Genomic DNA, 67149 nt, shown 5'->3' with positions numbered 1-67149 from the left:
ACAACAACAACAACAACAACAACAACAACAACAACAACAACAACAACAACAACAACAACAACAACAACAACAACAACAACAACAACAACAACAACAACAACAACAACAACAACAACAACAACAACAACAACAACAACAACAACAACAAAAACAACAACAACAACAACAACAACAACAACAACAACAACAACAACAACAACAATTAAGAATTTAATTTGGATATTTTTATGCTTTTACTTCTCTATTATCACATTAAGAGTGGAATATTAAAATTCTTAATATTTGCTCGCTTAATAATCTGTATATCTTTGTATTTATTACTCTCTTTTTAAATGTTCCTCTTTTCGATATAATGCATTATTACACTCATTCTTTCGTTGTGCATTCTTTGGGTTTAATTTGATCTTATATTTCATATTTATTTGACTTGCTTATTTTACGTGGTTGTGTGTGGCTCATTTGTTAATGATGATGTTTTAAAAATAAAATTTTTGAATATATTCGCTAGTATGACAATGGTGTGGACGTGGTAGGGGTGACTCGACCATAAATCTACTGAAGCAATGGCTTGAGGCCCCAACTTTTTGAGGCTCTATTTTTTCTAAATATTTTTACTAACTGACAACAGGATGCATCTATAGTGCACAAAATGCACATAAAATGCACGTACGTCGCACAAGATGCACATGTGACACATGAGATACATATGTGATGCACAAAAGCTAATTTTATCGAATGTATTTTCAACCTCTCATTAAAATTTTAGCTTTAGGCCACCAAATTGGTTGAGCCGACCCTGAGACATGCTCTCTCATCTGATTCCTTAATCAACAGATTTGTCAAATCATCAAAACAAAGCAGCTACGCATCATCAGTTACCTAGTTCGTGCATATAGTCTAGATAGATAGCCATCATAGTGGTTGGTCTGGTGTTACGCATAGTTGGATTGTTGATGCGATGAGGTTGACTATGGATGAACAATAAGAATACTTAGTTCAATTAAGGGGACCGCGTATAGTTTTCTGAGCTAATCTGTCACGATTGACAGCAACTTTATAGCTGCAAACAACTATGAGAGTTGACTTGTATGAAAACCGCCTGGTCTAGACCTGGTCCATCATCTAGTTCCTTAATCAACAAATTTGTCAAATCATCAAAACAAATGCATCATCAGTTACCTAGTTCGTGCAAAGTCTAAATAGCCATCAAAGTATACCTACGGTTTGGTGTTACGCATAGTTGAAGGAGTTGTTGATGCGATGAGGTTGACTATGGACGAACAATATGAACACATAGGTGTCATTATGATGTTGTGTTGAGATAACCATATATATATATATATGCTATCATTTCACTTACACATATGTTGTTGTACTTATGTTATACAACATTGTATTCCACACATATCATGCATCATATTTTTTTGGGAACTTGCTCTACAAGGTATATATAACAAGAAAAAATTACATAAACTAGCAATATTAAGACAATAATTACAATTAATAGCAATAGTTTTTCAAAATTATACCTAATAACAAAACATAGCAATATTTTATCTTTGTTAGGGAAAAGCGCTTGATTTGGACTCCTCTTTTTATCCATCCCCTTTTCACGCTACTTTACTAAATCCACTTTCCTCCAATCTTTAATATTTTTTTTTTCAAAAACCGTTTTTATCTCTCAAGATCTTGATAAATATTGCATCCTTCAATTAAGGTAAGTTTATTTTAAAGTTAATGCAAGTTATATTTTTCATATAAATTATTTTATGTCTTTTATTGTCGATATCTGTTCAAATTTTTCATTCTTCTTCACCGATGTGGTCTGTTAGTTTTTTTTTTTTGTGTGTGTGTTGAAATTTTTTGGAGTTCTGCTATAATGGTACACCATGCAAATCGTAGTAGTTCCATTAAAAGTATTCAACCGATAAATTTGATTTCTGATAAACTATCATCGTTTCGTCTTGGTTAACACAAGATGAAGATTTTAACTTGTGTTCTACTAATATTCAGCGTAAGGGTGGTGTTAGCAGTGAATAAGGGAGTTTGAAGCACCCTAACAATCCGGAGAACATTGTGGAAAAAATGAAACGGAAAGATTTGAGAAAATCTTCATCCCCAAAATCCACAAAAATTCAAAAATCGATGAAAAAGATGAGGTTGGATAAAAAAGGTGAATCTAGTAATATTGCAAGTCTCGTTTCATCTAATTATGAATTCGAAGAAGAGAAAGCGGGGGAGGTATGGTGTTATTTGTAAAATTTTATAGTTTCTGGACAACGTGGTTATATATATATGTATTTCATATATACAATTTATTAGGTGTTTATTTATTTTTCAGTTTTGTTAAGATATGGAATTGTAGTCCCTAATGTGTCGTTAAGATGTGGAATTATAGTCCCTAATTGTATTTATTTTATATTTGTTATATGTAAGATATGTATTTTGTACAAAGATTTGTTACTGAATTAGAATTGTATATGTTATGTATTTTGTATATTTTTATATGTATTTGTATTTAAGATATTTTTATTTGTCATTGATATGTATTTGTATTATATTCTGGTTACTTAAATTTGGACCATTCATGTATTCATAAAATAGATATGTATATATTGTAATATAAGTATAATATGTATTATGTAAATACAAAGTGCCACTGTTTTGAAATGTAAAGTATATACATGACACAATTTAGTTATGTTTTATGAATACATATTGCTAAGATTTGTATTTATGTTAAGTTGTATTTGTTATTCATTAGATTTTGACTATGATATGTACTTCTTTCTTCTTGATAAGCATGATTTTTGTACCAGTTATGTATAAATAAAATACATATGCATTTGATTTGCTTGAAATATATGAAATGTATTTGTTATCGACTAGATATGTTTTTTTGTTATTGATAATATTTATATCTATTGCCCACTTGTATTTGGTATTCCTGAGAGGATGACAATGTTTGTATTTTGATGTTAGATAATTTAGATATGGAATAGTGATGTATTCACAAAATACATATGATAGTTTTATGATTTATTGTATAATGAAATTGTAAGATGTATATTATAAATACATATGTGTCACTGTTTTTACATATAATTATATTTTTGTGGTGTATAGGCGTAATAATAGCATTTTACTAGATATACATATGTATTTAAGCATATGCATATGTATTTATGAGTTATCCACAGATTTTTTTCAATTATGCATATATATATATATATATGTATGTATGTATGTATCTATGAATAATACATATTTATGTATGATTAATGCATATATTTTTTTTAAAAAACGTATGTATTTAAAGTTTTGATTACGTAATTGATATGTCTTTATATGTATTTTTTATTTATTATATAAAGGTATGTTAACTTATTTTTTTAGTTTTTATAGATGGGCATAGGTACTAAATAGATTATCATATGTATTTTTCTCAGATTAAAAATTTGATAAGTGTGGATTCTAGTTTCTTAAGTATAAATCAATGATATTATATGTCTTGTACATTATATTCATAATTAATTAAGTTAAGCAAGTTCAGTAAAAAAATTACAACAATTTAACTATAACAAGTTCATTAACATCAAATATTTTTATCAAAATTTATAATCATATAATTATCACTGAAAAAATGAAGCAATTATTTTTTGACATAATGCTACATCATGAATAGATCAATATTTAAACTATAACAATATTATTGTACATTTCCCCATAGACGCCACATACATCCATAATATGGTACATCATTGTACACACCACCAACAATTTTTGTGATGCTTGCATTACGATGAAAAACTATACACATATATTTTCTGTTCACCGTATGTTTCCTTCAGATTCTCAAAGAGCTGAACTGGTTAGTGATGGAAGCAATTCCCACGAACTGAAAATAAAAGGATGTACTTGCCCCCTTCCCCAGCCATTATTGCTCATCAGCCGGTTGAGATATTGGGTATTCTAATTTACTGCTATTGCATTCCTTCCAGAGTTCCCAAACTAAAAAAATAGTAAGCATAGATGTCACATAGCCTACTTGGGATTTCCTGCGAGATCCGATATGTTGCACTTTTTTTTTTGGGCATATCATAGTAAGGAAAGGAAGTGAGGGAACTCATTCGAATCGAATAGCTGAAAATACTAAAACTGCGAACTTCTTTAGTAGGACGGAGGTGCCATTCCTCACGTTTACCGTTGTCCCCAGAATAACATTCATTCCTGACCGCCGTTGCCTGCTTAAGACTAAAAGCTAGTAGTGAGAACCAGGTCCAAGATGCACCATTTTCAGAATCAAGTACACCATATGCCAAAGGAAATATATGTCCTGCATATTGAAAAAATACATATAAGAATACATGATTTTTGCACATAAAATACTGTATATGTATATTATAAATACATACAGTTGAAAACATATGAAACTGCCAGTGAACACATGACGTACTGCATATGGATATTATAAAACATATAGCTGGAAACATATGTAATCTTCTTAATGTAGTTTATATGTCCATCTACAAGAGTGTTTAACAAGAACAAGTATGCTTCCCATTGTCAATCTCCAGAACACAAAAAAATAATAAAAATAAAATTAAATATCAAATACGTACTATATACAACAACTAATTCGTATATACAAAATTGCAAAACGAATTCCAACAAAAAGAAATCTTTTATTCAAATACTAATTATCATCGACTAAAATTCAAATTTAACGTATAACAATTGTATCTCAATTTTCACATTACATAACAACACAAATAACTTTGAATTTTAACAAAAGAATTTCGATCAAACCATTTTTTTTCGAAAACTAATAAAATTCATATACGATCTCAGATTTTTGAATTTCGCGACTGTTACGCGATACAAACCATAGGTACTGCTGAATTGGAAAGCTTGAAGCATTCAATAGCTTACAACAACTAGGTTTTAGTTTTTTCCAAACTAACATTCAGTTCAAGTTTGAAGATTCTTGTTAAAAACACATTGTCTAGGAGTTTGACAACAACTAACATTCAACTTTTTTTAATGTTAGTTGTTACTAATTCTTCTTTATGAGTATTTTCTTATTGGTTAAATCGAAAATCGAACCGTTAAAGATCAAAAATCGATAAAAAAATATCTTATCGGTTGGTTATTGCTTTTGCATATTTAAAAATTAGAAATCGATAAATCGAACCAATAACGCATAAAATCGAACCGAACCAACCGATGCACACCCCTAATTCAGTTGGTAAGTAATTAACACCTTTAATTCTAAAGTTATGAAAAATGAAAAATAAAAATATACTTCCTTTATTTATTTTTACTTGTTATTGTTTCGCTTTTTGAGGTCAATCTGTCTGAACTTTGATCAACATTTTAAGATGTATAATTTAATATTTTAAATTTAGGTGGTTGAAAACTACAGGAAAAATGCTACAAGATGCAATTCATCTCATATTAATATGATAAAAAATTATATCTTAAAATGTTTGTCAAAGTTCAAGTAGGTTGGTTTAGGAGTGTGCCAAAATCGAACCGACTTAATAGAGTCGAATTAAATACGAATTTGTCGTCATATGCTTCTCAGTTGCCTTTGCTTATAAAAGCATGAACTCGCTAACTTAATTTTTTATTTTTTTTTAAACTAACTCATTTATTTAAAATAAAATTAATTAAATTCCTAAAATACCCCATTCCGTTCGGCTCTACAACCATATACACAATAAGAACAAAAGAACATATAAATTGTTGAATAAAAAGATATAAGTACTCCAAGTTGCATATATTTTTTCGAAGATTAATATTTAAATCATATAGTTATTCTAATAGATATTGTAGGTTTACTCGTTTCAATTCTTCCTCTTAAATTTCCACATCCGCTTCCACAATGATCTTGTTCTCTATTTCTAAGAATGTGCTATCAAACTTATGGAAGAAATTTTTTTCAAAATTTTCTTTTATGTTCACCATCTTTAGCTACAACATCAATCAATACTATTGCCGTTTATCTTTGAGGATCTGTTTGACCATATAATATGAAATAACAATTTCAAATCATGATATGAAATTATTTACGATGAAGTTGCAGTTTTATTCGAACATGCAATTTGGACTCTTTAAGTTGTATATGTTTCTTATAGACTAAATTAAAACCCCACAAAATTGTAAAAGCTATTAAACATTATATCATTAAAATATCAATAGATCCAAATTGCGAATTTTAACAAATGTATAATTATACATACTGGGAATATCATGTATCTATTCATTTGTTGATTTTAGCTTCACTGGTGTAAGGATTTACATATAAAATTATTTTTAGTTTCTCATCCCATGAATTAGATTTTACAATTGAAGTTTCTTGAACTAATCTTATTTACTTTTACTTCCACCTACGTAATGTCCTTGCGACTTATAGGAACTTTATCGACTTCATGAAATCACTACTTTTTGAATATGTAAAACCTACACCTATATAAATCATAGAATACATCTATGAAGTTGAATCTAAATCAATTCATCATTAAGAAATTCAGTATAATAAATAGTGGCTACATATATTGCCAAGTTAATAGTTGGTGCCGTTGAAATCGAGAATGTGAGATTTTCTGAGGAAGTTTAAGTTGACTTATTTAAAGTGTTTTAAAGTCAAAATAGCTTTGTATGCACTTTTATACTCCTTCCGATTCATTTAAGTTGTCCGCCTAATTAATAATACATATCACAAATTACTTATCCACTTACTAAATGAAGGCAAAATTATTAGAATTTTCAATAGGGGAAGGGCAAAAATGACACTTCAAATTAAACTATTTCCATGAAAATGACCATGAACTTTAAATTTCACTTTCTAGCCATTTCAATTTGTTGACTTGTTCTATGCCGTTTCTACACACCTTCTATACAGTCTCTAGACATATCTTATACATATAAATATTTCATATGAAAATTATATAGTTTTGATACACAATTTATACAATAATTGTACATTTTTTTACACATTTTATAAAAAAAAAAATATAATTTTTATACACTTTCTATATATTGTTATATATATTTTATACATAAACATATTTGATACATATATCTTATATAGATACATACTCTATATAACAATTATATCGTTTTTATATAATTATATTTAATTATTATTTCTAAACAATAAAAAAAAAGTAGAATATTTTTTCAGTTAAAAGATTTATAGCAAAAAAAACTGAAATACTTTTAAAAAGATCAAATGACTCAAGTTGAAAAGTGTATCAATATTGTATATGGACTGTATCAGTATTGTATATGGACTGTACGTGAATTACGTGGGCCAAAATGACCCAAATTAAAAAATGGCTATAAAATAAAAATAGTATACCCAACTGACCACTTTTTGGTAAGATATCAAACTTAGGCTATTTATTTTAAAAAGTGTTATGTATTGTCCTTTTCCCTTTTGAATATTCTTTAAAAGTATAAACAAACTTATATGCTCCTATTCCTATATCCCATGCTATTCTATTAATATGAGCAAATTTTCCACAAATGGTCTTGCTATTCATGAATATGGATAAAGGATAAATTAGTAAAGTTAATCATCTTATTTTTAATTTCTTTTTATATAAATTATGTCACATCTATTCAAACAATTAATGTCAATGTTAGAAAAGGTTGGTAACCCAATGCGATTTTGATTTATTTTTGTTCCATTGTAATCCAAAATGTTGTCATATTTCATTCTTGGATATGGCAGATCAAGTATTTACTTCATATGCATCAAATACAAATAAAACTCAAATTAGAAAAGAGAATCTAATTCTTAATAAAAATAAATAAATAATTTTTTTTTAGTGCGGTACATATACAATGAAATCAAAATATCTCAACAAAATTTAAGATTCAAACATATTTACCTCCATGGCTAAGCAAATTGTTCACAACGTCGTACACTTCTCCACTAACTATGTAAGGAAAAAAATACTAAAATAAAAGTGGTTGTAAATTATAGATAGCCCACATGCATGCATTGTTTTATAAAATTAACTATCTTGATTTTCTTCCTAACAATCAATTATATATTCACTTTTAATAAGAAAATTTTCTTAAACATCTTATGCATTTGTTTGAGAAGTTGGAAAATTTTCATTTATTATTTTTGAGAATATTTATTTGTAAGAAGAAAATAGTGATGTTATAATTTAAATTATATTTTACCAATATTATTTCATGTTGTTACTTTTTTATGGATAACTGAAAAATTCCATCAAGAACATCAAACATTCTACAATGTAGCCAATGTGGCCATTAGTAAAACAAAAATATTAATACCAATATAATTAATACTACACTACAAAACAACCTACATTTGGGCGTTGAAATTTGCCAAACAAAAGGGCACCAAACAAAATCTTACAATAAAAGGTGAAACCATTAGATGTGGGAAGACAGATAAAATTTAAATCATTTGGCAATATATTAGTCACTCGTGTACTTAGTTAAGAATTAAACTATTGGCTATCACGTTCAGTTGAAGGCTTCCTATTCTTTCTTCATCTCATCATCAATTTTTTTTTTCTTTTCATCTCATCATCGAACAAACTTCTGATGGTATAATACAATTTTTCTTGGTGATTAAAATATTGATCATAAAATTAATTTTAAAATAAGTGTGATAGACGATATTTATCTTAATAAGTACATAGAAGAGGAATAAGACAGAAGAAGAAGAGATTATCAATGGAAGGAGGAAGAAAAAGAATGGACAATTTATTTTCTATTGGAGAAGAAATTAAAATGAACTCATAACCGTTAATATAGATATATACAGATAAAAAGATTTTGAAAGAGGTAACTGACTTGCAGTTGAAATTTAGAAGTAGTTGCTATAAAAAAAAAAAAAAAAGTAAAAAAAGGGTGATTATGTTGCTACAAAAAGGAGTGCAAAAAGACGTGTTTTCTTTAATTGCAATATATTTTTAGAAATAAAATATTCATTTTTTTTAAAAGGCAAAATGTGTTTCAAGTCCTTCGGGACTGACTCACTGGTTTGGAGGGTGGTAGGTCACCACTGCTGTCCGGGATCGAATCCCTCCTCAATGTCTTTGAGTCATGAGCCTGTCGCACAGGGCTTGCCTAGTGCGGTTTTACATTCCCGTGTGGTTTGCAGGCTATTGCATCGAGGGGGTTTACCCAATGCGCACACAGTGATCACTACAGAGTGCTCACCCGAAGGGTACAAGCTGTGGCAGAGGATGTAGCGGGTGCGGATTTTCCTGGAAAGTTTCAAAAAAAAAAAAAAGTGTCTCAATGGTTATGAGAAATGGAGGAAGGGCCCAAGGGGAGTAGTTGGTGGTTTCAAATTAAAAAGTAATTTAAAATCAAGAAATTTATCCATAGGTTCAAAAGCTTTATGTTTAAATTTGAAAAAAAAAAAAAAGTAGATTTGGTTATTTAAATTTTATAAACAAAGTTTAAAGGAGAAAAAAACCGTAGGTTTTTGCAATGTTTCTATGCAGTGAATTCAAATTAGACTTTTGCTTTTGCTTGCATTTTCAAGAAGTTTTTTCTTTCGCATAAATTTTGCTTTTACTATTGTCAATTTTTGAATTTTAAAAATAAACCTACAACATTATATTTTTGTTAAATACTGTAAAATTTAATTTAAAAAAAAAAGATAAAAACTGACTTTTGCTAAAAAAAAATTAAAGATATTTTGTATGGCAGTTAATGCTTTTCAAAAAGCAATTTTAATTTTAATTTTTGATGATAAATATAGCTTTATTGTGGTGTGTGACAATTTTTGCTTCTGTTATTATATATAGATAGATTATCACATTAAGAGTGGAATATTAAAATTCTTAATATTTGCTCGCTTAATAATCTATATATCTTTGTATTTATTACTCTATTTTTAAATGTTCCTCTTTTCGATATAATGCCTTACTACACTCATTCTTTCGATGTGCATTCTTTGGGTTTAATTTGATCTTATATTTCATATTTATTTGGCTTGCTTATTTTTCACATGGTTGTGTGTGGCTCATTTGTTAATGATGATGTTTTAAAAATAATTTTTTTAATCTATTCGCTAGCATGATAAATAAAACTTTTTTTAGTGATATCCCCTTGGTAAAAAACTCATTTGGATGTGATTTGGCATAAATTGAACTATGATAACATTGCCCATTGGACAAGAGAAGGGGACCGCGGCAACTTTTCAGCTGATCTGTCACAGTTGGGCAGCAATTTTACAGTTGTGGATAGTTATGAGAGTTGACTTGTATGAAAATGACTTGGTTTAGACCTGATTCCTTAATCAATAAATTTGTCAAATCGTCAAAACAAAGCAACTATGCATCATCAGTTACCTAGTTCATGTATAGTCTAGATAGATAGCCGTCATAGTGGATGGTCTGGAATTATGCATAGTTGAATGGGTTGTTGATGCGATGAGGTTGACCATGGACGAACAATATGAACACTTAGTTCAATGAAGGGGACCGCGACAGCTTTGTGCAGCTGATCTGTTACGTTTGACAACAACTTTACAACTGTGGACAGTTATGAGAGTTAGACTTGTATCCAAACGACTTGGTATGGACCTGGTCCCTTATCTGATTCCTTAATCAGCAAATTTGTCAAATCATCAAAACAAATGCATCATCAGTTACATAGTTCGTGCAGAGTCTAAATAGCCATCATAATGTATGCTTTTGTGTTATGCATAATTGAATGAGTTGTTGATGCGATGAGGTTGACTATGGATGAACAATATGAACACGTAGGTGCCATTGTGATGTTGTGTTGACGTCCAAATTACACCTCTCTTACGAGAGAGTAAGCGGTCGTTGTCAAATATATAACCCAACTAGGTTGGGATCGAATCTCACAGGGAATGTGGTGTTTATCATGTCTATTTATGATTAAACCGACTAATAGATAATGGTTTCCTTTAATTGGTTTTTTTTTTTTTATCAATCAAACAATTGTTAACGTTTCAACTTACTTTAGAAACTCAAAGCTAAGATTTCAGTATTTCAAATCAATGATATAGAGAAACTAGAGTTGTGATCACTATAATTATTAATCCTTATTGAATAATAGTTATAACATTGGATTCTCGTGACTTGTGGGAAATACCAAATTATCATTATCGACAACCCATCTAAGTGTTTCTCAACCAACCTAGATGTGGAGTTCCCTAATTCTCCTGAACTTAGGAAAACCTTCTATTCACACTGATTTTATCTCGAGTTGATTAATCTTGTTACAACATTAATCATTAGATGGAAAATTAACCTTCCCAAATCCTCGTTGATAATTCGCTACCTTTAGTTGATTTCTCAGTTCAAGCAAACCAACACAGACTAGATCTATTGTTTGCAACAATAGACAATAATCATTACAGAGGAATTATCAAAATGTTTCCACAATCACAAGAATTTTACAACTACCAAATCAATATAGGAATAATCATAGATTCCACAACTCTAGTTGTGGGTTTTAGTTTCACATGAAATAAAAAGAAATAATAATAATTGAATTCATAATTCAAAGCTATTAAACTTACAAAAGATGAAATCAAAGGTTGATTCCCTTCCAAGTTCAAGAGGAATTTCCCAAAACAACAATGAAAATGTATAATTGAATTGTGTTAAATACCGTGTGCAGGTCTTCTTCTCCTTTTGAATTGTCCATTGAATTCCAAATTGATAATATTGTCCAACCTCCTCCTAAATATATATTGTTCAGCTGTATCTACCTTTAATATTATAATATTACAAATAATCACAAAAGGGAATGGGATTGGAGAAACCATCATGTAGTCCAAAAAATAATCTTCAAAAGATTCCCAATAGCCTCTTACTTTAATTATTGAGTCCTCCATTTGATTTAAAATAGTAGATTGCATGCCAATTTAATAATCAGCAGGATAAAGTTCAATGTGTGTTTCCACATTATTAATCTTCAGCTGGGCAGTTTTTATTCCGCTTTTGATGGCCATCGCGACGCGGTGACGAACCAATCGACAATTGTCAATTTCCAGAATCTCACCGCGATTTCACTGCATTACGGCGCCCTCCCAAACTCCATAAAGTGCTACACGCGCCGTATGGTAATCCTCTTATGAATCCATTGGTGTTTTTCACTAGTCCATTGACCACTCCATCAGTATACACGCACAAAATACATTTCAGGGGTCAAAAAGTGCGTCAATCTGCGTTTGTGCCTTCGTTGAGCCGTTCCGAGCCTTTTTGAGTTGTTACCACTTGATTTGAAGCTTGTATATCCTTCATATATCATCATTATACATTCACCAAGCATCCTATAGCATTAAACACAGCAATTTAAAGCTCAAAACAGCACAACATCCAACACAACGAACTAGTAACACGAGCTAAGCATAAGCTAATTTCACTTTGATCTTTAACTCAAGTTTCAACTCTTCCCTCGGCTCATGAGCACTTTGCACACTCCTAACACTTAATTCCACATATAATAACATATTTAAGACCATAAGGAACACATAGAACGCAATACAATCCAACAAGATAGGCTAGACAAGCAACTAGCTTACGCTAGAAAGACTAGTTTTCTCTATTGAACTCTAATTGACTCTTTTAAGTACCAACTTTCTTGGAATTCACCTTGAACCATATAAACACATATTTTAACACATTTATCTCATTATTCACCATTATAGCTTAGAATCATCCTCAAAACAAGGCTAAAAAGGCTAGAATAGTGATGCTAGAATGCATAAATACACCCAACATCATTGTTGCACTTATGTTATACATATGTTGTTGCACTTATGTTATACAAAATTGTATTCCACACATATCATGTATCATAATTTTTTTGGAAACTTTCTCTACAAGGTATATATAACAACGGGCTAGTCAATGATCTTATTGGGCCTCAAGTTCACACTTGTTAAGTTTGATCATGTTCAAGACAATAACAATGTGTGTATAAAAAGTGTATAGAGGATATTTATAATATGAAGTTAAACCAAATATATTGTTTATAACAATTTATATTGAGCTTCATGACATAATATTTTGACACAATACATAAACATGCCTTTTAACCCTGGTCTCATATCACATCTATAACCTCCAACTTTGGATTTGCACAAGTGGACACTTAAACTTGTATAAAGTTGAACAAGTACGCACATATGTCTTATGTGGCATCCTACGTGGCCAATTTTTGTCCTATATGACGTCCTAAGTTCATTATGCCATATAGGATATGTGTGTCTGTAATGCCCCGAGTCCGTACCCCAGATGCTACATTGTCCTAACGACCCCAAAAGACCATAAGCTAACCCATGACTGGTACTTGTTATGAGCACTAAGTAATAATACTGTAATAATCATATTACTAAAATAAATGCAGAAAATTAAGCTGAATTCACCATAAGGTTCACAACTGAAAACAAATACTGAATACTGATAAATGAATACTGAAAACTGTAAACCTATCTTAAATACTCTAGTCTGAAAGTCTCTAACTGTCTAAATATGGAGTTGATGGGAGAAGTCCCCAACTAACTCCATCTACTGAATATGCTGAGCTACTTAAATACTGATATAATAAATCTTTGTCCTCGGACTATGAGGACTCACTACTAAATTTGTTTCTGAAAGTATGGGCTGCTAAGTACGGCCATGAGCCCGTGCGTCTGAACCTATGATATGAGACATCATAGCGCAAAATAAAAGGTATGCGTCAATACTTTGAATGTACCGGTATGCTAAGTGAGGTAGGCTGATATACATGGGTTCATATGCATGAACAATAACTGGCTGAGTAACATGAATATAACTGAATAAGAGTACATGCATGAATACATATACTGTAATTGAGATCATGTTAACACTTGATACTGAGTTTTGAACACTGATTAACTGATATTTGAGTTTACTGATGACTGTATTACTGATATCTGAGTGACTGTTTTTGACAGTCCTGATTTGGTAGAACTGAATTGAGTTCTATACTGAGCTGGGTGACTGTGTCTGACAGTCCTAAATCTGTAGAACTGAACTGAATTTTATAGTGAGACTGAAACTGAAACTGTGGGAAGTAATTATCCAACCAACATGCCCCTTTTTGAATGGATTGGGATCCAACCTGTAACTCCAGTTGGAAGGGTGTCAGTACCGTACCACGGGTAAAGAAAAAGTTTTGAGTTAACCCTCTCTGGCATAAAAATATTTCGTCAACCCTGCTAGCAGGAAAACTCATAAGAGATGTATCAACCCTAGTCTGGCAGGAAGATATCTCAACCTACGTTGTCTACGTAGTTCTATAACGCAGGAATTGATTCTAGGGGTCACCCCCTTTGCTGGCAGGAATGCCCCATCCCTGGTTTCGCTCGGTGCTGATTCCTACTCCAAACTGAATAGACATTGAACTAATTTCTAGACTGTGCTAGGCTTGACTGAACTATTAATGATCGTTCTATCTAACTGAATTGAATTGAGTTCACTGGGTTTTACTGACAGATGAAATACTACTGTATTTTGTTAACTGACTGAGTTCATTGAGTTCTGAACTGAATACTAAACTGAGACTGTGACTAATTACTGAGTACTATTGTTCGTGACACTACTGAGACTGTTCTGTAACTGCTATATCTCTACATAAACAACTAGATTTTTGGATATTGAATATCCCTAAGACTCGATAGCATGAAAAGTAAAGAATAGCATAAACTTGAAAAGCATAACAATGTTCACTTGTTCATATTTCATCCATAGAGACATTTTATCAAGCACTTGTAAGATATAAGCTTGCACATATGCTAGCATGTCATGATTTCTGCCATTTAATTCACATGAGCAATTTATCAAGTACTTGGGGAACATAATCTATGCACATGATACTAAACAACATGTAGGCATCATAATTTCAAATCCCAATTTATAAATTAAGGGTTTTTAACATGAATTCATATAATACTACACCTATGTTAAATAATTTCACATGAAACTTGTAATAACTCATGGATTAGAATCTAATTAACACCATAATTATGAAATACACTCAAATCCAACGTGGAATTCATGAAACCAATTAACTTATAGTTTAAAAGAGTTTCTTGAACTCCAAGGGTGGAAGGAAACCCTTGAATGGACACTTCACATACTTTGGTGCTTGAATTAGTGAAGGTTGATGGTGTGTTCTTGAAGCTTGAATTGAAATTAGATCCCCTAGGGTTTTGTTCTTGAGTAAATTTGAGAGAAATAATGAGTTTTTGCCTTTTAGATGGCTTAATTACGTGCTGAGTAGAAGTGGGAAAATGACCGAATTATCCCTTTGGTCATGGCTCTTAATGAGTAGAAATTTTGCCCAGTGATGCATGGACCGACGAGCCGCATTGATGGCATCGATGCGATGAACAACGCACCGCGTTGAGTTCACCTTGGTTCACTCAAATTGCAATGAAAGCTGGGAAAAAATATTTGTCGATGCGATGGTCGATGCGGGTCGTCGAGATTGCGTCAACCCACTGCCTTGGTCATCTAAAATCGACTCTAGTGAGGTCCAAAAAATTCAAAACTCACCCGAAGTACCTATTGACATACCTGATCATGATTCAATCCAAAGATCAATATTTTTGGGTCATAAAGGTCGTAAAATAGGATTACCAACTTCTGAAGGCTAAAGTAAATTCTTAGTGTAAACACTTAGCCGAAATTTCTAAGTCTGAGACCTCTTTTCTAGCTTTAAAGGACTGAGTTAATCTTAGAATTATGTGGATTCTTACAATATTTTCCCTTTGAAAACATTCGTCCTTCAATGAGTTGACTAAGCTGATAATACCGATAGACTGAATTTACGTAATGGACATGCACAACTGAAGTATGATTTCATGACTGAGACTATTTATATACTGAGGTTTCACACTGAACATGCATAACTGAAGAATGGCTGAATTCTGAAGACATGACACATGACTGAGCTGGTTCATGGGGGTATTCATGATATAAGGATGCTATGCAACTAAACTGATATCTAACTCATAAAGGAAATCTGAATATGGAACTGAGTAAATTCAAGGAAAAACTATTACCTTGACCTAAATCTGAATTTGCGAAGAAGAGGTGAGGATACTTGGTCCACATATCTGCTTCTGCTTCCCAAGTAGCTCCCTCAACGGACTGATTCTGCCAAAGAACTTTGACTAGAGAGACTTCTTTGTTTCTCAGTCTGCAAACCTAATGACTAGAGAGACTTCTTTGTTTCTCAGTCTGCAAACCATCTGTCTGAGGGTAAAAGTCTGTACTGAGGAGAACTTGGGTACCCAAACCCTTTTAGAAGGCTTTTAAAAAATGAGAGGTAAACTGCGTACCTCTATCTAAAATGATGGATAATGGAAATTTGTGCAATCTTACCAACTCTCCGACATAGAGCTTGGCATAATTCTCGGCTGAATAAGAGGTTTGAACTGGTAAGAAATGAGTTGATTTGGTCATTCTGTCTACAATGACCCAAACTGAATCATGCTGACGACGAGTACGGGGCAAACCCGTCATAAAATCCATGTTCACCTCCTTTCTCTTCCAAGTGGGAATACTGAACTCCTACATAGGTCTATTAGGATTCTGATGTTCTATCTTAACCTGCTAACATGTTGAGTACTTAGCTATATACTCTGTAATGTCTCTTTTCATCCCACTCCACCAATAGACTTCCCACAAGTCGCGGTATATCTTGGTGGCTCCTGAATGAATAGAGTAATGCTCACCATACATTTCTATAAGAATTCATTGCCTCAAGTCTTCTACACCTGACACACATTGCCGACCCTAGCAACTCAATACATCATCTCCCCCTTGGGAGAAAACCTCTACTTTCTTGTATTTGACTGACTCCTTCAGTTTAACTAAATTGGAATCCCTGACCTGCTTTTCTTTTACTTTAGAAACAAAGGATAATTCTGAGCTATTCTGCACCCATATGCTACCCTCTGCTGAATCAACTAAGCAGATACCTAGTCAGGCAAGCTGACAAATTTCCTGAACTAATTTCTTCTTACCATCTTCTACGTGAGTAACACTATCCATAGACATCCTACTGAGACCACCAACCACTACATTAGCCTTTCCCAGATGATACAGAACATTCATGTCATAGTTTTTCAACTACTCCAACCACTTTCCCTGATGGAGGTTTAGGTTTTTCTGAGAGAACACATGTTGCAGGCTTTTATGGTCTGTGAACATATCAACATGTACCCCATATAAATAGTGCCTCCAAATCTTTAAGTCAAACACTACTGCTGCTAACTCAAGATCATGAGTGAGATAGTTCATTTCATGGGGCTTAAGCTATCTAGTGGTATAGGCTATGACATTACCTCTCTGCATCAAAACACACCCGAAACCAACTCTGGAAGCATCACAATATACCATAAATCCGCCTGAATCATTCAGTAAAGTCAAAACTAAGGCTGTAGTGAGTCGAGTATTCAACTCCTGAAAACTCTTCTCATAAGAATCTGACAACTGGAATTTGACTTACTTTTGAGTCAATCTGGATATAGGGGATACAATAGACAAAAATTGCTAAAACACCTATCGGTAATAGTTGGTTAAGCCCAAAAAACTCCTGATATCTGATGAAGAGATGAGTCTGGGCCAGTTTCTCACTACTCTGGTCTTTTGAGGATCAACTCTAATGCCATCACTGGAAACGATATGACCAAGAAAGGCTACTGACCTTAGCCAAAATTTTTATTTACTGAATTTGGCGAACAACTGATGGGCTCTGAGGGTTTGTAACACTATTTTAAGATGGCATGTTCACTGCAGGAGTAGACAAGGATGTCATCAATAAAGACTATGACGAACATGTCCAAGTATTGCTTGAACACACGGTTCATCAAGTCCATGAAAGTTGTTGGGGCATTGGTAAGACCAAATGACATGACTAGAAATTTGAAGTGACTATACCGAGTTCTGAAAGCTATTTTGGAATATCACATTCTCTGACTCTGAGCTGATGATAGCCTGCCTGATCTGAGGTCTATCTTAGAAAAGTAGCTGGCACCCTGAAGTTGGTCAAAAAACTCATTGATTATAGAAAGTGGATACTTGTTCTTGACCGTGACTTTGTTCAACTGATGGTAGTCTATACACATTCTTAGAGAACCATCTTTTACGCACGAATAAAATTAGTGCACCCCAAGGAGATACACTGGGTTGAGTGAATCCCTTATCTAGGAGATCTTTTAGCTTTTCTTTTAATTCTTTGAGTTCTGCTGGAGCCATTCTGTATGACAGAATAGAAATAAGTTGAGTATCAGGTAGAAGGTCTATTCCAAAGTCGATTTCCCTCTCGGGAGGAACCCCGGGAAGATCTTTGGAAAACACATCTGGAAATTCACATGCTACTAGAACTGACTCAAGTCTGGGAGTACCAAAACTAAAATTCTTAACTCGAACAAGATGATAAACATATCCCTTAGATATTATTCTTCTCACCCTAAGGTAAGAAATAAGCTGACCCCTAAGTGCTGAATTACCACCCCTCCACTCTAGGACATGTTCATTTAGAAACTGAAATTGGACAATTTTATTTTTGCAGTCAACTGAGGCATAGCATGAATGAAGCCAATCCATACCGAGAATGACATTAAAATCTGTCATCTCTAGCTCAACTAAGTCTGCTGAAGTAACTTTTTGAGATGCCATAATTGGACAGTTCCTGTATACCCATCGGGCTATGATAGATTTACCCACTGGGGTAGAGACTGAGAAAGGCTCTGCTAGAATTTTGAGACTGAGTCCCAAGTCAACGGCTATATAAGGAGTTACAAAAGACAAAAAAGCTCCTGGATCTAGTAAAGCATAAACATGTAAATGATAAACTTGTAACGTACTAGTGAACACATCAGGAGAACTTTCCTAATCTTGTCGAGACTGAAGTGCATAGAGTCTATTTGGGCGTTACCCACTTGTGACAATGGAAGTGGTACCCTGCTGATTTGGACGATCGGACTGAGCTGGGAGACGATTATGTTGACTTTGTGAACCCATCTAAGAAAACTCTTTGATCCTATAGCCTGACTTGCCACATCCAAAACACACATCACTGCCAGCTTTGCAGATACCTTGATGGTTTCTGCCACATTTCTAACAAAGAGGATTTGTTCGGGTACTGCTAACACTACCATGGGGTTTAGGGCTTGATGCCCTATCTCTATTATCGTCTCTGAATTTTGACACTGGGGCACTGGCTGAGGATGGAGCTAGAACTAAAGATTTCGGGAAGAACTGAGAATGATTTCCACTCTCTGACTTAGGTTGTGCAAAGTTAAAGCTACCTATTTTAGCTCTCTTGTTTTTCCTCTCATTCTCTTTATTCTTAGCCTCTTCTATTTGCTGAGCATAGACCATGAGCCTGGCTATGTCTATCTCTTTAATAAGCATTGCGGTCCTACACTCTTTGACCACACTATTAGACACACCCGACATAAACTTACTCATCTTATATATTCTATCTGCTAGCATGTGAGGGGCATATCTGGCTAACTAAGTAAACTTCAGAGAATACTCTTGTACTGTCATGTTGCCCTTCTTCTTTATTAATGAACTCCAAAACCTTAGCTTCCCTCAACTCTAGTAGGAGAAAACTCCTCCCATTTTATGGGCCATGCATCTACGACCCTCTCTTCTTTCCACTGCTTAAACCATGAGTGAGCCACATCCTGTAACTAATATGCATCCAACTCAGCACTCTATCTAATAGTCCACCCCATAATATCTGTAAATTTTTACACCTGATCAAGGAATTCCTGTGGTTCCTCATCTGACTTAGACCGGATAAATAATAGAGGGTTCATTCAGGTGAAGTCCCTAATCCTAGCTGCAGCAGTATTGACCACTGGATTGGCCGGAATGACAGCTGGGCATTCATTCTGGGTTGCTACTGAATTAGCTAGGGTAGTAAATACAGCCCTGAATTCTGCATGAGAGACATACTCGTCCAGAGGATCTGCCTGAACAGGCTGAGATGCTGGTTGATTTCCCATTTTTCTTTCGTTCTTCTTAGGAGGTATGTTCTGTAAATCGAAGGAAGAATAGATTAGATTGAGAGTTTAACTTGAGCTCATTCTCACTCGCATGACATGAATACTGAAAAAATAGAAATTTTTCCTAAAACATCTCATAGCCTCCTGTCCATAAGTGTGGCGTGCCACACACCCATGCACAAAACTCTACTTGATACGGTTTTCGAACTCCCTAGGACTCTGTTGAAACTTAGACTCTGATACCAAGTTTGTAATGCCCTGAGTCTGTACCCCGGATGCTACACAGTACTAGCGACCCCGAAGGACCACAAGCTAATCCATGATTGGTACCTATTGTGAGCACTGAATAATAATACTATAGTAATCATATTACTGAAACAAATGCAAAAAATTAGGCTGAAGTCGCCATAAGGTTCACAACTGGAAAACAAATACTGAATACTGATAAATGAATACTGAAAACTATACATCTGCCTTAAATGCTCTAGTCTGAAAGCCTCGAACTGTCTAAATATGGAGTTGATGGAAGAAGTCCCCAACTAACTCTATCTACTGAATATGCTGAGCTACTGAAATACTGATATAATAAATCTCTGTCCTCGGACAATGGGGATTCACCACTAAATCTGTTGCTGAATGTTTGGGTTGCTAAGTACAGTCAGGAGCCCATGCGTCTGAACCTATGATATAAGACATCATAGCACAAAAGAAAAGACATGCATCAGTATTTTGAATGTACTAGTATGCTAAGTGAGGTGGGCTGATATGCATGAGTTCATGTGCATGAACAATAACTGACTGAGTAACATAAACATAATTGAATGAGAGTACATGCATAAATACATAAACTGTAACTGAGATCATGTTAACACTAGATACTAAATTTCAAACACTGATTAACTAATATCTGAGTTTACTGATGACTGTATTACTAATAGCTAGTGACTATTTTTTACAGTTCTATTTTGGTAGAACTGAATTAAGTTCTATACTGAGTTGGGTGACGGTGCGTGACAGTCCTGAATCTATAGAACTGAACTAAATTTTATCCTGAGACTGAAACTAAAACTGTGGGAAGTAATCATCTAACCAACATGACCCTCTCTGAAAGGATTGGGGTCCAACTTATAACTCCATTTGGAAGGGTGTTAGTACCGTGCCACGGGTAAAGACAAAGCTGTGAGTAAACCCTCTCTGGCAGGAAGACATTTCGTCAACTCTCGCTGGTAGGAAAACTCGTAAGAGATGTATCAACCCTAGTATGGCAGGAAGATATCTCAACCTATGTTGTCTACATAGTTTTGTAATGCAGGGCTTGCTTCTAGGGGTCAAACCCTCTGTTGTCAGGAATGCCCCCATCTCTGGGTTTGCTCGGTGTTGATTTCTACTCCCAACTGAATAGATACTGAACTGATTTCTAGACTATGCTGGGCTTGACTGAACTGTTAATGATCGAGCTGTCTAAATGAACTGAACTGAGTTCACTGGGTTTCGCTGACTGACGGAATACTACTGAGTTCTGTTAAATGATTGAGTTCACTGAGTTCTGAACTGAATACTGAACTGAGACTGTGACTGATTATTAAGTACTACTATTCGTGACACTACTGAGACTGTTCTGTCACTACTGTAGCTCTAGGTAAACAACTAGATTTTTGGGTATTGAATACCCCCATGACTCGATAGCATGAAAAGTAAAGCATAGCATAAACTTGAAAAGCATAACAATGTTCACTTGTTCATATTTCATTCATAGAGACATTTTATTAAGCACTTGTAAGATATAAGCTTGCACATATGCTAGCATGTCATGATTTCTCCTATTTAATTCACATGAGCAATTTATCAAGCACTTGGGGAACATAATCTATGCACATGATACTAAACAACATGTAGGCATCATAATTTCAAATCCCAATTTACAAATCAAAGGTTTTAAAATGAATTCACATGATACTACACCCATGTTAAATAATTTCACATGAAACTTGTAATAACCCAGGGATTAGAACCTAATTAACATCATAATTATGAAATACACTCAAATCCAACATGGAATTCATGAAACCAATTAACTTATAGTTTAAAAGAATTTCTTGAACTCCAAGGGTGGAAGGAAATCCTTGGATTGACACTTCACATACCTTGGTACTTGAATTAGTGAAGGTTGATCGTGTATTCATTAAAAATTGAATAGAAATTAGACCCCTAGGGTTTTGTTCTAGAGTAAATTTGAGAGAAATAATGAGTTTTTGCCTTTTGGATGGCTTAATTACGTATTTTTTAGGCTGAGTAGAAGTGGGAAAATGACCTAATTATCCCTCTGGTCGCGACTCTTAATGAGCAAAAATTGTGCCCAGTGACGCGCGGATCGACGCATCGCGTTGATGACCAACGCACCGTATCGAGTTTACGTTGGTTCACTGAAATTGCACTAAAAGTTGGGGGAAAATATTTGTCGACGCGATGGTCGATGCGACGCGTCGAGATTGCGTCGACCCACTGCCTTGGTCATCTAAACTAGACTTTAACAAGGTCCGAAAAATCCAAAACTCACCTGAAGTTAGGGGTGTGCATCGGTCGCGTCGGTTCTGTTTTATGTGTTATTGGTTCGGTTTATTGGTTTTTGATTTTTAAATATGTAAAACCAATAACCAACCAATAAGATATTTTCTTATCGATTTTGGTTTATCGGTTTTCGGTCCTTAACGGTTCGGTTTTCGGTTTAACCAATAAGAAAATACTTATAAAATAGAAATAGTAACAACTAACATAAACAAATGAAATCTTAATTACCGCCAAAACCTACGCAGTGCATTTTAGTTTACAAAAATCTTCAAACTTGAAATGAATGTTAGGAAAAAAATTGAGTCCTAATTGTTGGAAGTTATAAATGCTTCAAGCTTTTTATTACGATAATAGCCGAACTTTATATTGTGTATTTGTTGCCCGGAATAAGTTAATACTTTGTCAATCACTGAATTATGAATTAGTATTGCATATAATTTATATACATACACACACATATATATAAATATATATAGATAGATAAAGAGAGAGATATTTAAATAAATGACATAAATAGAGATAGAACAATAACTTAGTGTATCCTTATTGGGTTATCGGTTTAACCGATAACCCAATAAGCTAAAACCGATATCGAACCGTTTACCCAATAAAATTTTTTATAAAACCAATAAAAAATCGTTAACCCGATAACCCAATACCAATAATCCAATAACATTTTTATCGGTTCGGTTTATCGATCGGTTCGGTTTTTGCACAGCCCTACCCGAAGTGACCTATTGACATACCTGATCATGATTCAATCCAAAGATCGATATTTTTGGGTCATAAAGGTCGTAAAATAGTATCACCAACTTATGAAGGCTAAAATAAATTCTAAGTGTAAACACTTAGCTGAAATTTCTAAGTTTGGGACCTCTTTTCTAGCATTAACGGACTGAGTTAAGCTTAGGATTATGCGGGGTCTTACAGTGTCTACTTGTTCAACTTTATACAAGTTTAAGTGTCTACTTGTGCGTAACCAAAATTGAAGGTCATAGATGTAATTTGAAGGCATGTTAGAAGGGAATGTTTATGTATTATGCCCAATATTTTCTCCCAACATACATAGAGCGTAGTTTTTCCTGTAAAAAAATTGAACCTAACACAAATTTATGTACACAGCTAACATTTTAAGCCGTTAATAAGTTACAAACAGTGGAGTACCTAGGATTTAGGAATCGAGGCGGATGAAAGGTTTGAACACACATATTAACGTCCAAACGATTAAGGTTCTGCTTAAAAACTAAAGTATTCAGCTATCTTTTTGGTTTACTAGGTGTTTTTTAAAATCTTATACTAGATTTTCTACATTTTTATATAATTATATCTATTTTGCGTCGAACTTAATGAGTGTCAGAGCACCAAAAGCTTGGCTATAGATACGACCCTGGATTAAAAATAAAAATATAATGAACACACGACCGAATGCAAGGATTAACTTCACGTATGATCACTAAACTTTACGTTATTTTTTGTTACGTTTTTTGATACATTAGTGTGATTGATTGAAATACCGAGTATAATATTTAAACGAGAAAATTATCTTTTTATAGTATAAACGTAATTGAGCTATCAGAAAATTACACATCAAATACAAAGGACAAAGTAGTCGTTTGACCATGGAAATTATTCACATTTTTTCGAAAAATTATTTCATTTAAGTGAAAAAAGTAAAAATAATATGCGTTTTACCATAAAAATTTCAAATACAATTACGAAATTGTATTTGAAAAAGTGAAAACAAGTTTTATTGTTTCACTTTATCCACTCATAGTTCTCTCACAAAATTTCAAAAACAACTTTAATTTATATTCATGATAAAACACAACTCCAACTCCAACTTCAATTCCAACTCCAACTCCGATTCCGGAAAATTATGATTTTTTCATGACCAAACGAGGCCAAAGAATACTGCTAGTTCCTCTATGTATGCCAAATCTATTTTTTGGCAAACATTATAATTAGAATAACAACCACAACAACAACGTACCCATTGTAATCGCACAAATGGGGTCTGAGGAGGGTACATTGTACGCAATCTATACACTACCTAAGAGATAGAGAGGTTTCCGATAGATCCTCAGCTCAAGAATAAACATATATCTAACTATTCTACCAAAAAAAAAAGTTCTGAATGAAAAGTTGATATTTTCTCATATATTAAATGCTGAAGCTGAAAGCAGAAAATGTGAGCAATGGCAAAGTACAACAAACTTGTGGAGTGTATATCAAGTATATCACATTTACAACTTGATATGGAAATGAACATATTCTCTCTAAGTAAAACTAACTTCTATCTTTATGGAAGTTCATAGCAAATATGGACATCTAACAATCTTCATGAAAAACGCGGCATACAGAGGGAACACAACAATAAGAACGCGATAAAAACTACCTGCAAACGACTTCAAGGCTTCATGAACTTATCTACTTTGATATTGTATGTTCTTCCTCGATTGAAACTTCATGCAAATCGGTGGATTTACACCTGATAAAGCTAGTATTGAACTAGGCAAGGTCCATATTCCATCGCCACAAATTAGCCCAGATGCTACAGCTGGTCCAAATGCATCGGCCTTGGCTTTGTTTACCTTTGTCCAGATGAACAAGATCAGCTCTCGAGGCACATGTCAATGGTGAAGTAGGATCCAAGATAGAACGGTACAGCCATTGCCATCGGAAGAGGAATGTACTTCGACTTGCCTTTTCCTATCACATCCCTTAATGCGTTGATTGCAATAGCTCCTAGGAAGAATCCGTAGCAAAGGGTGAGATAATTCTTCGGTGGAGCTGAGAAGCCTTCGACTCCTAAGATGGACATATTACGATAGACTAGGGCATAAGGGGCAAGGTATCCTGAACCAGGAACACCTAAGTCGTAGAAGGCCTTGTAGAATAGCCAAAATACACAAGGGGAAATCACGCAGCCCATTGCAGTTCCGATTATCTGGCTTATGAACATGGACCCAGGAGAAGCCAACGTCATGTAACCGATCTTGAAATCCTACGTTAGGTCGGATGCAGTTGAGACTATGTTCATCATGACACCACAAGTAGCTAAACTTGCTAGAACATCACCATGAACAGCTCCTGCCCATGCCCTGATTGTGAAGATGGCTAGCTTTCCGTAAGTGGATGCCAATGACCAGTCAGTGAGACCATATCCGTAAGCATTGCAGAAGGATAGTACCGGTGCAAAAATGTATATCACGATACTATAGTACCACTTAAGTTGATGGAAAATGTGTGGTAGTGTTATAGTAGAGACGATAGCAATGGTAACATAACCGACTATTGCAACCCATGTAGGGATCTGATCCTTGAGAAAAGTTTGGTTCGTATCTGATCATCATAAGACAGCGAAGGGTCTGTGGGGGATGCACGGACACCAACAGGAAGGACAGACCCTGCTCTTTTCTCGTGGAATTGGCAATATATACCATACAATGTTCGTCCGAGTACTTTGATGATGTTGTATAGACCATCACCAAGGATTATAGCTATTGCTATAAAGACCTGCAATAGAAGATCATTATGGAAAAGCCATTAGCCTCGTTTCAATTTTATCAAAAGAAATGAAAATATCGCCTCATTTTGGTTACGTACCCTGTAACCCTGTATACCGTGAAGGCTGCTAGGACTTTGATCAGCAGGGTACCAATGACCTTTTCTGTCTTGAATTAGAGGCCACATTATACCTCATGAAAGGATCCCTCCAACGAGCAACGATATGTTGATTAGATATGGACATATCATTCCAACTTCAATATATGTCGTGGAGAAATCAAAGTAAAACCTGGTTGATAGGAGAAAAAAGTCGAAAACATTAGCAATGATAAAATCGAATTGAGTAAACAACAATTATGTTGCTACAGTTATGTTGCTCGGACGCTCCAAAACTGCCAACGGATGCGTCAAGTAATGCATTTTTAGAGAATCCAACATCAGTGTAACAACATTTTTGGAGAGTCGGAGCAACATAGTAGAACACTTTCTTTCCCAATATACATGCAAAAACATTAGAGAATATTGCAGAAGCTGTACAAATTCGACGTCTATTAGAGTCCAAAAGTTTAGTTAAACTCAGGCTAACTGCATTTTGTACGTTATTGAAAACGCATCGTCCAAACTTATCAAGAAAATCAAACGTACTTTTTCTCGTAGTGTTTCAACATGTATATGCATCACTGTATTCACTGCATCTATGTATGCAAATGTACAGAGTTACTATTCCATTGGATAGGTAGTTAATTGGTTAGTTGATGGTTTGTTGAGTGTTAATGATGTAAGTGTATTTCACTTCATGTTTTAAAATGACAGATTACATCAACAATATATACACAAAGCTAGACACAAAAGGTCAAGCGCAGATCCCTAAGTTCATGCCTTCTACCTATAATAATTGACTATGTATGAGATACTACTTCTAGATATATCTTTGACATATACTACTTCTAGATATATCTTTGACATTTATACACTGAACTATCTAACAATATCTTCACTCTCCCCCTCAAGCTGGAGCATACATGTCATATTCTCCAAGCTTGACACAAATGTATTCAATCCGAGCTCCTCTAAGGGATTTAGTAAGAATATCTGCCAATTGGTCATTTGAACCGACGAAGCGGTGGCAATGCACCCGGACTCAATCTTCTGCCTAATAAAATGATAATCCACCTCTATATGTTTTGTTCTTTCATAGAAAACTGGATTTGAGGCAATATGTTGCGCAGCCTGATTGTCACATATAAGCTTCATCTGATGGAATTCAACACATTTTAACTCTTGAAGAAGTTGTTTCAGCCAAATAAGCTCGTACATAGCAAGGGTCATAGCTCGATATTCAACTTCTGTACTAAATCTGGCAACAACGTCTTGCTTCTTACTTTTCCAGGAAATTAAATTGCCTCCAATCATGATACAATACCCAGAGTGGAGCGTTTATCAGATGGGGAACTTGCCCAATCTGCATCAGAATATCCAACAATGTCTGTGTGACCTTTGTCTTCATATAACAACCATTGCCTTTGAGTTTTTTTGCTGTATCTGAGGATGTGAATCACTGCATCTCAATGATCTTTACATGGAGCTTGGAGAAACTGACTAACCACGCTTACCGCAAATGAAATATCTAGGAGTGTAATAGTGAGATAGTTCAATTTACCAACCAGTTTTCTATATCTACCAGGATCTTTCAATGGCTCCCCTGTCCAGGGACGAGTTTGATGTTTGGATCCATAGGAGTGTCAATTGATTTGCAATTTAACATGCATGACTCCTCTAATATATCCAAAGCATATTTTCTTTGTGAAATAGCAATATTGTTTTGGATTGTACTACCTCAATTCCCAAAAAATACTTTAACTTCTCCAAATCTCTGGTTTGAAAGTGACTGAACAAATGTTGCTTTAGCTGAGAAATTTCTTCTGGAATAATGTCATCAACATAAACAACTAGAAAAATATTCTTTGATGGACCATTGTGTCGATAGTATACAGAGTGATCTGCTTTACTTTGAGACATCTCAAATTGTTGGACAACAGAACTAGATCTGCCAAGCCATGCTCTCAGAGATTGCTTGAGGCCATATAAAGAGCGGTTGAGATGACAAACTAAGTATGACTCCCCCTGAGCAATGGATCCAGGAGGTTGCTCCATATAAACCTCCTCAATAAGTTCGCCATGCAAAAACGCATTCTTAATGTCTAGTTGATAAAGCGGCCAATGATGCATTGCTGCTAAGGATATAAGCAGTTGGACAGATGCAATTTTGGCAACTGGAGAGAATGTGTCATCATAGTCAAGACCATAAATCTAGGAGGGCATTCTATTTATCAAATAACAAGCAGTGAGAACAACATCCCCCCAAAAATGAATAGGAACGTGATGGTGTATAAGTAAAGTTCGAGCAGCCTTGATGAGATGCCTATTTTTACGTTCGGCGACTCCATTTTGTTGATGAGTATATGCACAAGAAGTCTGATGAATGATTTCCTGAGACGACATAAAATTGGCAAAGGGAGAAGATAAGTACTCCTTGGCATTATCACTATGTAATACCTTGATTGAAACACCAAATCGATTATTTATCTCAACATAGAATTTTTGAAAAGTAGAGAATACTTCAAAACGATTTTTCATTAAAAATACCTATGTTCAACGAGAAAATCATCAATAAAGGTAACAAAATACTGAAATCCTAAACTTGAAACAACTCAACTAGGACCCCATATATCTGAATGAACAATGTCAAACATATGTGTGGCCCTTTTATTGACTCTTTTGAGAAATGAAGTACGGCTATGTTTCCCAAGTTGATAAGACTCACATTCAAGAGAAGACAAAGTAGAAAGACTAGGAATTAATTTTTGAAGTTTTGCGAGACTCGGGTGACCAAAACGGTTGTGGAGAAGATCAGTTGAGGCAGCAGAAGTGAAGTTAACTGGTGGTGGTGATTTAGACATGTGATACAGTCCTTGTGACTCATATCCTGTTCCAATCGTCTTCCCCGTTCTCCGGTCCTGTACAACAACAGAGTCAGCCAAAAAATTGACACCACAATTCAAGTGTTTGGTTAATTTGCTAACAGAAATCAAATTAAAAGAACATTCAGGAGCAAATAAAACTGAGTTTAAGGAAATAGAGGAAAGAAATTGCATGTCCCCTATTCCTTTTACTGTAGTTCGTGATCCATTAGCAAGGGTAACTCCGGTGTAGGTTGTGGAATGAATGAGATTTGAGAAAAGATTCTGATTATCAGAGATATGATCAGATGCACCAGAATCCAATATCCATTGGCAAGAAGGTGAAGACCTGGTAAGACAAGCAAAAGAATTACCAGTCTGTGGGGTATCAGATACAACTGAACGTCATGTAGCTACTTTATACTGCAAGTAATCACTAAAATCTGTTCCAGACAAAGTAATAGAATTGGACAGTTGATCATCTGTGTCTTTACGGGTCTGAACCACGTGAGATGTACTATAATTGTTAGTACGTGGTGGTCGACCATGCAATTTCCAACAAGTTTGTCGAGTATGTCCTAGCTTGTTGCAATAGTTGCAATAGGGTCTTGAGTTTCTACTGTTCCCCCTTTGCTGGACATTTTGTTCCTGTGGATTTGCATTTTTCACAGCTAATACATATGTTTTGATGTTATTGGTATCATTTATTTCTAAGCCAATGCGTGATAATCGAGCTAAAATGTCTCAACAGATGAAGACCATGGTGTGTAATTATTACTACCTTCTAATTTCATGTTAGTAATAACAGGAGAACTTGAAATAGAGGAAAACATCGATTTGACATCACTTGAAGATTCAATTTTCTCCAAGACATCAGTTACTAGAGATTCACCTTTCTCTATCATTATGGCTTTGACAGCTAAATGAAGTACCAAGAAAAGGGTTGGTTAATAGAACTCGAAACAGAGGAAAGAGAAGATCAAGGCTCTTCTTGATTACTGCAGATATGGTAGGAACTGTTTTAGATCTGTACTGAACAAGAACTTCATAAGAAAAATAAAGAAACAGTTGATGATGATGACTGCTTTTGCTGGATTTTTTTTTTGGTTGTTGAAAATTATGGGAGTGCTAGCAGTGGCTTTGATACCATGTTAATGATGTAAGTGTATTTCACTTCATGTTCTAAAATAACAGATTACATAAACAATATATACACAAAGCTAGACACAAAAGGTCAAGAGTAGATATATCTTTGACATTTATACACTACACTATCTAACAATATCTTGACATTGAGTTAGTTACAGAGTTTATTAGGCAAGTGGTTAGGTTGTTAGTTGGTTATGCTGAGCTGTCAATGAGCTGGAGAGAAGCTCACTCAGCTCACAACTGTCTATAAATAAGAGCAACAATCAACAATGTAAAGATGATGGATTAATAAAGTTGAGCTCTTCTTTTACATTTTCCTCCATTGACCATGAATGGTTGAGCTGCTGTACTAGAATTTCACATGGTATCAGAGCCACGAGCTCATTACTGAGAAGATTCAGTTTACTTCTCATTCTATTACCTGCAAATTCTGAGGAATTCGTGTGATCTATGTTCTCATTCTTCTCGATTCTAATCCAAATTTGTGCGATATCTGTTATTGGCTTCTTCTTTTTCTCAATTAAACTCCATTGTTGATTTGATCTATTTAGCCATGGATCCTAAGATTAATCAAAGTGATCCACTTTTATTGGTACTTCAGATAGCTCTAATGTTGTACTAGTTCCCATTAAACTCACTGGTTCAGATAATTACAACTTGTGGAGTCGTTTAATGCATATTGCACTCTTAGGAAAGAGGAAATTTAGTTTTGTCACTGGATCCTGCAGCAAGGAATCGTACAGGGAGGAACTTCATGAGCAATGGGAGATATTTAATGCAATTGTTTTATCCTGGATTATGAACACAGTCAGTGAAAACTGCTATTTGGCATTGTTTATGCTACCAATGCTTGTGCAGTCTGGGAAGATTTTAAAGAGAGATTAGACAAGGTGAATCATATGCGTATCTACCAGTTGCATCGTGAAATCAATATGTTGTCTCAAGGTACTAATTCAATTTTAGTTTATTTCACCAAATTGAAAAGTTTGTGGAGTGAATATAATGTGTTAGTGCCTAATACTAGCTGCGATTGCCCTAAGTCTAAGGAATATTCAGATCATATGTGTCAATTGAGACTCTTACTATCAACAAGCTTATGCCATGCTTGTTGAGGATGAGATCCAGCAGTCCTATATGCTCACTATACATAATAGAAAAGAACCACTAGTCATGCAGGTGAATCGAAATTATGTTTCTTATGGTCATGGACAAGGAAGTTCCACCTACAAAGGCAGAAAATGTGACTATTTTCACCTCTCAGGTCATACCAAAGAGAGTTGTTATAAACTGATTGGCTATCCTACTGATTGGAAAAATAGAAGGAAACAGCAAGGGTATATTTCTGCTAATCCCAGGTTATATAGTAATGGTAACAGCTATTCTTCATTTGGTGGTGGCAATAACACAACTGGTAAGCCCTCTCAAAAAACTAATGTGGTAGCAGGCCAAGTTGATATTGCTGGTTCAAATCATGATCAGGACCTGCACCACTGGCAAAGGCTCACACATTCACAGATGAAGAATACTCTCAAATTTTGAGCATGCTGAACAAGGACACCAAGGACATGAAACAAGTCAATATGACAGGTATAACCACTTATTTTCTGTCCAAAACTTGTTATGACAATTGGATTGTGACTCAGGGGCTACACATCATGTAGCTGCACACAAACACATGTTTAGAAATAGTACAATCCTAGCATCAAGTCAAAAGGACAAACTACACCTTCCTACTGGTGATGAAGTAAACATTTCTCATATTGGAGAGGCTTACGTGTTTGCAGATGGTGTGATCAAGGATGTTTTATTTGCCCCAGACTTCAAACTTAACTTACTGTCTGTTGCTAAGATAACCAGGGAACTCTCTTTGTTTTGTTTCCTTGTATCATGATTTTTGTATCTTTCAGGACCTTTTTAGTGGCAAGGTGAAGGGTATTGGTAGACAAGAGGGTGGCCTTTATGTTCTTCGAGGAGAATGGAAAGATAACACTGGCCCTGCAGTACTAAAGCATAGCAAGATCATCGCAGATCCACAACCATCACTTGCTGTAAAAAAACCACTGGAAGAAACCCCATAAGAAGCTGAAAACGAAAAACTTTCTCAAAGCTTTTACTTGTTTCCTGCATGGATGAGCAATTACTACTGTAAGTACTATCATTGATAAGAAACAAACGGTTAATAAAACTCACTTGGCTAGCTTAGCTCCTTGTGGCGTGTGGAAACTATTGATCAAGTGAGCAGTTGCAGTGCCACTCGGATAAATCAGTTTGAAGTCTATGATCATAATCTGAAAACGTACTAACATTATTTCATAAAATGCAACTCATATAAACAAAATATGAATAATTTCATCAACGCAGTGCTTCAAAGCTCAAAAAAGATGACAAAGGTTCATGGGGCTTGAAGTGAAAAGCTAGAACAATTTACGGAGAGAATGAAACAACCAATCATATATGAATTTAGTATTGTATTAATCAATATGTATACTGATATTGATATTAATCCATATTTGATAGACTCGTTCTTGCACAAGAAGCTCTGGTCCTTGAGGGATAATATTCTCCACTTGACGTCCATTTGATGCATCTACAACGGCTATTTCATTCCCTTTGTCTTTTCGTATGTTTTTGCTTACTATACGTCATTGTTTGAAACTCACACTTCTTTGAAGTGCATGGCTTCAACCATAAAAGCGATAATCCCTCGTACGGATGGATCTAGCATACAATGGGGGGTTCATCCGAATGGAAAATTACACTATTTATACATGATTAAAATTACTTTTTTATGTTAGTATAGTAGATGTTGAATCCCCTTCAACTAGTTCGTGTGTGCACTTTTGAACCCCCTCAATGAAAATTCTATCCCTCACATCACATCACTCCATCACTTCATCACTCTAAGACAATACGAAAACTTTTGATAACTTTGATCAGTAGTAACTGATTCATTCCAACTACTTGAGCCCTATAGAAGTGTCATTCGTTCTGCTAAATCCGTAACTACAACTCTAGCTCCGCCCCTTAATACGCTTACCAAAATGAGATGTTTCGATGGATTGAAGAACGTACCTTACGAAGGGGAACCACTGAAAAAAGTCCAAGAAAGCTGACAACAAAAAGTAAACTTATCATCCATCCTAAAGAAGGGTTCTTGACATTATCTGCAGCATTTGCTTCTGTTGATTGCTTAGCTACAACTTCACTCATGCCAAAAAGATAGCTTCCGAAACCACCTGCATGCCCATCAAACGTAACACGTTATTAGGTGATTTCTTTTCATCTGTATAATCCTTCATAGGCGTATTCAGAGTTTGCACGTTGTGAGCTTTGACAAAACAGTTATGTATATATTTAGTTTAAGTATACATGTTTTGAGATAAAGCTATCGAGTTCTATCCAACATGTTACTTAATGCTTATATGCCATGTAAACCTTGGTGCATAGAAAGATAGAATTAATGCTTGTGCTGATAGGAAGTGATAGGTGACCGATGAAATAGTTCAGGTGCATGCAAACTGGTTCAAACGCCACCTTTATCCGAACAAAATGGAGACAACAATTATTCGAAGTGTATTCTTCATTGGAGCCTTGGAGTAATTGGTAAAATTGCTGTCACGTGGTTCAAGCCGTGAAAACAGCCTCTGATATATTATATGATGCACTGTTAGGATAAGAGAAGTTGTACCATACAAGTTGGCAATTCGGAAAGGGACAAGAGAAGACAAATGTTTCAATATGAATATCTATTCTAACCAACTTATGTTTAATGAGAAAAAAATACGGATATCAAATGGATGTATGCAAACTTGGCTCTTAGTCAATCGGTTATACAGATACATTTTTAAATCAAAAATTGGGTAAATATGGAAAAAAAAAAAAAAAAAGACGAATACAAATTATATGACGTCAACTCAAAAAGTTTATGTTCAAATTCACACCTAAAAGGAAGCACTCAACCTTCCCACATAGGCAAATGTTCAAAAGAATTTAAGTTATATACAGTGATGAAATGTGTGAGTCCACCAAGCACGAGGGGATCAGGTCCCTTAACCAACAAATTCAATAAAGTAAATACAAAAGAAAAGAGAATGCAAGAGAGTAAAGACACACAATGTTTACATGGAAACCTCTTTGCTAAAAAAATCACGATCTGTCTCATAAGATTTCCCAACGCTTCACAAATTTTCAAGCAACAAAGTGATTACAGACTCCAATAATCACGAGGATTAAACTCTTAATCCTAATATCTTGTAATAACTCTACTACAAGATGAATGTAATAACTCTACTACACCTCCGCTGACTAACCCTAATCACTTTTCAAAAGTCCAAAGTAACTCTACCCAGGACAAAACCACCACCCAAAGTGGAAAGAAAGACTTGACCAAACACAAAGTGACTTGATCAATTAAACTCTAACTGATACGACTCAAGCTAAGACTTAGACAAGCCACGAATCTACTATCCTTTATAGTTCAGAGTAGATTTACAATATGAGAGTAGAACACAAAAGACACAAGACACAACAAGACTAAGTGAGCACTTGATCAGGTCCCTTGTTGAGGTATGAGCAGTGTTCATATGAGACGGCTTTTTATTTTTGAGAAAGATCTTGATTTGCAAAAACTAGGTTTTGTTGTGTGTGAGTAGTCCTTTTGATAAAAGACAACAAAACCTAGAACTTCTCCCATTGGTCGAGGTTGGATACCTCTACTGCAGTCCTACCAACTTTCTGCAGAAAAGTACAGCTTCCAGCTGTACCCAACTGTCATCTTCAGAGGGCAACTTCGTAAGGAACCAGGTCCCATAGACACTAACTTTAGTCGTTGATCAAGTCCTTTGTGGGATAGTTTTTAGATTATCAAAACTCCAAGATTGTAACATAGAATGATTAGCTAGTGTGAAGCTCCACTATTTGTATATAAGTGATCTGATTGTATAAATTTTTTTCAACAGTCACTAATTGGTAAAGTTGTTGTCATGTGACCAGGAGGTCACGGGTTCAAGTCTTGAAAACAGCCTCTGGGAGAAATGCAAGATAAGACTGCGTACAATACACCCTTGTGGTGGGGCCCTTCTTCGAACACCGCGCATAGAGATAGCTTTAGTGCATCGCACTGCCCTTTTTTCACTAAATATAACTTAAAACACTATACTCATAACTATTACAAAGGCATGCATGCATGTGGACAAGAAGAAGAAAGATTCAAACCTTGTCTTTATAAAGATCTTTGTTCAACACATCTCCTAAAGACCAAGAAAACACAATATCAATCAACCCTTGGGAGGTTGTTTTCTCTTTTTTCTTATTTGTAGTAGTTACCATCTTTCCTAGTAGTCATCAAAACTAAAAACAAACATCAAATTTTTACACATGCAAGCAGTGGCGGAATCAAAAATTTTACTAAGGTGTGTCAAAATATGTAAAAAAATAAGGGAGGTCAACATATAGTATTCATACTTAACTAAATAATCTAATTTTTCGACGACGCATGTAAGAACAAATAAAATCAAAAAAATTAATGTTTACTCCGTTCATTTTTACCTATCATCTGCATGAACTTTGATCAACATTTTTAGATATATTTCATCATATTAATTAATATAGTAATAAGAATTACAACCTATAGTGTTTTTCGTATAACTTCTAGACATCTAAATTTAAAATCTAAAATGATAAATTTATCTCCTTCAATTTAATTTTGAAGTTTAATCAAATTAACTTTCACAAATTAAAATATTACAAGTAAAAATGAACCAAAGGAAGTACCTCTTCTTTCTTCTTATGATATTATGAGTTTTTTTGCTTTGTGTTGGGTGGAGGAGTTCTTGAGTATATGTCTACTTTTTTGAAAACAGAAAAAAGTACTATTTTTTGTCACCAAAAATTGAATTCATCATGTATTTTTTTTTCAAAAAACCAAAAAAGTTGTTTAGTATTCTTTCTTGGGAATTAAAGAGATTTAATTTTTTTTTTCATCATCTTTAATTTCTTTTGTTTCTTTCTCTTTTTTTTTTTTTAAAATCAAAATCCAAGATATAATTTATCATCTAATTCCTAATTTATTCTTATTATTAACTATAGTCATATCGAAATTATTTCACAAGACATTAAATTTATTACATTCAAAAAATGCTATAGTAAAATTATCATTCTTTTTGTTGCTCCTTAAGAGATATGTTAAGTCAATACTAAACAAGTAAAAATGAAGTATTATCTAGGGTCAAAGCCACATTGTAAATGGATTTCATATACTCCCTCCGTCTCAAATTACCTGTCCCAAATTTTCTAATTTGATTTCTCATTTTACTTGTTTTTTTTCATTAATCAAGAAGAGACAAATTTTTTTTCCATGTTTTACCATTTGCATTAATTACTTTTTCTTCAAATTAAAATGTAAACATCATTTAATAGGAATGATAAATTAGCCGTGGTAATTTAGGACAGAGGGAATGATTATTAAGGTAGATTTATATAATTTTGTACTCACAACAAAGACCTATTTATTTATCATAACGTTATTACAGTATTATAAATATAATATTTGATTGCACAAGTGTATTTTCACAGTTAATATCTTTAAACTTCTCATTTTATATTTAATGAGATAATTTGTAGCCATGATGATGGATGTATTAACGCTACACCCGTTTTTATTTGCACCAGAGATCGACCATAAGTCTGTTTTCTTTTTTGCCTTGATGATGGATATATTGTTGCGGTAAATTCAAGGTGAGGTACGTGTCATGATGTATGTTGTTTGAAGGTGATGTAGTTTTGATTGACGAGATTCATGGAGGAATGAAATGCTAAGTAGGAGGTAAGCCTGTTAAACGGGTCGGGTTGACCCGGCCAACTCGGCACAGCCTGGCCCACTAAGCAAACCCGGCCCGGTCAGCCCATGGTTTGTAGGGTACCGGGTCCTGGGCTGGGTTATTTTTTGGTTTGGGACCGATTAACCTAGCCCAGATATAATTTTTTTTTTTAAATCAGATTTTGTACAAAATTGGACCGTTGGGCCCAACAGCTATATTACCAATTGGGCCCTTAAAACGGTTCAAATGGCATATTTTAATTAAAAAAAAAAAATTCATGTTAAATATTTTTTTAATCCCAAAAAAAATTCTATAAATACCCTACATTCTCAAATCATTTTTCACACAAATTTTCATTCTCTCAAATCTCATTCTCTCTCGATTCTCAAATATTTCTATATATTTAAATTCCTAAAGTGCTCACTTTAATTTTTTAATTTTGCAATTACAAAGTACGAGTGGAAGTTTCTAAAGTCGCAATCTTCGGATACTTTCAAAATTCGGTATTATCGTTCCATCTCTTACATTTAATTTTTAATTAGTGTATTAATTGTTGAATATTTCATTTTATTATATTTGTGTTTTGAATTTTTTTAGTTTAATTTATATTATGGATAAATTAAGAAACCTCACCACTAAAGATGTTAAAAAATTTTGTTCCGGAAGTGATAGTGGTAGCAAAAAATGAATTACTAGTGGTAGAGGTACTTCAAGTAGTAGATATACCCGTGTACCTTCGCCTCCGGTACCGCTTGGTACACCTTTTGAGGAAGAAATAGGTGTAGGTGTTCACGATATGGATTATGTAGAAGCTCGGAAAAATTATAGTATAGAAGAAGAAAATGAAGTAGATGCGGTTAATTTAGACGAAGATGATGAAAATATTGGTGAGACACCCGCAGTAGGAAATGCTAACGTTAGATCTGAATCGGTTAATCTCCCTCCCCGTCCTCCCCGTGCCCCAAGAGCTCGTAAAACAACTAGTATTGCATGACAATTTTTTGAACGTATATCAGATACTGAGGTGCAATTCAATATTTGTCAACAAATATATAAGCATAAAAGTGGAGGCAAACAAGGGGTACAGGTACGTTAATGAGACATATAGGTGATGCTCACGAAAGAGATTTAAATATTGCATGAGGTGGTGGGGATGTTAGTGACCAACGCAAACTAGAATGGACCCAGCAACCGGTCGGGTAATGAAGAAGTATAATAAGTTAAGAGACCGGGAAGAAATAGCTAAAATGGTAGTTGTGGGTTGTTTTTCTTTTAGTTTTCCTTCTTCTGATGCCTTTATTCATTATATTCAAACAATTTATAATCCTATGTTTATTGGTATTCCTAGAAGTACTTGTCGGTCTAATATTTTTAGACTTCATTCACAATATTATTTTATTTATCAACATTGTTAAAAATATTCAATGTAGATTGTCCCTAAATTCTGATCTTGGTCGTGCTGTAAATAAAAATGATTATTTAACTATTCCTTGTCACTGGATGGATAGTAATTTTTTTATGCAAAAACGTATTCTTGCTTTTTTATATGATGAAGATCGTAAACATACTGGAGATTTTATTGCTGATTCGGTTGTTAAAGTTGCTGAATTTTATGGTATCGAAAATAAAATCTTATGTATTGCTTTTGATAATGCTTCTAACAACAAGACTGCTATAACAAAGTTAAAATCCAAGCTATCTCCGCCGTTACTCGAAATTTTTCATATTAAGTGTGCATGTCATATATATAATTTAATTGTAAAAGATGGTTTTGAGGCTTTTAAGCTTTATATTGAAAAAATCCGTCTTGCTGTTGGTTTTATTCAAGGAAATAATCGAAGAAAAAGAATTAGAGAATTTAAAGTTAAATGTCAAGAAAATGGACTTGCGCCGATATTAATGCCTGAGGAAATTGATATTAGATGGAATTCTACGTATGATTTTTTTAAAACTTGTTATAAATATAGAATTCCTATTACACTAGCTTTTAACTAATATTGTGGTTCATTTGCTGATTTTACTGATTGCATGCTACATGATTCTAATTGGATTGTAATTAATGATCTTGTTAAGTTTTTAGAAAAATTTTATATAGCTACAGTTGAATTTTTCGATTCTTATTATCCTACTGTTTGTAATATTTTGGCACATATAGCCGATATTTCTGGTTTGCTCAAAGAATATAAAAATAAAGAAGGTTATAAAGAAGCTGTTGGTGCCATGTTTACTAAATTTAAAAAATATTTTTCCCGATTCTCCCTATTTACTTGATTGGTGCTATGCTAAATCCGTGCATGAAATATAATACTATGTGCCACTTTAGTACTCTTATTTATGCTAACTTAGAAATAAATACTAACAATGATTCTGAACAAGTACAACCTGATTTGTGGACGGCTATGGGTGATGCGAATGAATACATAGAAAAATTATATAATCACTATGCTGATTTAGTTGATTTAGTCGTACCTACAAATATCACTCCAACTGTCATTTCTCATCCTCCCGAGGAGCCATCATCTTCTAAAAGGCCGGCACATAGTGGTTTTTCTGATTCCTTTTATGATTTACCTTGTTGGAGCAATGTTGATGAGAGAGCTTACAACTTATTGGGAAGAGCATAAATATTATCTTCGGTTGCCGCCCGAGGATCGCAGATAAAGTATCAACACGTTGGATTGGTGGAGGAGTAATGAAATACAATATCCTGTGCTTTCAAGATTAGCTAGAGACATCTTGAATATTCCAATGTCAACCGTTGCATCAGAGAGCGCTTTTAGTCAGGAACGTCAACAACTTGGAGACAACCGACACTCATTGAGAAGCAATGCAATGAATGCTCTAGTTTGCCTCAGAGATTGGATTAGAGCGAAAATAAGAAATCAAGAAATGGAACCGGAGCCGAACGACGAGCAGAAATTTGAAGAAATTATGTCTTCACGGGAGAACTCAACAGAATCAAGTCTAATGCATGGTTTTGCCCCCGTTGACTTTGACTATCCTATGCAAGTTCCCGTTAAAATTAAAATGAATGAGTTGGAAAAAATGATGCATAATTTGTAGATTTTTCATTCATGTAAATTATAAATTTTGGATCATTTCGCAATCAATATAATTTAACATTCATTCACTCCTTAGTCCTTACTTTGTAATTTTTTTCATTTAATGATTTAAATTGAATTTCTAGTTTAAATTAAAAAAGTTAATTTTAATAAATTATTAATTTACTATCAAGTATTATTAATTTATTATATTAAGTAGCATATGTTTTGTATATTTGTGTATATATCTTCTATAGATGTGTATATTTAATGTATACATGTGTATATGTTTTATAAATTGTATATATATATATATATATATATATATATATATATATATATTTTATGTTATGTATGTTTTTTTTAAAGTAGTATATATATATTGAATGGCTCGTATACATGTGTGTATATCTTCTATAGACGTGTATATTTAACATATACATATGTATATGTTTTATAAATTAGTAATTAGTATAAAACTATATATATAATTATATATATATATATTGTAGTATATGTTTTATTTAAAGTAGTACGTATAGTCGTATATATTGAATGTTACGTATATATTTGTAATTGTGTATATTTATATATATTTTTTAAATTCTAATGTAGTATATACTATATATATAGTGTATATATATTGTTTAACGTATTTAAAATGTATATAAGTGGGTATATATAGTGTATATTGAAAAAAAAAATTATTTTTGACCGGATATTTAACCGAGTTTAGGTGGGTTTGACCGGGTTGGGTTAAGTGGGCTGGGTTAGGGTTATTTTTAAAAATTTTACTATTGAACTGGGCCCCGGCCCGGCCCACTTAACCATAACCCGAACCCAGCCCGGCCCACAACCCGACTAAATTTAATGGGCCGGTTTCGGGTTGACCTGACCCGACCCGACCCACTTAACACCCTCGGTTGGAGGTTTGAAGACAGACCCTAGAGTGTAAAAGGTTTAGGTTGAGCATGACTAAGATAGAATATTTGGAGTGTCAGTTCAGTGAAGTGAGCATGAGGGTGATGTGGTAGTAAAACTTGATACTCAAATCATTTCAAAGATACATAGTTTCAAGTATCTTGGATCTATGATTCAAGGAAATTGTGAGATTGATAAGGATGTCACTCACTGTATATTGTATTGGTGCCGGATGAATGAAATGGTGGCTGCATCCGGAGTCTTGCGTGATAAAAAGGTGTCTCTTAAACTTAAAAGACAAATTCTACAGAGTGGTGGTTATACCAGTAATGTTATATGGGGCAGGAGTGTTAGCCAACCAAGAATTCTCACGTTCAAAAGATAAAGGTGTCGGAGATGAAAATATGAACGTGTGGGTTTACTAGGAGAAAATATTCGTACAATGACTTAGTACATTGAGTACTATTTTATATAACCTTACGTCTAATGGGTAGGGTCTATTTATTCATGACTAAACTTACGTGAAAATCAAGATTCCTCATCGGCTACCCCTACTTCTAAATTCCAACGAGCAAGATGTTGGAAAATGGGAGTCAAAAATATCGTGAACATCTGTTTATACATGACTAAAATTACGTCAAAATTCTGATTCTGCCACTGGCTGCCAGTATTTCTAAGTTCCAACGAGCAAGATGTTGGAAAATGGGAGTCAAAAACATCGTGAATGTCGGTTTATACACGACTAAAATTACGTGAAAATACCGATTCTTTGCGTAATAAGGCTTTTCACTAGCTTGGTGAATCGATTTAAACTAGTAAATAGAGTATGTTTTTGTTGGCAGCGAGTAAATTTTTGATGAAGGGAAAGGGAAGCCAGAAAATCCAGGGAATCGACGTCCCCCAAACCATTAGACTTCCAGAGAAGAGGAGTCCGGTCGCCATTAAAACCCTTCTCGGAAACCTCATAGTGCTGACGAACAACATGAGACTTCCGGTTTCCACACCCACCAGAAGCATCCCCACCCTGTTGGAAAATGGAAGTCCAAAATATCGTGGACGTCTGTTTATACACGACTGAAAACAGTTGCCTCCTTACTTTATGTGTTGTTAAAGATGAGATGCAGAACTTTGACTTGTGCTACTACAAACAGCTGTGTTAGGAGTTACCAAGACACTGATACAACATGTACGAGATGGTCTGGAATTCGACACATATGGTTTATGGGACATCATTTTATTTGGTAATGCAAAAAGAATGGAGATTGATGATCATGAAGATTTGTTTGATGTATTACTTAATACTCGTGTTCGTACTCTTTCTTCAAGCTCCTATGAAGCAATACCTACAGTACTTAAGAGAAGAAGAAGTAGTAGAAAAGCATAGTATCAAGAAAGAACAAGAGTAAAGCATCGAAGGATACAAGACATTTGAAACATTGTTATCAAGAGATTCAAATGTATACAAAGACATTTGACATATTGTTTGACGGGGTTGTACACGCTCGAAGTAGCTAAGGAAATGGTTAGACTTTGTAAGATGTTTCAAACTCTTGAAACATTGTTTGGTTTTGTGGTTGCATGTGTGGGGTTTAAAGAAGTTCTGCTTGGTATTTTGGCAAGGAATAAGGCGAGACGTTTTGCTTATCTGTATTCTCAATGAGAGTCTCTCTACTCCCAATCTCAGATATGATTATCAAATTCGAAGTTTTTGTCTAAAAGATGCGCGCTTGTTTTTCTGCAATGCTTTTAGCTCGTCGAAATTGTATATAAAGGGAATGACTCTACTGGAGATTGTAGTAATTGATGAAGCTGCTCAGCTGAAAGAATGTGAATCCACTATTCCGTTACAACTCCCTGGTCTCCGCCATGCTATACTCATCGAAGATGAGAAACAATTGCCTGCTATGGTTCAAAGCAAGGTTTTCAAATTTTCTTATTACTGCTTGTGTGTTTAAATTACATCATTTCTCTTTTAGAATTTACAGTCTGTGTCTGTTTTATACTGATCTGCGAGAAGGCTGAGTTCGGGAGGAGCTTATTCGAGAGGCTGGTAATTCTAGGGCACAAGAAGCACCTTCTAAATGTTCAATATCGGATGCATCCGAAAGTAAGTTTGTTCCCAAATAGCCAGTTCTATGAGAAGAAAATTACGGATGGTCCTAATGTTACAGCAGCATTATATGAGAAGAGATTTCTTAAAGGAGATATTTTCTGCTCCTATTCATTCATTAATGTAAGTAGGGGAAAAGAGGAGCTCGATGATCATCAAAGCACGAGAAATATGGCAGAAGTTCGCCTTGTAGCTGATATGCACAAAATGAATTTTGTAGGATCTTGTTTTGGTAATCTGGCAAACCTAATATTATTATGTAAAGTACAGAATCTGTCTCTTCAAAACAAAAGGTCCGTGTTGGTTGTATATCAAGTTTTTGCTATTCAACGAACTCTTGGAAAGAGATATAGCACGGATGTTAGGAGTTATTTTTCAGTGAATGTGAGCTCTGTCGATGGTTTTCAAGGCGGTGAAGAGGATGTGATAATTATATCCACTGTTCGGTGTAATGGGAGTGGATCTATTGGTTTTCTTTCTACTATTCGGAGAGCCAATGTAGCGCTGACTCGAGCAAGGTACTGATCTTGAATATGAAGGATCATTTGAATTGATGGACATGTTAATTTTTTCGATTGGCTTGTTATGTTAGATACTGTCTTTGGATATTGGGAAATGCCACTACTTTGGTTAATAGTGGTTCTATTTGGACGAATATAGTCATTGACGCCAAGGCTCGTGGTTGTTACTTTGATGTTACTAATGACAAGAGATCGATTCAGGCAAATCTGAGCGCTACCATTGAGCTCAAACAGATAGGTACATTACTCCGAACGGACTCCCCTCTGTTCAAAACAGCTAAGTGGAAGGTGTTTTACTTCATTTGGTTTAAGCTCAATGTTTATACTTACACTGTTTCCAAGTTTCATACATGAACTATCCATTGTTCCTTATACCTACCTAAACTATCACCCCACCCCTACCCCTTGTATTAAAAACACACCTTGATGTTATGCTGGTCAAGTGTTGACCCCACTCGACAATTGGCGTGTGTCAGCTATCTCAGCATTGAGCGTGCGTTCATACGAAGGGGGAGATGAAACTCAGGAAAAAATGATAGTTTAGTGTATCTTTGACCTTGAAAGGTTATTTGTTGTTACAACCTAACAGGTTGCTTTCTGTGAGAATTTCTCAAAATCGATCGCCAGAATTAAGGATATGGAGAATGGTGAAGCTATCAAGCAGTTGGCGAAAGAAAAGAACAGAATGATGAGCAACAAGGGTGGGAATTCTTCTGCATTGTTGGAGGTCTACAATGTCAAGCACCTAAAATTGATTTGGACCATAGATATTCTGCAGCAGAACTCGACACAAATTCAAGTACTAAAGATCTGGGACATTATACCAGCATATCTGATACCGAACTTGGCTAAGGACCTCGACGTCCTTTTTGGTCGATATGCAGTTGATATGATGAATCGTTTGCATATGTAAACGTGGAGAACGGTACAGACATATCTTAGTTTTGTCTCTGATCTAAACTTGGTACTTCCAATGACCATTTCAATGGAAACAGGTTGTGTTCGGTGAGAATTTCTCAAAATCGGTCGCCAGAATTAAGGATCCGGAGATAAGTCGCATATAGATTGAAGGGTAGTCACATATAGATTGAAGGGTAGTCAGTTGAACACCTTCACTAGGAAATATTATATGCATATATATATTCAGTCTTGAATACTCTTAACGAAATCCAGTCACTAGATTTATCATGCTTTTACTTTGTTATTGAAGGATCAGCAATGGGCGCATTGCTGATCCTTAAGGGGTCGTTCGCTTGGTATATGGTTAGAATTATGAAGATATTAGTTATGCGGGAGCTATTCCACCTTCTACTTCCGTATAAAATAATATACCAATTTCCTCATAATTTATACATGTATTATTTATGTGAGTTTCTTAATTACAAACCTAATATTGTATTAAGTTTATAGATGAATAACTTACATACTAACTAGCTATCAAACTTTGTATAACTTATACAACGTTACTAAATATGTTTGTTTGAGCTTGTCAGTGACAACATGTATGATTTGGGGGCGGAGTTAGAGTACTACTTATGAGTTTAGACGAATTCAGTATCTTTTACTTAGGCCGTTTCTTGAAAATCTATCAAGTAGTGTGTGAATTATGTATGGGCCACGACCGATACATTGCATGTCCAAGACCATTTGCAATGTATCGATCGTGGCCCATTTGATATTTGGATTTGACGAGTTGGGTTTTGTTCCTAAGTAATTTACGAGTTAGGTTTTGATATTCGGATTTATCGATTTATATTTTACGTAATTAAAATGAAATTATATTCATTTAATACGTGACATCACCAGAGGGCACATATCCTCTACACCACTAGGAGCGGAGCCACCTTTCTTGCAGGGGATTCGTCCTGTTGCGACGAAAAATTATATTGTTTTTACATGGTTAAAATTATTTTTTATGAATATAAAATAGATGTTGAACCCCCTTCAACTAGTTTATATGTTTACTTGTGAATTCCCTCAGTTAAAATCCTGACTCCGCCATTGTACATCACTCATTAAACCTGGGTCTATTACTATGTGAAGGGAGGGCTAAGTTTTATATAGTTCAGATGGGTATTAAATCGTTTTAATAATTTATGTGTTTTCAACTTTTAGAATATAATTTTAGGTAATTTTGATGGGTTTTTTTTGGCTTAAGTCATCGCCAGACCCTCAAACTTGTCCCGAAAATTCACTTAGACCCCTCAACTAGGGCTTGTACCTATCAGGCTCCTAAAATGCTAAAATTGGTACTCACTATCACGCACAAAATGCTGATTTGGCAAGGAGAGTGTAACACACTTCCTTTGAGCGCGTGAATGGGGTCTCAAATGGTAATTTTAAAAAAAATCACTTTTTAATTTATTTAATACATTTTTAATAATAACAAATTTTAATTTAAAAAAAAAAAAATCAGCCCCCTCCTTCGACTCCCCGCCCCACCCCTCACCCCCACAAAGGCCCCAGCCATTTTCTTCATTCTTAGCCATCTTCTTCATTCTTCATCTCTATTTTTTTTCTCTTCTTAAATTCTTAACAATCTTATTAATACAATTAACAATTTTCAATTAAAAAAAAACAATGAAAGTCATGAACTTTAGCATATTAATACATTTCTCTTTGCAAACTTGATATGTTTTTGCGGAGTAAATTTGATTCCGACGAAACTCCATTTTTTCCGGCTAACTTGATATGAATCTAAAATTACTTTATTGATATTATTAAAGAATTCAAATTCTAAGGAATCCATCTTCAAGAAGTTCCAAGTGAGTATAGGTTGCAAATACTTCATGAAGAAAAAGTATTTCGATCAGTTTGGTTACTTACATACTCATTGTTACACCAGTAAATTTCAGAAGTCGAAGATGAAGCTAGGAGAACTTGTCCGCGAAGTAAAACCAAATCTACTCGCTGAAGATTTTATGGAACGATATATGCGCAACAAGTCAAGAAGAAGAAGAAGAAGAAGAAGAAAACTAGCAATAAATATGAATTAGATTGCTAAAGAAATAAGATTTCTAAAAAAATGTTGATTTTTTTTTTCCAGAAATGGAGAAGAAGATGATAAGAGGGGGCGGGGGAGGGTAGTGGAAAACGTCCTTTTCTTTTTCTTTTGATTATTAATTAATCAGCTATTAAAAAAAATCTGAAAGATGGAGAAGAAGGTGGCAAAAGATGGAGAAGAAGAACAAGAAAGAACAGGGGGAGGGGGGTGAGGGATGTTGAAGAAGACCCCATTTTATTTTTTAAAAAAAATTTATACTTAATTTTTAATAATTATTGAACCCACAATGTCATGTGTCAGCTTCCAATTAGCCTTTTTTGCCACATCATCGCATGTGTATTACACGCACTTGAGCTTTTAGATGATTGAACAAAAAAGGCTCAATTGGATCAAAATTCGGGGGGATTAGGAATCTGATAGGTACAAGCCTTAGTTGAGGAATCTAAGTAAATTTTCGGGACAAGTTTAAGGGTCTGTCGATGACTTGAGCCCTTGTTTTTTCTATCAAGTACAAATGTTAATCTAAATTAACATGTTCAATGTGTACAAGACAAGTCTCATGGTATCTTGGGATTGACCTTTGAATTCCAAGTTTTTGCTCTTGTCTTCTCTTTTACTAATGGTTATGTTAAGCACGATCCAATATTGATCCTTAAAAATTTTATGTCATGTATAATTTTATCATTTAATTAAAATCTTTATTTGTTTGGTTGATAAATTCTAAATTAGGCGTATATTATTTTATTTAGATTGATAAAATTTGTATAATAATATTTTAAGTTGTTTAAACTTTTGTGACATTGATAGTCAATTATATTTTTTAAATAATTTAAGTTTTAATTATTGTGATTTATAATATTTTTTCTTCTATTCTACTAATTAGAAGTGACATAGTAAAATTATTATAAAAAATACTTGTGAAATTTTTTTAAGTGATCTCATATAAGATGTCAAGTTAATTTAAAACATCAAAAATTAATTTATCATTTTATATCTATTTTATCTTTTTAATTAAATATTATTAATTTTTTAATACTTAAATGACATAATAATTACTTAAGAGTAATTTAGTAAAATCACAATTGAAGCAGACATGTCGACCATGAGCAGCTTGTTTCAGCTGATTATTGTGACTTTTTATATAGAAAAATAATTATTTTAATTATTTGAAGATAAAATTGTGCAAATCTACTGTTTGTCAAAGTTTTTGTTCAATTATTCTATGTATTTGTAACACCCCGAAAGTTTTCAAGCTAAAATTTATCCCTAAAAGTATCAAACATGGGCTTCTAGAGTGAATTATACTCAATTTCCTGTGGAATTCTTTAAATTTTAACTTTTCATTACGTAGGTCACTGAATAAGCTTTCCGTTGATATAAGATTCGTCCAAAACAGACACCCAGTGAGGGAGTTATGGCTATTTTATGTGTTAGTCATAAAACATCGTCATTCAGGTGTTTAGCGCGTTGCGGAGGATCCCAATTTCACATTCGTCAATTTTCAGTGAGACTCTGCGATTGTGGCGCATCGCGAAGTGAGACAATTTCCCAATTGGCAATTTCCAGTGAGCCATCGCAATTGTGGCGCGTCGCGGTGGCCCATAAAATCAGGCACCAGTTATATTTTACTCCGTCTCATTAAGGGTAAAAATGGTACTTCTCCAACCCCTTATCATCTCTAACGCGGGGTTTAACCCCAAGAACACCAAAGTAAGTTTATTTTCATCAAAATCTCTCAAGAAACTCCATTAGGGTTTCAGACTAAAAATCCTCATAGCTCAAGATTTAACCTTGGTTTTAGAAGATAATGGGAGATTTCGAATCCTCACATCGTAGGCTCCAAGAATCATCCATTTACTTTCTGAAATAGAGGTACGTAGGGTTGTCCCAAATTCAATAGGCATGATTTTTGAAAAGAATTTACACAAGACCTTACTATCTATACGTATACATATGTGTTTACAAGTGGGGTTTTGTTTTAATATCAATAACATGTTTTGTGATATGATTTTGAAAGAAATATTGAAATATCATGGGGTTGTTGGCTTGTATATATTTCAATTGTTGAATTGTGAACATGTGATCTGAATTTCGAAAAAGTGCTATGTATATGAATTGTTTTTTCTTTAAATCCCCCATGATAATGTTTTATACCGCACACTATACTTGTGTTAAACCATCGAGAGCATGAGTTTTTGCAATTGACATGATATTACTCATAAATGATAAAGTTTCTTGAAACTATTACATGTTGAGAACCATGGTGCATGTGTTTGATGTGTGTGAAAGTTTTATATATGTGCATATTGTAATTAATGGCATGAAAAGTTGGAGAATTAATGTGGTACTGTGACTTTCAAGTCAATGGTATGACGATACCATATAAATGTATGCCATGACAGAGTTAGAGTTTGATTTAAGAGAGCTAGATGGTTACCCGAAGAAAGTACGAGTTGAAAGACTCGATGCCAGAAACCGTGATTTGCCGACACAGGATTATGGTACCATGCTTTGTGATCTTATGTACCTTGATTCATGTCGTCTCAAATTGGGACTATGGTTAGGTGCCCTGCTTTGTGATCTTGTGCACTACCATGACATGTTGACTTGATTAGGAATTTTGGCACCCTGCTGTGTGATCTTGCGTGTCCCCCCTCATAGATACTCCAATCCTTGCGGTAAACTTGGATTGGGGATTTGTCCGCCAAGTCAAGGGCGGATTCCATATAGCCCGTGAAATTACAGATTGTAGGGTATACCATCTAGCTAAAAAGTAAGACAAAGAGTGAGTCATAGTTTCAAAGAAATGTTTCAAAGTCTTTAAAATGCCCATGTGATTTCTTACTATATGATATGTTTATGAACTGTTTTAAATTGCTCTCATATATATTTTTATGTATAAATGACTATTTTGGATTAGCTCTACGTACCAGTACATCTGTATTGACCCCCTCCCCCTCCAACCTCTCAGGTTCTGAGGCATAGTCTAGGGGTCAAGATAAGCAGTAGATAATTCAGACAGCAAAAGAGATTGTGCAGTGGTGAGCCTTCTATATTCCGGAAGGCCTAATGTCCTTCTATATTCCGGAAGGCCTAATGTCTTACAGATATTTATCATTCTATAGTTTTGGTCTACTGGGGGTCTTGTCCCAGACTTCAGATAGTATTGTTTTGAGTTTTAGTAGAGATTTCGCAGACTGAGTCAGATGTCATTTATTGTTGGAGTTTTCCTTCATTGTTAAACTAATTTCAGAGTATGACCATATTTTCGTATTCGATTTATAATTCCGTATTTTTCTTTTATTATATGAATGTTGTGCACGATTACCAGATAGAGTGGGACATTAGGGCCTTCATGGGTCGGATGTCCGTCATGGCCAGGCCCTAATTTGGGTCGTGACATTCTCATGACTTGAATAAATATTTACGTAAAAGAAAGGTATTCAAAGAATTCAAACAGTTAGGTATGTGATAATCTTTGGATAAACATAAGTTTTTTTATTAAAATAAACGTACAATCAAAGCTCTTTATAATTGTCATTCTCTATAATAACATTTCATTATTATGGTCATTCTCTATATTTTTCATAACAACATACTTGCTATAACAGTCAAAAAAATATCTGAACAAATGGCGTTGTTATAAAGAGGTCAAAACTTTTTTTTTTGGAATGTTATATAATATATTCTTCGTAACAACATAATTGTTATAACAATCACAAAAATATCTGAACAAATGACGCCGTTATAAAGAGGTCAAAATTATTATTTGGAAGTTGCACATCTGTGATTGGTGCTCCACCGAATGCAAGTTCATCAGCAATGGAACATATGTCACGTAGATAGTCAATAACAGGCCGAGAATCTTTTGTAATACGGGCTAATTGATCTTGGAGACTAATAATTCTAGTATGTGATTTGTTGGCGAAGGCAGTGTGCAGGGATGCACATGCTTTGTTAGCCATTTTGGCTGTTGCAACAGTAGATGCAAGTGTAGGTTCCACCAATGCCAAGATGGCATTCTGAACAAGTTTATCTTGGCGAAACCAGTTAATATAAGATGGATTAGGAGTGCTTTCATTGTTTTTTGTAAGTGTGATCGGAGGAGCAGCGATTGTGCCATCAAGGTGCCCGAAAAGGTTATGTCCGTGCATGAGCATTTACACCTGTACCGTCCAAGTTGTGAAGTGGTGGTTGCCTGCAAGTTTGAAGGGTAGTTGAGATGCAAGATTAAACTAAACGATGGTTGTGTTGTTAGCAATGTTATCTGCATTAACAACAGTGGCTTTGGTAGCTATGTTTTTTACGTGAGGCAGTTGTTAGGGTTGGAGAAAAAAAATTGAGATTATACTCATGTAAGCTTTTAGAACCCTAATACCATAAAGCATGAAAACTGCTGGACAGAGAATGATAAGAGCAATGTTTATTCACAGGCTAATGGAGAATATATAGGCGCTAATACAGGGTTGGAGAAAAAAAATTGAGATTATACTCATGTAAGCTTTTAGAACCCTAATACCATAAAGCATGAAAACTGCTGGACAGAGAATGATAAGAGCAATGTTTATTCACAGGCTAATGGAGAATATATAGGCGCTAATACAATACCGAGTCCTAAAGTAATACAACAGCTAATTACAATTCTAAAGTGATACAATAACTAATTACAGTTGTCTAAGCAGATAACTATGATATAATTACATGTTATTCTCGTATATCTCTTTTAAAGCACACAAGTTATGGAAAACAAAATACCAAACATGTATGAATTCAATGTTATAATAAATTTGATATTAATCCAACTCCCATAGTAGAGCAAAAAGTTGACCGCTATTGTTGAGATTTTTTTTCTTTTTGACCGTGATGTCCGAACCAGCTTGCGTGTACCTTAACTAATTCCACCAAGGCTAGAACATATGGGAAGAAATCACCTAGTGCTTGTCTTTGTTAAGTATTAAACCTGAGACCTCATGGTCTTATCGTTGGTTATAATCCAATGCCTCATTGTTGAGCCAAAAATTGTTCGCTTAGGTTTAGGATTATTTTACACGTCAACATCTGAAGCGCATGGTTTTGCTTGTGAGGCAATAACTCCTCGTTTGTATTGCTCAACGATTTAAACGACAAAGAAATGACTTAAATAACAATGAGACCAGATTTTTCCATCAAACATGTGAGGAAGTCGTTTCTCTTTACCTTGATTGACTTCTATATTCTTCTTCATTTCGTCCGTTTGACCACCCAAACCGCCCCGCCTACTCCAAAGGCCCAGACTAGGCCGCTCCCCAGCCTATCAAGGTGATACAAGCATGAAGAGCATAAAAGAGTATAAGGCATTATCAAAGGTTCAAGCTTCGGAATTGGCAAATGTTTGGAGCCTTTTTAAAGTCTTGCCAAGTTGAAGGACGAGAAGGGAACCATTACATTCAAGAGGCGCCTCACTTGAAGGACAAGATGGACTTTGCACACCATAATTTGACACTCAAGAGGCGCCCCATTTTAGGGCTATTGTTATCTTTTAAGACTCTTTTTTTACACTCTAAAGGAGCACTCTTCATTAAGGGTATTTTAGTCTTTGCTCGTAATAAGTATAAATTGACAAATAAGCTTCTATTTTCCTTAGTTTTGAAGAATGAATTGAGTGACTTTTTAGATTGCAATGGTAGTCTTCTTAGTTTGTAGTCCTCTCCTTCTCCTTCTCCTTCTCCTTCTCCTTATGAGAGAGAAACCAAAACTTGAAGGTTCTATACAAGTGAGGTGGTTCTTCATTTGTGTTGACCATTTGGCAAGAAAAGTGGGTTTTGAGGAGTGTGAATTCCCTTGGTCCACCTAAGAATGAAGTGTTATCCATTCACAGTGAAGTTTGTCTAGTTGTTTGATACACAATTAGGTGCTAATCATTAAAGGTGGTGTCTGTTTCATTATCTATCTTTACATTTATGCAATCTTCTTCTTCATCTCCTTTCTATGTGTTGTTTTCCTTTTTGTATGGTTGCCGATTTTTGTATCTTATCCCTTGATTTCATTTTAGATAGTTTTTAGGCTATCACACAAGGGCAGCCCAGCAGATTTGCGGCCCAAAAATTGTTCGACCGTGGACTATAGCACACTGATTTGGCCCGAAAATGGCCTATTCGCGCCGTTTCGCCCGTTTGACCACCCAAACCGTTCCTCCTACCCTAAAGGCCCACACTAGGTCGCTCCCAAACTGTCTGGGGTAGCCCGGTCGATTTTCAACCCAAAAATCCCTCGAGCCCCGGGCCCACAACGACAATCGTGGGTTATAGCATATCGATTTAGCCCGAAAATGACCCTATCGTGTCGTTTCGCCCGTTTAACCACCGAAATCGCCCCTCCCACCCCAAAGGCCCACACTAGGCCGCTCCGTAGCCTGCCTAGGGCAGTCAGGTCAATTTTCAGCCAAAAAATTGCCCGGGCCCCAAGCCCACCCGGACAACCGTGCACACCGATTTAGTCGTAAAACGGCCTATTCGCGTCGTTTCATCTGTTTGACCACCCAAAGCGCCCCGCCCATCCCAAAGGCCCACACTAGGCAACTCCCCAGCCTATCTGGGGCAGCCCGGTCGATTTTTTGTCCAAAAATTGCCAAGGCCCACCCGACAACAGTGGGCTATAGCACACCAATTTGGCCCCGAAAACGTGTTTTAACAAAAGAAAAAATCCTCGTCCAAGATCTGGTGCAGTTAGCCAGTGAATTAGATGATGCTGAAGAGGAGGAAACTATAGAAGAGGAAAAAGCTCAAAAGTAAAACCCATACAACGAATAAGCCAATAATTTTGATCCATTTACTGCTAGCCATGTTAGTCGGCCAAGTGGAAAAACTTCCTAACAAATATTATACTAAGAAGTACGTGTATTATATATCATAGTTAAGTATTGATTGATACAGTATAAGTCCATTAGCAACACAGTTTTCACCTTATCACGTTCCTTTTTTTGAGAGACAAATTACACAAACATTTGTCAACATTTTAAGATGTATCTTTTTAAATAATATCATGAAAAGAACTGCAATTTGTAGTTACCAAATGACAATATGTATGATTTAATTAGGGGCAAAGGTAAAGTACTACCTATGAGTTCAAATGAATTTAGTAGCTTTTACTCAGACCATTTGTATTAGAAAATCTATCGAGTAATGTGTGAACTATGTATGGGCCATGACCGACACATTGCACGTCCACAACTATTTGCAATGTATCGATCATAGCTCAGTTGATATTTGGATTTGACGAGTTCGGTTTTGTTCCTAAGCAATTTACGAGTTAGGTTTTGATATTTGGATTTGTCGATTCATATTCTATCCGGTTTGATGAAATGAAGGGGTTGCGTAAAATAAAATGAATTGAGTATAATTAAAATGAAATTATATTCATTTAATACGTGACATCACCAGAGGGCACGTATCCACTACATCACTCATCAAACCTGAGTCTATGTGAAGGGAGAAGTAAATAAATTTAGTTTTATACAGTTCAGGTGTGTATGAGGTTATTTCAATAACTTATATGTGTCTTCGATTTTTCGAATATGGTTTAAGGTGATTTTTATTTATTTGCCTTATAAAATACAAATGCTAATCTAAATTAACATGTTCAATGTGTATGAGACAAAATTTTACCTTTGAATTCCAAGTTTCTGGGGGTTTGGGCCACAGGTGACAAAAGAGTTTTAAAATGAGGTGTAGGTGACACAAGTCTTAATTATTAGGTAGAGGTGACAATTACTTTATTATGGATTAAGAAAGTTGAGAAAGTTTGAAAATAATCCACAAGTTTTTAAATTTACACTTTGATCCAAATGTTACTTAATATATAACGGAGAACGAAGGGAAAAAAGTGTCTTTTTCTCTCTCCTCATCCGTTGTTATTTTCTCTCTCTTCACGATATTTGTTGTTCATTGTTGTTGTTGCTTTATTCATCATCTTCTGATTCATTATCATCATCTTATACTTCATTATTATCTTCATATTCTTCTTGTTGACCATTGTTGTTGTTGTTGTTGTTGTTGTTACCCCAACTGCTGCTCTTTGACCAAATTCTTATGTCAAATTTTGTTTCGTAAATCACTTTCAACTTTGAAATTTACTTGAGAGGAGACTTTGGTAACTCAGATTATGCTTTTTAGTTGAATCTGGGTAACTGCTAGTGTGTTGTTTTTTCAACAATAGCTTGCACGTGAACATGAATGCAATACAAGAGCAATCTGTTTAAACAGATCCATTATTTGCTGCAAGAGATAAATGTTTTGTTGTAACAGTAGACTCATGTTGGATGGATTCATGTTTAAGGGTTTTAGGTGCCCGTAATATGAATCGGATAGATGGGTATTCTATTGCACCAGATTAATAATCTGTTTCAACAGATAAATAATTTGTTTCATTAAATTACTAATATGTTTCAAAAAACAAAATTTAGATACAGCTCTTGTCACACACAAAAACTAAACTAACAGATAACTCATATGTTCTTGCTATTGATACTGGAGTCAAATTATTCCTTAAATGTAGATATGTCATTCGTTAAGAAATAAAAATAGACAGCATGAAAATTAAATAAGAAATAAAAAGTCGTCCATCAAACATAATTTTTTATAAAACAAACAAAAAAAATACATAGATAACAGAAAAAAAAAAGCTTAATTATTATTATCATCATTATTAACATCATTATTATTTGTATGGCCAGCCGACCAATCTTCAAAGGGCAGCAGCAGCGCCCTCCGGAGCCTGCGGATCTCCCACAGTATCCTTACTCTGACGGAGGCCAACTCCCAATGTAATGTAATACAACGTATATTTACACAAAATTCAAGAAAAAAACTTGCAAACCTATCAAGTCCTTGAAGAGAAAGTTGTTGAAGGTGTAACAAGAGCGAGAAATAAATAGTGTGTAGTAGAACGAAAGATTGAGTAAGGAGGAACCTATTTATAGAGGATTGAACTTGAATGAGTTAGGAAAAAATCGCAACTGTTCACCTCCATTTATTAATGACATTCTTAATTACTGTAAAAAGTTCTGACTTAATTAAATTAATCAATATTATGATAAGCCATGACTTTTCAGCTTTATTATTATTAATAATTAGTTCTTTCCAGGAACCATTTTTTTACACTATTTTGGACAACAGATAATATATCTGTTGCATCAAATAAGTCATTTGTTACAACAGATATATCATGATTTGCAACAAATAGATACCCTATTGCATTAGATAATATATCTGTTACAACATATAATATATACTTTTTAAAAAAAAATAAATTATCTTCATGACATCCAAATTTTCTGACTTTTTAATTATATAAATTAATAAAGCAAATTTAAAGGCCAACGGTTCGCCTCCATTTATTAATGACATTCTTGATTACTGTAAAAAGTTATGACTTAATTAAAATAATCAATATTATGATAAGTCATGACTTTTGAGCTTTATTATTATTAATAATTAGTTCTTTCCAGGAATCGTTTTTTTACACCGAGTTGGACAACAGATAATATATCTGTTGCATCAGATAAATCATCTGTTACAACAGATATATTATCCGTTGCAACAAATAGATAACATGTTACATAAGATAATATATCTATTGCAACATATAATATATATATTTTTAAAAAAATATATATTATCTTCATGACATCCAAATTTTCTGATTTTTTAATTATATAAATTAATAAAGCAGATTTAAAGGCACAACTGTTCACCTCCATTTATTAATGACATTCTTGATTACTGTAAAAAGTTATGACTTAATTAAATTAATTAATATTATGATAAGTCATGACTTTTCAGCTTTATTATTATTAATAATTAGTTCTTTCCAGGAACCATTTTTTTTACACTGAGTTGGACAACAGATAATATATCTGTTGCATCAGATAAATCATGTGTTACAATAGACATGTCATGATTTGCAATAAATAGATAACTTGTTGCATAAGATAATATATCTGCTGCAACATATAATATATATTTTTTTTTACAAAAATATATTATCTTTATGACATCCAAATTTTCTGACTTTTTAATTATATAAATTAATAAAGTAGATTTAAAGGCACAACTGTTCACCTCCATTTATTAATGACATTCTTGATTACTAAAAAGTTATGACTTAATTAAATTAAGCAATATTGTAATAAGTCGTGACTTTTCAGCTTGAAGCTTAGCTTTATAATTATTAAAATAATTAGTTCTTTCCAGCAACCGTTTATTTTTTACACTGAGTTGCACAAAAGATTACATATCTGTTGCATCAGATAAATCATCTGTTACAACAGATATATCATCCGTTGCAACAAATAGTTAACATATTGCATCAAATAATATATCTGTTGCAACATATAATATATATATATATATATATATATATATATATATATATATATATATCTTTTAAAAAGAATAAATTATCTTCATGACATCCAAATTTTTTGACTTTTTAATTATATAAATTAATAAAGAAGATTTAAAAACAAGAATATTTCTGGTGAGTTTTTTACAGTTTAAATTGTGTTTATCATTTATTTCTTTACTCTTTTCTGTGAAAAGAAATGACTTAATTAAATCAAGCTGGTGGTGACTTAATATTTCCGTTTCTTTAATAACCATTTTTATTAATTGAGTTATGGCAACAGATTGTATATCTGTTGCATCAGATATATAAATCGACCATCTGTTTAAGGAGCTTTTTTTATTTCTTCTAACTGATTCCTAAGTCGCAACAGATGAGGAATTTGATGCATCAGAAGCATTTTTTGTTTTTGTTTGTTTGTTGAATGTGTTTAGACAAAAGTCATAGTCAAAACTATTCATTAACTTTTTTCTTAAAAATCATATCATCATATATATATATATTAATTAAATTAATCCAATGTTGTGACCTTTTTTAAATTAAATAATCTTTCTTTTATGATTATAATATCATTTAGTTCCTCATTATTTATTAACGAACCATTTTTAGGAGAATTTCTCATCATGACCGTATCCCTAACTCCAATCGCCGACATGTTTTGAATAAGGAATAAATAGAATGATAATTAAATATTGAATAAGAATTAAAAATTCAAAATCTACCAAACCAAACCAAACATATACATGGATTTTTTTTGAATCCCTTATAGATAGATTGGATTAAAAAAAGGGAAATACATACGCTAAAAGAAAGAAAAAACATAACATAATTTGAAAAAACATAACATAATTATTATTATTATTATTATTATTATTATTATTATTATTATTATTATCATTATTATTATTATTATTATTGTCAACCTAACAATTTTCATCCGGCACCAACAGGGCCCTCCTCATCCTTGCTCGGAAGTCGGCCAAATCCCTCTGGAGTTTATCAAACTGACTTTGCAGTTCCTGCAAGAACTCAATATGAACCTTCTTGTATGAATCTGGATCTGGCATATTAGTATTGCAAGTATAGTAGAATGAACGAGAGTGAGTGAGGAGGCCGGAGGGACCTATTTATAAAATGATTTAGAATTGGAAGGGACTGGACTTAGTCAAACAAAAAACCACGACTGTTCATATCCCTTAAAAGGAAAAATTATACAAATCCCATATTTAAGACACCATATTACACAATATCCCTTAATGTTTTAAAAAATTACATAAAATCCCGGATTCATATTTACTAGTGATACGTATGCTATATGTATCACTACTCTATACATATGTATATACTAGTGATTCATATACATATGTATCACTAGTCCATATATTTATCACTGCTTAACATATGTATCATAATTCGAAATTCTGGGATAAGATGTAATTAGCAAACTATCCAAGATTTAATGTAATATTGCTGAAACTATCCGGGATTTGTGTGTTGTGTGTGTTAGTGTTACTTAAATAATACTGGTGACTTTATTAATAAGTAAATTAGAAAAAAAACGGATCTAAATACAACATTTTATCTTTCTGTTATATTTTCAAAAGAGAAAGATTGGTAATCTGTTGCAAAATATATTCCACCTATCAGATAACTTACAACATATGGACAATCTGTTGCAACAGATGGATATATCAGTTTGTTTTTCCATCAGTTGTGGTGTCTGTTGCAACTTGCTAGTCATCTATTTATTCAATTTCATCGAGAGCAATCGATTTTTCTAAACACTTCATGGCCAAATTCAATTTTTGCTCTTGGATTGCTTCTCTTTTTTTCTTTGCATCCTTCAACCAAACTAAATTTTTGCTATTGGATTGAGGGCAAAAATTGAATTTAAAGTCCAACTTGAAGGATGCAAAGAAAAAATGAGAAGCAATCCAAGAGCAATAATTGAGTTTGGCCAAGAAGTGTTTAGAAAAATCTATTGCTCTCGATGAAATTGAATAAATAGATGACTAGAAAGTTCCAACAGATGCCACAGCTGATGGAAAAGCAAACTGATATATCCATTGTTGCAACAGATTGTCCATATGTTGTAAGTTATCTGACAGGTGGAATATATTTTGCAACAGATTACCAATCTGTCTCTTTCGGAAACACAAAAAAAAGTTGTATTTAGATCCATTTTTTTTCATTTACATATTAATAAAGTCACCAGTTTTATTTAAGTAACACTAACACACACAACACATAAATATCGGATAGTTTGCGTTAGATGTGGAGTCTGTTTCGTCAGATATGGAGTCTGATGCAACAGATATGGAGTCTGTTGGAATACATAGCAGCCTTGCTGGTAGTTTGATTTGTTCCATTAGTTGATCCGTCTGTTGCAACATCAACAACAACATAAACTACAAACAACAAATAAAAAACATCAACAACAAAGAAAACAACAACATCTGTTCCAACAACATCATCAACAACAAAGAAGCATACATCTTATGTTCCAACACCATCAACAACAAGGGAAGAGTTGATTGTTCATCCTCTGGGTGCGCGAGCACGGACTGAACTCGTATCGAACTTTATATATATATGTGGAAATAAAGAAAAAAATGTATATAATCAAATCAGTGAGCACCCATAGTAAGAGTTGTTTGGTTAACCTAGTTGTTGTTTATGGGTTCATAAGGCTATTTATTTCTTTTGGTCTTGAGTTCAATTCCCACTCAGCACATATTTTTTTAATTTTGGTAACCAACTCTTCTCTTCTTATTCACTTTAAACTTTTTTTTTCTCCCTTACTCCTTATGTTGATTGTTTGGACTCCACTATTTTTAAGCTAAGAAGCACCCATCGTCTAAACCACACCACACCACAAGTTCTAACAATGCCAACTCCATCAACAACACCACACCACAAGTTTCAACAATGCCAACCTCACCAACAACGTCAATAACAGCATCAACAACAAAGAAACAAATAAAATACATAAAAAAAATGATACTGCCAACAAGGCTTTTAAACTTCTCCCAACAGATGACTTTTTTTTGAATCTTATAATTAAAATTCTCGGTATGTTTATTCAACAATTAAAAGTTCCTTCAAATTTTTTAAATAAATATGATATAGAAAAATGGTAATTAAATAAACAAAAAGATGTAAATAAAGTTGCAAGAAGAAGATGAGAATGAAAGAGCAATAGTGAATCATATCATACCTTAATGTCAAAAGGGGGTCAAAACACCAATTTCAGCCGAGGAATCTAAGATATAGATATCGATCGGTTTAGATGTGAACGAAAACTTTTGAGAAAGAGGAGAGAAGAAAAAGGTTGTGGTAACCCTAAAGAGGATAGAAAGAAAAAAAGATGAGAGATTTAGGGCTGAAGGAGAGGAAGGAAGAGATGAGATAATTCTAATTTCTAGATGTACTACCCTTAATATTAAATGACTAAACAAAGTGTATTTATTCAAATTTATATTTTCAAAGCATAATTAATAAGGCTAATTTGGTAGTAAAATAAACCCCTAATTAATATTTTCTTGATGGGAGTGCCAAGTCAATATGAAATGGAAGAAGTATTAGGGGTTTTAATGTTCATTAATTAATATTCACTAATAATTTGAGGGGCACGAGAAAGAAAAAGGGTGACATTGAAAAGATAGGACAAGACTACTCAATGAGATTTTTGAGTTATCCAAGAAACATTTTTTACCGCCTTTAGTAGTACTACTACTTTATCTACTCAGACAGTAGCTTGCTTTAAAATTAAAAAAAAAATATTTTCAAACAGATATGTCATCTGTTGCAACAGATTTAGATATCTGTTTGAGAAATCCCAATAGCTCAGTCATCTGTGACAACAGATGGAAATGTCATTTGATAACTAAATCAGAAACATCATCTGTTACAACAGATATCAATATCTGTTTGAAAATTTCCAACACCTCAGTCATCCGTCATAACAGATGTAAAAGTCTATTTGATAATTAAATAAGAAATGCCATCTGTTGCAAAAGATATTGTTATCTATTTGAAATTCTCCAATAGCTCAGTTGTTTGTTGCAATAGATTTCATTGCAATTGATTTAGGATAAACTAGGGATGAAAGAATGAGCTTCTCATTAACTTAATGTTAAGATTAATAATAGTATCTACATTGATCTAGGTGGAATGAGGGATGAATAAATGAGCTCACAGGGTCAACTACAACTTCAATTGAGTTTTTTTGGCAATTGCATGATGAGACAGTACTACATTCCTCCCAATAAGAGTCATCGATCGATCACTCTGAGATGAATCAATTCTTACTACCTCATATGTTCAACTAATACCTTAATTGAATAATCTGGGACTAGGGGTGAGTTCTCATAGGGTCAACTACAACTTCAATTGAGTTTTTTAGCAATATATTTGTAATCTGTCGCAACAAATGACTTAATCTGTTTGATAGTTTACAACATATGGATAATATGTTGCAACAGATTACATAATCTGTTTGATTTGATCCAACAAAAAAGACATCTGTTGCAACAGGTTGAACATTTGTTTATATATAATTCAATTGAGTTCATATGTTAGACTAATACCTTAATTGAATGTGAGTTCTCATAGGGTCAACTAAAACTTCAACTTAGTCTTTTGGCAATTGCATGATGAGATGGTACTGCGTTTCTCCCGGCCAGAGTCGGCGATCGATCACTCTAAGCTGAACCGATTCTTACTATCTCATATGTTAGACTAATACCTTAATTGATTACTATAGGAATAGGGTAATAATACCTTAATTGAATAGTGTGGGACTACGGGTGAGTTTTCTCAGGGTCACCTCCAAGAGTACTCAGTCAACTACAACTTCAATTGTTTTTATACAATTTCAATTGAATTACCCTTTCGGCAATTGCATGATGAGAGGGTTAAAAATTACCCATATATTTTATGATTTTAAAAGTAATTAAGATCATTTCGGACCAAATTAACATTTTCAAAACTACTTGTCATTCTTTTCCAAAATACAAATCAACCCATACAAAACGTTTTATCATTTCAAATCTCAAGGTCTGGCTTTTTCTCTCTCATTCTCACTTAACAATACAGTACAGACAACAACTACTCAATAAATTTGCTCAACCCTCCACAATAGATCATTTTTCTTCTCATTTCCAACCATATAAATGTTATTTTCAACTTCATTCTTGCTTGTATCAATCGTTTTATTTGTTTTCATAGGCAACAGAGTTCGAGAAGAGCTCTATATTTTATTTTATTTTCTAAAAAATAAGGACTTTTAAGTTAATGATGAAAATAAAACTTTTAGTTGTATTATCTTCGAGAATGGGTTTACAATTTTAAGTTTTGATGGTAAAATCATAGGAAGAACTCGAGAAATCCCTAGTTTCTGTCGCAGTGTTTCGTTGACTGTCGTGGTATAGTTGGATGGTGTTGGGGGTGGTGGTGGTGGTGGTGATGGTGGTGTTTGTGATCGTCGTGGTGGCACCGGTGGTGGCATTGGTTAGTGGTATTTGTGGTGGTGTCGGTATTCGTGGCATTTATTTGTTTGTCGGCATTGGTTGGTGGTGGTTGTTGGTGTGTCGGTATTCATAGTCTTTGTAATGTATTTTTTAAAATTATGCATACATTAACTGTAATGTAATTTTTATTTTTCTTTGTCTGTAGGTAAAACATGTCTCCTAAAAGAAAAGAAAGTGAAAGTGGATCAACGTCTAACCACTAAAAAAAAGGCTACAATACAGAGAGATTTGGAGGAGCTTCCTGAAAAGTGAAGCTGAGGAGAGATATGAAAATAATGTTGAGGGAGATGGACAAGGGTCCGTAGATGGTGATGAAGAAAATTAAAGCAAGAAAGAGGAGGAATTAGAGAGTCAGAAAGAGAAAGAAGATAATCATCAACATGATGATAATAGATCACCGATGGGGCATGAGTTAATATAGACATCCCAGCATGATCCTGTCAAAACTTTTAGTATTGACAGCGATGCCAATAAATGACCCAGAAGGAAAACAACTAACTGGTCATATTGTACTTAAATGTCAGATGGGGAAAAATTTTGAACATTTTATGAAAATTACGAAGAATGAAAACATAGGCGGACTTTTTAAGAAGAGTTTCTTTAGACGCTTTCTTGAGCTGCCTGAGGACCCCTCTGCCCGTATCCGTTTCCCTATGACGATGGTATATGGTCTTCTCAAGCGCAGGATCAAGTACGCGGGGGATGATAAAGATCCGGAGGAGGAGGATAAAAAGAAGATGGATAAAATCTAGATCAACTACTGTGGCATGCCTGTTTGTTTTGGGTTGCCAGAGTTTGCCACAGTGACGGACCTGAGATGCCATCGTCCAGAAGGACCACCACCCCGCAAAAGATCCAAGGCAAGAAAATGCAAGGAAAAAATAGATGGGTTGTTTGACATTGCTTGATGTGGCTACAAAGCATCGGATTTGTTAACAAATCTCGAGGAGAAAACCATACCAGAGCAGTACAGGGAGAAATTGTGCTTAGTTTAGTTTGCCCATTCGGTTGTATTGGCAAGAGACGTCAACAAGGTCATAGAAGATGATTTGTAGGCACGTGCTAAGGATTTTGATAAATTCAACAATTATTCCTGGGGATATGACAGCTTCTACTTAACTATCCAATGTTTACTGACAAAGCTATCCTCAGGGACGACCACATTATATGGCTTTCCTTGGGCTTTCATGGTAAATTAATCACTAATTTTACTCATCCATTAATTTATATTGAATATAGTTATTATGATTTATTTTTTTGCTTGCTTCCTGTTTATATTTTTTAGGCTTGGGCATTTGAAGTCATTCCTTCCCTCCGAAAGTAGTTAATGGATTACCCGGATGAGGTTTCTCATCCAAGGATGTTTAGGTGGTTGGCTGCAAAGAACAACACCAATATTAAGGAGGTTGATCTCTTTAACCCTTCGGATGATGCAGTACGTCTTCTTCAAGTAAAATAATTCTACTCAAAGATAAGAAAGATATTGAACAGATGTTATATCTGGTGTAACAGATGGTATATCTGATGCACCAGATGGGACATCTGTTGTGACGGGGTATATCTTGCATTAGATTACCCATCTGTTGCTTTGGTTCTCTGAACCCGACTTCTAAAAGATTAATCATCTACTATAAACTATGCAACAGATGTTTAATCTAATAACATATCGTTCATTTATTGTGATGTACAAATCATCTATTGCATAACAGATTACCCTTCTTGTGCAGCTGTTGCAACAGATGATTGATATTTTGCATCAGATTATCCTTGTTTTGCTCTATTTCTCTGAACCAGACTCAAATGGATTTTAACCATATATTGCAAACTATGCAACAGATGGGTCTTTTTTTTAAAATGTATCCCAACTTTGAAAATTATTATATTATATAATTTAAATGCATCTATCTTTTTTTCTTTTTTATAGGTTATGCATCCATGGATCGTTCCTACTGAGAAGGAGTCGGTGATGACTTTTGATATTACTCTAGGTCATGTTGATACTATTCCAGACCCAACGGTGAAGCTAATAAAGAAGGAATTGGCTGGAGCAACAGCTATAAGAAGAGAAGTTAGGCAAGGTCAACCTAATGTTGAGGCTCTTCATGACCAACCTTTTACTAAGGCAGATTCGGGTGCTTCTTCTGGTGGAGTTGTTGGTATAGGTGGCAGGCATGCTGATGCTGCTACCATTCGTGATGATGAGTATGTTGATGCTCAAGAAAGAATAAATCTGTTTGAAAACACCCTTTTTTGCCCTTACACAGGTCCCTCTCACCCCTCTTCACCCTCGTGTTCTCGTTGCAAATGCGATGAGTAGAAGGACAGAAAGGATAAACTCTTTGAAAAAATAGAGGCTATCTCTAAAGCTATTGAGGAATTCAAATTCAAAAGGTGTGTCATACCATCCAAGAAGGTGAGGGAGCCACATATTCCTACAGCGTTGGTTAGGAGAAAGAAAAGAGCAATTAGAGTCGTACTCTCCGCTTGAAAATCAAAAGAAATTGCAATTCCTCCCTCTCCAAAAGCTATTAAAGTTCAGGGGCCAGTCAGGAAGGTGGACATATATGTATAAATCTATTCAATTATTCCAATAGATGTGTCGTCTATTGCAACATATGTCTAAATCTATTTTTTTCCAATAGATGTGTCATCTGTTGCATTATCTCAATGTTTTTATCTAAAGTCCATCTGTTGCAACAGTGGAAAGACCTGTTTGATAAATTCCAATAGATTACCTGCCTGTTGCAACATATGTCTAAATTCATTTAATTTTTTCAATAGATGTGTCGTCTATTGCAACAGATACATTATCTGTTGCAATATTTGAATCTAGTATTCCTTTTCAATTAATAAGTTCAAATCTAAGGAATAAATCAAATTCGTAGACAAAATAAAATAAATCGAAGCCTTCATAAATTAGCTAAAATAAGTCAACGAATAAATGAGATGTAAAAAAATTATTATGGGTACAGATCTCAACAAATACATCAACAACAATTTAAGTATACTGCCAAGGATTGCTTTGACAAGCTCAAGCTATAAAGATCTACTCAGTATGGATAAGTTGTTCTTCATCCGATGCTATGAAATTCGGCTTTGCTCGTCGTGGATCTTTATTGTCGCTTGTGTACGGTTTCTGCGCTTTCTGTTCTCCGTATTTCCATAAAAAGAGTAGCATATTGTCAATGTTGTTCAGTAGTAGTTTCTTCTATATCCACCTGGAAAGCCAAAATTGGTCAATGCTAATCACGGAGATACAATAAAATAAAAAAGGATAACTTATCTCTTCAAGCAAATCAAACAGGTCTTTCTCCCATTTTAAATTGTCCCAAACATATTATATTTCTGTTGCAACAATGAATCAACTGTTGGGACAAATTTCTACACGAGGAAGACCCTGTCTAATAATTTTCAATGGATGAACCATCGGTTGCAACATATGAATCATCTGTTGCAGTAGATAGGTCATTTTTTGGTACAAATAAAAGCGGTACGAAGAGCTGTTTGATTTGCTAAAATAGACGAGACATATGTTGCACCAGATAAAGTATCTGGTATAACAGGTTAGTCAATTGTTGCAACAGATGTATATATTTGTTTGATAATTTTCAGCAGGTGTGTTATCTGTTGAAACAGATATGTGTCTATTTGTTTTGTCAGTTGGAAAACATATAATATGTTCACCTTCTTCAGCTCGTGCTGCTCTTCTTTGGACATTGTACACTGCTCAGTGCAATACAAAGACAGAGAAATTACAATTTTGCTTTTTAGATGCCTGATAATGCCCTGGAAATCACTCTCCTTCTCCTCTTAGCCCTAATTTCTAATGGAGCAGATGGAAATAAAATCCTCTTTGATGGAATAAGACCCCTCTTAGATGTCAATTCCTTTACATAAGCAGTTAATGCAATAATAGTATTAATCACTACATCATGTTTCACCCTGCAGTCTTGACATTTGCATGAAGAACATTCGCTGGGAGAAGCAAAATCTGTATAACCAGTATGATCATACTCATAACGGTTTGCTTTAAATACTGTAAGAGGAGCATCATTAGCACCAACAGCAGCACCACTACCACCACCAACATCTCCATCAACAACAAGCCCACCTTCCAAAATTGTTTTTCTTGTAATGGTTGTTGCTCCAAACAATTCCGTTTTTATTCTGTCGATGACCTTAGGGTCCGATAAATTTTGCACAGACCTTAAAGTAAGAAAAATGGTATATTCAACTCTCGATTGATTGGAACTAGCGATGGATGCACATTCTAACATAAATCATTACATATATTAGAATGATGATTAGATCATTCAAAAAAAACATTAATTAAAATAAAAAATTAATTATAATTATACTTACTGCATCCTTCAGGGGCTGAAGAGATCAAGAAATTTTGCATTTTTATCAGTTTTGGTCGACAACCATCTCAAGATTCTTGGACAGAAAACTCCTTCCTCGTAGTTCACTTGTTGTCTCAAATAAGGAATGGCATCAAACGCCCAAGCCTATAAAATAACACCAATAAATCAAAACCATTATTGATCAAAAAAAATGAATGATATCATAGTAGAAGAAAGAAACATTTACCATGAAAGCCC

At 34.2% G+C, this 67149-nt stretch overlaps 1 protein-coding gene and 1 pseudogene across 1 annotated transcript; one reads left to right on the top strand and one right to left on the bottom strand.

The window, feature by feature from the left end:
- Positions 1–24752: 24752 nt before the first annotated feature.
- LOC107869160 lies at positions 24753–33487 on the bottom strand (annotated as a pseudogene).
- Positions 33488–41243: 7756 nt separating this feature from the next.
- On the top strand, positions 41244–44546 carry LOC107869161 (probable helicase MAGATAMA 3). The gene is made up of 8 exons (XM_047411518.1): positions 41244–41328; positions 41845–42060; positions 42154–42283; positions 42687–42920; positions 43007–43338; positions 43378–43630; positions 43705–43921; positions 44223–44546. The coding sequence occupies exons 1-8, from the start codon at positions 41244–41246 to the stop codon at positions 44544–44546; spliced, it is 1791 nt and encodes a 596-aa protein (XP_047267474.1).
- Positions 44547–67149: the final 22603 nt, after the last annotated feature.

This window comes from Capsicum annuum, chromosome 4 (assembly GCF_002878395.1).
Source record: "Capsicum annuum cultivar UCD-10X-F1 chromosome 4, UCD10Xv1.1, whole genome shotgun sequence".
NCBI classification, from domain to species: domain Eukaryota; kingdom Viridiplantae; phylum Streptophyta; class Magnoliopsida; order Solanales; family Solanaceae; genus Capsicum; species Capsicum annuum.
This window is presented reverse-complemented; position numbering and strand designations above follow the sequence as displayed.

Coding starts and splice junctions, on each gene's coding strand:
- LOC107869161 (XM_047411518.1), top strand. CDS start 41,244: ATGGTGGCTGCATCCGGAGTCTTGCGTGATAAAAAGGTGTCTCTTAAA. Junction 43,631..43,704: donor GTAGCGCTGACTCGAGCAAG/GTACTGATCTTG, acceptor TTGTTATGTTAG/ATACTGTCTTTGGATATTGG. Junction 43,922..44,222: donor TCAAAACAGCTAAGTGGAAG/GTGTTTTACTTC, acceptor ACAACCTAACAG/GTTGCTTTCTGTGAGAATTT.